Source organism: Melitaea cinxia, chromosome 17, assembly GCF_905220565.1.
Source record: "Melitaea cinxia chromosome 17, ilMelCinx1.1, whole genome shotgun sequence".
Taxonomy (NCBI): domain Eukaryota; kingdom Metazoa; phylum Arthropoda; class Insecta; order Lepidoptera; family Nymphalidae; genus Melitaea; species Melitaea cinxia.
In genome coordinates, this window is record NC_059410.1 from 3200160 (window position 1) to 3272248 (window position 72089).

A 72089-nucleotide genomic window follows, 5' to 3' on the forward strand; every position below is an offset into this window, starting at 1 on the left:
ACATTGCACCTATTTATTGAATAAAACAAATTTAATAATTTTACTCGTGCCGTTAAATCCGTATCTTCTGTTTAAATTAAAGTAAAGTTTAAAGAAAATAACATTGATTTATATCGGATTGTCGGATAATTATCCTACTATGACAATAACAACCATAACCTCACAACTTAACGTGATCTTCGAGGCGCGAAGAAAATGAAGGCGTGTCGTGGGGTAAAGCAAGCAAGACTTACAACCCATACTAAAAATAAATATTAATATGCGCACAAGCGGGAATGAGCCCTGCAAACTTATGGACTATTATTATGAGTGCCTAAACACGTATAACTGAAACAAACAAAAATAATGATTCACGTTAGATAAATGATTCTGGATTGCTCAATAACAGTCATTAGAACGCTTTTAGTGTTTAAGAATGTACTCGTATCCTCGACTTGTCGGGAATATCCGAAGTAAGTATATAATTAATCAAGTGAACAAACTTCGTAATACTATTGTTCTTATGCTGTAATACGCAATGTTGATTTGCAAAGAGTTATGGGTTTTTGTAAGTATTTTGTAATTCTTTTCATGTCTATTATGATGATATATGTATAAATGGAAAATTTATGATTTTATTTCGAGAACCTTGTTCTATATTTGTCAATAGTATAGTCTCCTCCCAAACGATAGTCTAAATGAGGGTATTTGCTTAGAGTGAAGAGTACGGATTGTAATACGATGTCGTAGTCAATCGGTCGGTCAATCAATGTGGTCGGATTTTTATTAATACGGCCAGATCCAGCCGGATCCCGAACGGATTCACGCGGACCGGATCACGCGCTACGTTTATAGTTTTAGAATATGATTGAAGACGGGACTCATTAAGACATTTTCATTATCATTCGGTAAAAAATTAATTTAGTTGTTTTACACCGCCTTTGCTAATTTACATGTTTGACTGTGGCATCTGATTGACTATTGGGCTGATAACTATACTTTTTAAATCCTACATATATTTCTAAAGTACCTAGACCCGATGAACTTCGTACCACCATTTTTTTTTCTTTTCGTAAAAGCACCATTTTTTATACAAACCATGTCTTGACTAAAACCAACAAAAATCTTATCATCATATGCATATCGGGTAGGTCTGAGAATGGGCCAACATCTATTTTTCATACCTCTAAGTTATGGGGGGGGGGGGGGATGTTAAGTGAGTTTATAACATATATAGCAAAACAAAGTTTGCGAGGTCAGCTAATAGGAGTGGATATATAATTCGATTTGGTGCAGTCATTCAGACATTATGAACGTACTTATATTTCAGCGCTTTACATACATACATATTTTTTTCTGAAATCCTACGAACATTACTAAAGTTCTGATTGCTAATAGTTTTCATGAGAATATGAGGCTACCAAACATCACATATAATATTTTCGCATCGCCAATCCATTGTTATTCATAGAACATTCACAGAATATTACCAACGACCAGTCTATTTATCAAATTGTCATCTGCTATTATTTTGTAACGAAATTGAGCAAAAGGTCTAACGGTCATGAGATGTGAATTAACATTAACACAGTTTATCTTTAATCTGTAGTACACGCCTTCGGTGACAAAAGGTAATAATAATTTAGTTTTGTAAATTTAGTCCAATGTTGCACCATCATTTTACATTAATGTGCTTTGTTATTGTGAAATTCAAAAAATACCATCAAATCAAAAATAACAACTGTTTCAATTTATTATCCAGGGCAAGATTCAAGGCAAGCGCAGTGTGGATCGTAGAAGAACTCCTTGGCTAAAAAATCTACGCCAATAGTTTGGGTAAAACACCCATTCGTTCTTTAGGGCCGTGATATCAAGAGTACAAGTTGCCAAAATGATCGCCAAACTTTGTGATAAGATGGCACTTTAACAAAAAGAAGATTGTGAAGTTACCATCTACTTCGGAATATTAATTCTTCTAAAAAATCGACAAGTAACTTAGCAGTAACTCTTTTGGAAGCTTTGATACATGTTTTTTTTGTTTTTTGGGGAAATAAGCAAATACCCTACTCAAAATCTGGCGCAGCGTGTATAGGGATGTAGTAACAGAAGATCTTCTAGCAGTATTGTGTTCCTTTGGTAAGTAGGGTGACCAGAGCGGATAGTGGTTAGGGGTAGGGTCAGCAATACACTAGCAATACTTCTAGTGTTGAAGGCGTCTATAAGCTACGGTAATCGCTTACCATCAGATGATCCGTAAGCTTCTTTGCCGACCTAGTTATATATAAAAAAAAAAAATACTTTCAAGTATATCCCTCTATTATTTTTATATTATTTTAGTACTTTTATCTTAGTTTTTGTGCTGCCGACATCATTTTGTCGTCATTTTATTAATATATTTCAAAATGTATAATAAAATTTTTACTTGGGTAGATATATATAGTTCTGACGCAGCAAAAGCTTTTTTATTTATATTTCTAAGTGCTCAATGAGCAAAAGTGAGCGTTAAAGCCAATTTGTTGTCTATACAAATATATATTTTTTTTATTATCATATCAAAAATTCGTTTCAGCGAGGATCGAACCTGCATCTACGACTCACCGGGTGCTTTAGCCAATTAAGCTATGGAACGATGTGGCGTGAAACGGATTTTTGATATGATAATTAAAAAAAAGTTTAGAATTCCGTAATGTGAGGGTAACACAAAAATAAGAAATATGAAACTATCGCAAAATGCAATTTAAAAAAATTCAAGTAACTTCACAAATGTATTCTATAAGATCTCTTTTTTAAAGCAACAATCACAGATCATGAAAACATTAAATATGTTTTATATTTATGTACATAGTAATTATTAGTTCGTCCGGCAACTTGGTACAGCTATACGTATAGTTACTATCATTTTTTTTATCTTTTATACAAATCTAGATCAGACAATACCAAATACTCAGATTAATAAACAAACCTTTTGTTTATTAATCTGAGACCAAACACTAAAAAATAGTTATCCAATCACGTACATAAATTTCGGCGATTCTTATCAATAGATTCTTTGAGTCTGCGAAAATCATTGAACTATTACTCAATGGCGAAAATACATTGTTGCATTAATGCATTAGTGTGATAAAAAATATTTTTGCTCTCTCGAAAATGAATTGAGTAACTTGAAAATTGCATTATTTTGCAACAGTTATAACTCGAGGAAGCGTTGAAATAATGATGTTATACAAAATACAGTTATATAAGCGGTCCATGTCTCCATTGTGTTGCTTCCGGACATTCATTAATTAAACGGTCAAATGTTTCGTTTTGAATTTTGTTGTTTTCACGATTGTTTAAATAACTTGATATAAAAATGTGTTTTTATTTCTATAAATTTGAGGGGTATTTTATATTTTCAATAAACAATATTTTATATCGTAATTAGTAATTGTTGCAATGTTTTATCTCTTATACTACAGTCCTCCAACAAATAATAGTTTAGGAGTGTGTATCTTTTTTATTATTTGATTTTAATGACTAGTTTAAGAAATCCCTAAGGTCATTAAGGGATTTCATTCACTATAAGCACCCCTTGCAAGAGATTTTCATTGTCTATGGGTTCATCTGTTTAATTCATTTTCAAAATGTTCCCACGCCTCTTTTTTTGGAAAAATTTTGACATCTAAGTCCACTAACTTCACACTTAAAACCTCTAACTCCAAAAAAAATTTTAAAATTCAAGGGTAATGATTATGTCAAGAAGCTTATATAAAACATATAAGTTTTTTTTTTATATCACTAGGTCGGCAAACAAGCGTACGGTTCACCTGATGGTAAGCGATTACCGTAGCTTATAGACGCCTGCAACACCAGAAGCATCGCAAGCACGTTGCCGACCCAATCCCCAATCCCCTCAGGAGCTCTGGTCACCTTACTCACCAACAGAAACAAAATACTGTTTGAAAACAGTGTTATTTAGCTGTGATCTAGCTTCTTGGATTATGTTAAATAGATTGAAGTATAAGTTTCAGAGGACATTAGATGTTTAGATGTATAGAGAAAATTAAAATATTGTTTATGGCTGTCTCAAGTTAAGCATGTTTTTATTTGTCTTTGTGTTTTTGAAGTAAAACTTCTTTACACACGCTTGAATTTGGGAGTGAACTGGTGAATGCGTGACGAGTGTTATGAAAGGTGTGATCGGGCGAGACGAACGGAAGTTGAGAGGGAGATGCGAGTCAAATGGAGCTAAAAAGTCTTACTTCAGTTGCGTGGTCGCAAGCACACTCGTTTTTTTATCTGATTTTTTCGTGGGCAGAAACCCAGTCTACCTAGAGTATTATTTCGTCCAAGTCCAAAGTTTTTTAATAAAACTCCCTAAGTGCAGTTAAAAATCCTCCAGTTAAAACTAAAAATTAAGTAAAATGGTTTAAATCCTAGATGAAACCCATTACTTTTTATTTTCTTCAATCAAAATTCATTAATGTATGCTGATACATTAACACATTGCTGATATATATTTTATTCGAAGATATCTCAAAAATTACTATCGTTTTTAGAATTAAATTTTTAATGACTGTTATTTAATATAGTAACCGCAATAATGGTCTTCGTGATTTTTTAAACTGGGTAGATTCGTTTTTTTTTTTCGATCATTTGACGTGTAGTTTAACACCGGTTATTGGTAAATGAATATAAAATTGTCGCACATAATTATGTTCATCACTTCATCATCACTTCAGCCTATCGCAGTCCACTGCTGGACATAGGCCTCCCCAAGTTCGCGCCACACATCCCGGTCTTCCGCAATCCTCATCCAGCCTACACCGGCAATCTTACGTAGATCGTCGGTCCAGCGGGCCGGAGGACGTCCCACACTGCGTTTGCCAAGACGCGGTCTCCACTCTAGGACCCGTCTACTCCAACGGCCATCGGTCCTGCGACACAAATGACCAGCCCACTGCCACTTCAACTTGCTAATTCTGTGGGCTATGTCGGTTACCTTCGTTCTCTCGCGGATAGTCTCATTTCTAATCCTGTCTTTGAGAGAGACCCCAAGCATAGCCCGTTCCATTGCACGTTGAGCGACTTTAAACTTGTGGACCAGTCCCTTGGTCAGTGTCCACGTCTCGGCTCCGTATGTTAACACAGGCAGGACGCATTGCTCGAAAACTTTTGTCTTCAAGCATTGCAGAATCTTCGAAGTGAAGACTCGACGGAGTCTGCCAAACGCCGCCCAGCCCAACCGAATCCTCCTATCGGCCTCCTTCTCGAAGTTGTTGCGGCCTAGTTGGATAGTATGGCCTAGGTAAATATAATCCTGAACAACTTCGAGAAGGGTACCATCGACCGATACCGGTATCGGTATGACTTGGTTGTTAAACATAACTTTCGTCTTATCCAAGTTCATACAGAGACCGACACGTCGGGAGGACTCGTTTAGGCCGGCCAGCATTTGGCCTAACTCATCCAGCGTCTCTGCAAAGATGACAATATCGTCGGCGAAACGAAGGTGAGAGATGAATTCACCGTTGACGTTGATGCCCCGTTCCCCCCAATCCAAGGTCTTAAAAACATCCTCTAGCGCAGTGGTAAACAGTTTCGGTGATATTACATCCCCCTGTCTTACCCCGCGCCGGAGGGAAATGGGTCTTGTTCTTTGGTCGTTGACATGAACGATCATCGTCGCCGCGTCGTACATAGATTTTAGTACCTCGATATATCGCCAGTCGATATGACATCTCTGCAGAGAGTCCAGGACAGCCCAGGTCTCGACGGAGTCGAAGGCTTTCTCGTAGTCCACAAATGCCATACACAGCGGTTGATTATATTCTTCCGTCTTTTGGATAATCTGCCGAACAGTATGGATGTGGTCCACGGTGCTGTAGCCATTTCGAAACCCAGTCTGCTCTGGTGGTTGGAATTCGTCGAGTCTTCTGGCGAGACGATTCGTAACAACCCTCGAAAACAGCTTATAGACGTGGCTCAGAAGTGAGATCGGTCTGTAATTCTTTAACAGAGACTTATCGCCTCTCTTAAAGAACAGCACCACCACACTCCTGGACCACGCCTCCGGCGTGGTACCTCGGTGGATGACGGCGTTAAATAGTCTTGCCAAGGCTTTCAGGACAGGTCGCCCTGCGGCTTTAAGGAGTTCAGTGGTAACTCCGTCATCCCCCGGGGCCCTCCCGTTTTTAAGCTGCCCGAGCGCTGCACCAATCTCATCCTCTTCGAAGTCCGGGATACACTCCGAATAATGGCGCAACAATGGTGCCCGTGGATCTTCGGTGTCCCAAGTCGCAGGCTTGCGTGCGCTCGACGAGTACAGCTGTCCATAAAAATTCTCAACCTCTTCTCGGACCTGAGGGCGAGAGCAGACGGTTCTGCCATCTGCTGTTTTAAGCTTCGCAAGAAGGCTTCTCCCCAATGGTCTTTGGAAAACTTTGGACCCCCTATTCTGCTCAATCAGAGTAGCAACCTCTCTCGTATTTGAGCAGCGGAGGTCTCGGCGAATAATTTTCCGTACCCTCTTGGAAAGAGCCCTCTGTTCTGGCGAAGCAGCCGGCAACTCGCGCCTCTGCCGCATCAGATCCAAGGCTTCGGGAGAAAGTTTGGACTGCTTCGTTGGCTTTGTTGGTGGAAAGTGCCTGCGACCCAGTGTACACACCGTCTTCACCACGTTGTCGGTTATCTCGTCCACGTCGCTAGTAGTTTCCAGCGAATCGAATCGGTTTTGGAGTTCCAACTGAAACTGCTCGGAGCCACATAGTATTTGGGGCAGCGTAGGTCGGAGAGTAGATTTCATCAAGCGGGTCCGCTCCTTTCGGAGACATATATTCAGAGTGCCCCGTACTAGCCGGTGGTCGCTGCCGGTGTTAAACCTGTTAACCACTGAGACATCTCTGAATATATGCCTTTTATCCGCTATGATGAAATCTATCTCGTTCCTCGTCACAGTATCGGGGCTTTGCCATGTCCACCTCCTTTGGGGCTTCTTCTCAAAAAATGAGTTCATCAAGAAGAGCCCCTCCGATTCGAGGAAGTTGACAAGCGTCTGCCCCCTGTGATTCCTGTGCCCCAATCCGTGTGGTCCGATGCTCGATCCGTCGCGGCCTTGTACTCCCACTTTAGCGTTGAAGTCTCCCATAACAACGCTGTAGAAGGTCGAAGTAGTGCCATGTATGGCCCTTGTAATATCTTCATACAAGGTTTCGACTTCATCGTCAGAGTGTGCCGAGGTCGGCGCATATACCTGTATCACTTTCAGGGAGTACCTGTCGGTGAGCTTAAGTACAAGGTACGCTACCCGGGTCGACACACTACTGACTTCCACAACGTTGTTAGTGAGAGTCTTGTGAACCAGAAAACCGACGCCACCTTGGGAAAGCCCATCACCTTCACGGAAGTAGAACAAGTGCCCGGAGTCCAGGATCATCGTGTCCTCTCCCTCTCTTCGGACTTCAGACAACCCCAGTATGCTCCACTTAATGTGACTAAGTTCTACCTCGAGTTCGGTGAGGTGATGGTCCAACCGTAGCGTGCGTCCATTATACGTAGCCAGGAATATTTTTCTATGGCAGCCTCCCGTACCCCGGTGATTCTTGGCACCCTCTACCCCACCGTTACCATGGCCGCTGCCGTAGCCGGGAATAGTGGGGCTGCCGGGAACTGAGGGCCTTATTTTTAAATTCGAACTCATGGGGGTTTTTGCCCATAGTCACCACGCTGGGCAGGCGGGTTGGTGACCGCAGGGCTGACTTTGTCGCACCGAAGACGCTGCTGCCCGTCCTCGGTCTGTGCATTTAAAAAGCCAGCAGTTGGATGGCTATCCCGCCATTGGTCGGCCTTTTAAGTTCCAAGGTGGTAGTGGAACTGTGCTATCCCTTAGTCGCCTCTTACGACACCCACGGGAAGAGATGGGGTGGCTAAATTCTTTAGTGCCGTAACCACACAGCACATAATTATGTTCGTTCTCTTAAAATTAGAACATTATCAACGTCTTAATCGAAGTCAATTAAAAACGCATTATTTATTACCTACGGATAGTTCAAAAACTATTCGTCAGATCACACGCGCAAATATAAAACAAAATCTTACTACTATTTTTTTATAAATGCGAAGATTTTGTTAAACAGACATTTGCGTTACTTAATCACGCGAGAATAGATGTGCTATCTCAATACAAAGATTTATTTTTTTCTTCAAAGAGCAATGAATCGGCATTTATTTTTATATAGTACCTATAGTATCTTAGAAAAGAATTATTTATCTTTACAATTCCAAGCGAACGATATTCCTATACTGCGAGAAACAAATAGTCAATCACAATTTTCAAGTTAAAAATACGTCAAAAAGAAATAGGTATGTAAATTAATATTTTGTTACATAATACATTACATACATTTCTAAAATTATTATTTATTAGAAACTGTAACCGCATACTTGGATAAACAACATGATATTAGGAAAGGATCAACATGGTGTTTCAAAAGACGCGGCAGTTATTTGAATATCCAGTCATGGTGATTTGAACTCGGGGTCAACAAAACTAGGTTGTGCCCAACAATAGAAACGTAAACTTAAAACTAATTGACGTGTGTGTTTGTTATTGTTTGTTTTTATTACAGCCTAGATGATTATTTAATAAAAAAAATATGGTTTTATTTAATAAAAAAAAAGTTCAATAAGCAGGCATATGAACGGAAAAATTGACTGACTAATAGGTACATTACACGAGGTGGACGATCTGGTCAGAGTCGCGGGAAGCTGCTGGATGCGTGGTGCGCAGAACCCATCGTCGGGGAAAGCTTTAGGGGAGGCTTATGCTCAGCAGTGGGCGTCCGTGAGCTGATGATCATGAATAGGTACATTAGTATGATTCATATTCAACGGTTCTTAGAGATATTTGATTCTTTTATCGGCGGTTTGGAAACTCATCATATAATCAGAAACTGTCAGACCACAAATATTCATAATGTGTTCAAATCCAACTCGCAACCGTCGGCGCAGTGATACCATACAGAAGGTTACAGCTAATTAATACTGTTTATAAGCATTCCCGTGTTCTTTTTGGTGAATAAGGTGACCAGAGCTCCTGGGGGAAACTGGGGATAGGGTCGGCCACGCGCTTGCGATTCTTCTGGTGTTGCAGACGTCAATAAGCTACGGTAATCGCTTACCATTATTGTCCCAATGCGTCTTTACCATAGTTCCTGATTTTGGGATGTTCAGCAAATTATTATATTTTTAGTAGATTTATATGTACATTAGTGTATGTCCGAATTTTCTTTAATGATGTAACGATAAGTTTCGGAAAACCAGTAGGTACTGAAATACCTAGGGTATACTAGTTTATAAGGTTAATGGATTGGGGAAATTAAATGACAAGTTTCGTATAAAAATATTAATATGTTTAATGCAGAGAGGAAAATTTAAAGGAATCTCTCATATCTAATGATAAAAAACACACTGGAAATGATGGAAAAGTACAAATTACAAAATATCAAATTTTGATTCTTATTAAAAGTATTATTATTAACTACACAATATCTTTATATATCAATCGTGCCATTTCATCGAATTATTTAAATAATGAGTGTATCTATAATTATTTAGGGAGACGGAATTCGACAAAACTTCAATCATCAATTTGAAAGTTTGGCTTTTTGGATTTCTAAGAAAAATACAGGAAAGTAGAAATATTTCAAGCATATAGGAAAGAATGTGCCTAGCTAATAAAATTTAAATTTGGCAAAAATTTGCCACATCCAAAGCGGTTTCGGTATAACTTTTAAGTTTCACCAAATTTAGAAAAGGAATTTCGACTCGTCATTCAGATAAAAATCGTGCCTTAAATTCTTTGGAAGTGACACAACTCTATTATTACACAAAATGTAATTCAATGAGATCTTAGTTGAACGCATCGACAAATTGGGACGGTCTACTTATTACATCATCACGATAAGAGAGTATATATATTATATACCTACCTAATATATTGCGACGATAATATGTAAGAGTGATTCGATAATACGTATACATCCGCCAACCCGCACTGGAGCAGCGTGGTGGATTAAGCTCTGATCCTTCTCCTACATGGGGAAAGAGGCCTATGCCCAGCAGTAAGATATTATAGGCTAAAACGTAGCGTACTGTTATATCCCGTTTTACAATGTAGTAAAAGCTTAGTAAGCGTTTATACAACACAACAACACGCCGTATTTTCCTTTTATTTAATCCTAGTCAGTAGTGTTGCCCAAATGCAAGAACAAGACGAGACTTAGCCAGTCTTGGTCTTGGTCTTGCGCCAATACACCTGGTCTTGGTCTTGGTCTTGGTCTTGCGCTCCCAGTCTTGGTCTTGGTCTTGGTCTTGCAGCAAGAGTCTTGCAAGTCTTGCAATTACCTATTAGTCTATTACTATTTATTAAAGTTTACTTTAAATCTTAGAAAAACGTATTAGAATTGGAACATTGTGAGCTTGAATTAACATAGCCATAGTAAAGATCAATACTTACGTAAGTTAATGGCGTTTTTGAAAGTATCGCATGAATAGCTACGCAGAGTTAAAATTCTTTTAACTGTTAAAAAAATATTCTTACCTGTCCACTTCTTCCAGCGGTTACTAAAAAGCTTGTGATATCTCCACTTAATTTTCGTTTAACAGGAAGAAATATTTCTGATTCCTTTTTGTGGAAAGATATTAGATGTTTCCTTAAGCCTGAAGTGTTTCTGTTTTTCATTTTTATTTCAATCTTTTTATGTTGGCACAATTTACAGAAGGCAGTTTGGGATGCATGAATTATTTCGAAAAACTCCTCAAATTTGCTTTTGGGTCTTTTAGATCTGTGACTCAAACTCTCGTTACTCGGACTAGAATAATTTGAATCTTCGTCACTCATATTAAATTGTACACGTGATACGTTTTTAGAAAACAACGAGAATTAGTAAAAACAATTATTAAGTTAGACTCGAAGCACAGCTCAATTGGAAATGACTGGAATTAAAATAATTCCTTTATTTATAGTACGTTTCCTTGCTTTCTACCGCGCCGCCTCGCCACGTGCCGGCTCTATGAAAAGGATGCCGCCGCAAATCAAACAATGCCGCGTGCGGCGTACAAACACACACTAAATATTACCTACTTGTACAGACGCGACGCGTGAATAAAATATATGTAAAGAATTAGTGCCAATCACTATTCTTTACATATAAGTGAATGTTTTGGCGTACATCTATACTAATATTATAAAGCTGAAGAGTTCGTTTGTATGTTTGATGACAGAAGTTTTAAAATAAATAAATAAGTCCTGAACGTCACTATACCTCCAAAGTTACTATTCCTCGTGGACAAAGTCGCGGGCACAGCTAGTAAATACTTACTCTCATCATCTCTCTCAGAGATATTCGGGCTGGTAAGTAATACAAAACTCTTATCGCAGGCTTTTTATTTTATTAGTAGGTAAGTACCTACGCTTTTTATATTATTTTATTAGTTTTGTAGAATTTTTTTACACGTTTCAAGTATATTTAAAAGTGGCTACAATATTTATTAAACGGGTGATATTTGAACACTTTTTGCTATTTTTTCTTGTAAAAACTTAAGAAATATAATGACTAAATGTACAATAATAGTACCTAAGTAATTAGTTTAAAACCATATAAGTAATCAATATTATAATATATACTTACTAGAATGAATTAATATGACATCTACTACCTATCCTTACCATTTTATCCTAATCATAATACTACTTGCGTGATCAGTATAATGTATTCATTTTCATTCTAAGCACTCTGAAACTTATTTATTCTTTGGAACACCTGTAGGTACTCTTAAAATTCGAAATTATTTTGCATGAGTATACCTACGCCCTATGGCGGCAATCAAATAGTGTCAAATGTTATGATTTCGGCGTGGCGGCAACGATTGTTTTAGATTTCAAAAGAAGCCGCTGGCGCGTGTATCATAACCATGTACTTCCGAAAAGCGGCAAATTTCTTTGAGAAGTAAGTACAAAACCTTTGATGCCGCATTATCAAAGTGCCGATGGTTAAAACATAACTATGCATGCACTCAGTTTGATTTTAATAGATATTTTTTTATTCGCTATGTTTATGGTATTAGTCGTAATGCGCATAGGTCCAGTTTTTCATATTCTTTGATACAGTTTTTTGCGTCTCATAGAATTCCTAAGCGTACCTACCTATACACCGAACTGTTACACCTAACTACTCAGTGAAATAGCGTTAAGTCCTAGCTGCAAGACGCAAGAGTCTTGCAGGCTATGTCTTGTTCTTGCTCAAGTCTTGCACGGTCAGTCTTGGTCTTGGTCTTGCTAAAAATACGCGGTCTCGTTCTTGGTCTTGGTCTTGCAAAAACGCAAGAACAAGACCAAGACTGCAAGACCAAGACTGAATTTGGGCAACACTACTAGTCAGCAATTGCATTGTTGTTGTTTTTAATTAATATTATTTCATTTAGAATAGTTAGACTCGATCCTTGAGATCAGATATCGACAAAAGTTCGGAAGTCAAAAATCCAACAGTGTATTTTTTTTTTAATAAAGTAGTGAGCGATTTAGAGTAGTTTTTTGTAAGACAAACAGAGTCGGCCTCATAACAGTATGTATACATTTTATAAAACCTTAAAATTGTTATCAAAACATCTTAATTTTGTTACTTCTATTACGGTTTTAATGAGTGCCACCTTTTACATAAATTAGGTAAGGTAGGTGTGGTTAATTTTCTTACTTTTTTTATTTAACAGGTTCGGCAAACAAGCTTACGGCACACCTGAGGTAAGCGATGACCGTAGCTTATGAGACGTCTGCAACACAAAAAGCATCGCAAGCGTTTTGCCGACCCTATCCACAATTCCTCCCAGGAGCTCTGGTCACCTTACTTACCAACAGCAGAACAACACTGCTTGAAAGTTGCTGTTGCTGCTGATTTAGCTGTGATCTTCTGTAAAGTTGAGGTACTACGCCCAGTCGGACTGCTCCATATTTTCAGCAGGAAATTTCCTGCTGTGCTGTTCTCAGTTTCATTTGTACAACTTGCCTTTCACGGTCAAGATAATTAATTATTTATAATCACCACAAACTAGGCAAGTCTATTGCAAATACTTTGGTAGTCTAAGGGTAAGTTTTTCTTTGATGTTAATTTGTAAGCATTATTTTAATACAATTTACTATGGCTGCCAGAATTTCGTGTATGACGCATACATTTGTATCTTAAGGAAATTTAGGTTTAGGCAACTTTGAGTGAATTCATGAGTGAAATGTGGAAAATAACGTTGCAGATATAAAACTCACTTCGAAATATAATCTTTAATAGTCATTTTTAGGGTAGTTTAAAATTATTTTTGCACTTTCCTAGTAATCGTTTCTATAAAGATAATTTTAATATTTTAAAGTTTACGTATTTAAAGTAGCACAACTAGTACAATTTTAAAGTAAGATAATTCAAAATAAATTGGATTTAAAAAATATTTAAATTGTAATATTGCTAAATAACACAATTCCATTCAAATAACGCTAAAATAAAATGAAAGGGAAGAAAAAAACGAAACATTATGACAATAAAAAATTTATTATCTATATAACAGAACATCGGACCATAACCGTTGAATGAAACGACAGTATATTACAAAATAAGTATATTATAGGATACATGGCGTTCGCACAGTGGTCTTTGCAAACAAGTTTTTCAAAATAGCAACACTGAATTATATACATAATCATGTAAAATTTCATTTTAATACTTGTATAATTATTTGTAAAGAAAATTTAGTATATGAAATTAAACAAGAAATAAGAATAAAGTAATAAATATGGTAAAATGTTATTTTATTAAGTCAATAAAAATAACATAAGTATGAACAATATCTTTTCTTATTTGGTACATAGGTACTATAAAATAATAAAACTTATACATCATTATATATATAAAACCTTTTACTTTAAATTTGCACAGACCACTCAAATACCTGGCTCCTGAATCCTAAATTATTTTTCTATATATATAAATATAATGAACTAGTTAATAAGCTGTCTCAAAAAACAACAATATGCATGTGATAAGATGTTATATATTAAATATATAAGACTGAGGTTGATAAATTGCACACTTAATAATACTTATAATGATTTAGTTGTACTCATAATAAACACAGCGACATTCCTTTGAAAATATGCTCATTTTAGTGTTTTCAAATTGCATGTTTTAGTGAATCTAGCTAAGCAGTTTATGTACTTCATCTGGCCTCATAATATGCCAAGTGATATTAAAAATAAACTTTTAATTATATTTACTGTTTAGTAATATAAGCCTGCACTGCAAAAATCAAAGTTTAACTTTGTTATGATACCAGATCACATTTTATGTAAAAAAGTATACATTGGAGACTTGTAAGTAAATTAAACGATAATCTTGGTCAGTTATAGACTCAACATAAAAAAGTTTATCTTTAATAATATGTTTTATATAAATAGACTAATTACTAGTTAGTCAATATTTCAGACTATTATTCATATTCAAATAAAAATCTAACCAAATAATGATATAAAAATTAAATTCATTCTATATTTGTGAATATATAGATACATAAATATAATTGACAATGTTTTTTTTTTGCAATTTTCCAAAAACTTGATATATTTTGAGTTATATTATTTATATATTAAGCGTGCAATATTTATCATCATTGGATAATTTCAAGGATTTAATGTATTACTGATGATGTATTGAAATTAATGTGTCAACTTAAAAATACAATGATGTAACTTGATTGCATGAACATAAAATGTGTTTTCATATAAAACTCATGAATGTACAAATTAGATTATTATGTATTAATAATATTAGACTATAATAAAGTATTAGTTAATATATTTTTCCTAAGTCGAGCATAAAAAAAAATCATACGAGTAATGTGGGTTTTGAGGGACAAGACGGGTAAGGGAAATAGTTCTTTTTTTTTTTTAAATTATATTATTGTTTATTTATAATCTATATTAGCAGTTAGGGTAAATATTTCCGGCCCTTCCATTTACACTGAGTAAATCATTCAAGCAACTTAAAAAATGAAAAACACCATTGTGATGGACATTTACAAGAATACATATTATGTATATACATATTACAACAAGAATTTTCAGGCTGACATGTATTTTCAAAACTTAAAAAACTAAAGGGAATTTTTATAAGTCATATTTAAAAGTTACGTATGATATCATACAGAAGGTGTTTCAGTCATGTTGTAGTTGTAGTTTGTAATAAAAAAATATATCATTTTCCATCATCAGGGGCCAGGTATTGTATGTCGGTGTCGGGTTTACATGAAATCGTCGTAGTCCGCATCGAAGTTACCGTAAGCGTCGTATTGGTTGAGATGGGCCTGGAACAGTAAAATTTATGTAACTCAATACATTGTAACGTTGTAACTACATAATCAATATCTTAATATATATAAATCTCGTGTCACAATGTTTGTCCGCGATGAACTCTTAAACTACTTAACCGATTTTAATCAAATTTGTACACCGTGTGCAGTTTGATCCAACTTGAAAGATAGGGTATATTTTGTTTTGATATATGTAATTATTATATTTAAGAAAAAAAATAAGGCGATACGAAGTTTGCCAGGTCAGCTAGTATACTTTAAATCCTACATTAAAATTAATAAAAAATAACCACTGGTCGCCAGCGGTTTCCAGTACGCGACTTTCGGGAACAGTATCTACACGGCGTGGCGCAGGAGAGTACCTTAACCGACTTGGTCGAGGAACTTGTGTAGATTAAGTGCTCAACCTCACCGGTTATACCGGTATATATAAGTGTTATTACCACCGGGTTGAATACATACATATTTCAAATAAATCGAGTTGTTTGCATGGAACCCTCTCTTCTTATTTTTTGCTTCCGGGAAAACAGTGACATTATAAAATAAAAATGCAATGGATCCCTGTCTGTACGTGGAAGATATACGAGAATAAATATTATTGAGACCTTTATCAACGCAAATAGCACTCAAAACAATGATTGTTAGAATTTTTATATGTATGTCTGAACATTTGTGTATGCTAGTTTCAGAAACGGCTTATCCAATTTAGATGTGGTTTTCACTAATATATTGTGGTAAGCTTCACTGAACAACTGTTTGTTACTGTTTGAACTGTTCGTTTCATGTCAATTGGTTCAAAAAATAAAAGTTATGCCAATTTAGCGAATCACGTTGAACATGTAAATATCCAAAACAAGGACAAAGTCGCAGGCACAGCAGCATATATTATATATATTGTAACAATATAGATCCATTTTAAGAGGGTTGTTACTATCGGACCTAGTGATTTTTACAGCTTTACAACTAAAGACACAAGTACTTTCTCAGAAAATGGTAAAACGGGTAAATATTTTTATAAGAAACTAGCTGACCCGGCAATCGTTGTCTTGCCGCTAAACGCTATTAAAAATAGGGGTTGATGGTAGACGGTTGAAAATTTAGGGTTGTATGTATTTTTTAATGTTGTATCATAAAAAAATAGAAATTAAAAATTTTGTCTAAAAAATAAAAAAAAAATTTAGGGGTGGACTACCCCTAACATTTAGGGGGATGAAAAATAGATGTTGGCCGATTCTCATAGATAAGCACAAAAAATTTCATCAAAATCGGTCAAGCCGTTTCGGAGTAGTATGGCAATGAAAACTGTGACACGAGAATTTTATATATTAGATGATCAGCGAACAAGCATACGGCCTGCCTGATAGTAAACTGCTACCATAGTTTATAGACACCTGTAACACCACAAGCATCACAAGAGTTTTGCCGACCCTACCCAGGAGCTTTGGTCACCTCATTCACCACAGGAACACAACCTTACTCAAAATCAGTATTATTTAACTGTGATCTTCTGTAAGGTCGAGGTTCTTCCCCAGTCGAGTGCTCCAGATTTTGAGCAGGGTATTTCCTACTGTGAGTTCCCTACCTCAAGGAAATACATGGATAAATATAGTAAATAACTCACATTATCGCCTTCCACTTTTAACTTAGCCTTGCCTTTGCCTTTGTTTGTCTTTTTAGACTTCTCATTCTTTTCTGCCTTTTGTTTCTCAATGTACAGATTATCAACCGTCATCTTTATCCTTTTTATGTCTGCCGATGGCACTGTAAAAAGAAAACATATTTTTACATAAGGAATTTTATCACAACATACTAAATTACTAGCTAACCTGGCGAACTTTGTACCGCCTTCTTAATTTTTTTCTTAAATATAATAATTAATATATCAAAATAAAATATAGCCTATCTTTCAAGTTGGATCGAACTGCACATGGTGTGCGAATTTTATTATAATCGGTTAAGTGGTTTAGGAGTCCATTGAGGACAAACATTGTGACACGAGATTTATATATATTAAGATGGATTGTGTCATACATGTGCATAATACATATATGCTAAACCAATTACATATTACATATATGTATATAAACAGCATAATCCAATCATATAACATTATACATTCACTATAAGTACTAATTAAACTATCAAAAGTATTGTTCTCCTACATGGAGAAAGAGGAAACGGCCCAGCATTGGGATGTTACAGGCTCAATTGTTCCCATTATTCCAGCATTTTAGGCATTGTTTGGTTGTTGATTTTCAATTAACCAATTTCAATTTTTTTATGTCTGTCATCTCTCAACTTTTTACGGGTTGAGTTGTGTTGTTCTATTTAAATTTAAGTAAATTTTAATATTGCATATTTGATTTGCTCATTTTATTACATGTCGATACAAATTGGAGTTGGTTTCATTTTCGTGTACCGTCGATCAAGAAAGTGGTGTACAGCCCTAAGGTTGAATGCCGCTTGCAAATTCATAGTTGAGAGATTAGTTTCGCTTGCAGATCGATCTGACAACTTCTATTGCCATCTTTATCTGGTTATTGATAACGATATTAATTATACCTAATAGAGTTTAAAATGTCATTTGTAATAATGACGTATGAATACTTATCAATTAGGTTTACGTCATTATTATACGTGTCTTTCAGTCAAATCTTTTAATAACGAACCTTGTTGTAATTTTCGATGACCAGGAAACTAAATCAAAACTGATACACCACTTTCTTGGCCGACCGTACATAATTATACGACAATACAAATATTTTATTACAAGTAAAGTATAACATTTTATGTCACACATACTTACTTTGTACTACAATATTTTTGACCAGTTCATCAACAAAAGCGGGGAATTCATCTTTAGCTTTGTAAAAATTAATTTTTTTACAAAGAAGGTCAGCAAATTCTGTGAATTCTTCCTTATTGGTCGGATGAAAATTATCAATTTTGCCGCCTTGACCTTCAGTTATACCTGAAACAAATACATTTTAAAAATTATTGCAATTAAACAAAAAAATGTTAATCAACAAAACTTATTGATTTGAATATTAAGGTCATAATCTCAAACACATTGAAAAATCTTCTTAATGCCTCCTCCATTCTGTCAAATTGGCAAAATCATTAGTGGAAAACAAACTAGTATTATTGAGTATTTTAGAACTATTGTTTAAAAATTAAATGTATCAAACATTGACTTTAAGTAGCCCATGCCTTTTGTTTAACCAACTTTAAAAAAGAAGGAGGTTACTCAATTCGAACATATATATATATATATATATATATATGTGTGTGTGTTCGGGGATAACTTTGTCATTTATAAACCAATTTTGATAATTCTTTTTATGTTGGAAAGGAGATATACTAGAGCTACCATGATAAGGAAACCTGGGGGTTTCCTTATCACGGTACCACACTTGGGATCAGATCCTTCTGATGATGGAATCCCAGAGAAATCGAAGGAAAAGCTCGAAAATCGTAGTGACGACTAGTGCGCTTCTTAATTTTTTTCGTCTACTTACGTTGTATTACTTGTCAATGTAATTGAAGTCGTTTTTTTTCATTTGTGTGCAAACACAATTATTAACATTATGTTTATCCTACAGGCGATTTTGACACTATTAAAAAGCCATTAAGTAATTCGACAAATTAATGTTCTTTTAGTACAATATTGTTTTAAAATTAAACTTAACAATTAATAGTCGTAATACATATATACTATTAGTACAAATTATGAAAGTTTATATTATATATTCGTATTGAATACATATTAAGAGAAAAAGGTTTAAGTCCCCAGAGTAATGGACATAATTATCATTAGGTAATGTTTAAAATAGTTATGTAATGGGTGCTATTTGTAATTAAAACTTGTGTGTATTTATGTTGATAATTTCTATTTAAACACTGGTTATTATTGTCTTCAATCATTCAAGGCCATTTCACTGTTTACTGATAAAATTTATCTTGCACTTAAATTAACAATATGCTGTCAGAGATTATGTGCAGAGGCATTTGAAAAACTATAATTTCTGGTTTGAACACGACCCTCCCCAGGAACTCTGGATAATAAATGAATTTGGATAGTACAACAGAATAATGTATTATAATTTTTTTTACCCTGTGGTATCGAGGCTAAGTTTAGGCATAATTGTGTTTGCAGACAAACGAAAAAAAAAACGACTTCAATTACATCGACAAGTAATACAACGTCGATCGACGAAAAAATAGTCAAGTAACTACGCGTTATCAAAGATTACTCAAAAAGTAGTTATCAGATCTCGATAAAATTTAAATGTGACCACATAATGAACATCAGCTTTTCATTAAATTAAAAATTATCAAAATCGAAACACCCAGTAAAAAGTTATTGAGGATTTTCGAGAGTTTCCCTCGATTTCTCTGGGATCCCATCATCAGATCCTGGTTTCCTTATCATGGTACTAAACTAGAGATATCCCCTTTCTAACAAAAAAAGAATTATCCAAATCAGTATATCCAGTAGAAAGTTATGCGGTATAATACAACGTAGGTCGACGAAAAAAGTGTCAAGTAAAAACGCATTATTAGATATAACTCGACAAGTAGTTGTTAGAACTCAAATAAAATTAAATAGGACCAATTGACACACACCACCTTTCAATTAAAAAAAAAAAGTTCTGATGTAACATACATAAAAAAAAATACAGTCAAATTGAGAACCTCCTCCTTTTTTGAAAGTCGGTTAAAAAGGTAGATTTATAACTGAAATTAAAATACTGCTTCAATTTGATTGGTTTTATGTAATTTAGAAACATTTAGTTTAACCCTTTTTCACCCAGACTTTGTCATAGCAATTGTGTCGCCAGCACCAGATAACTTTGTTTATAACTTCGAACAGTGTTGGTAAAACTGAACAATTGTTATAAATATTATATACTAGCTCTTGGCTATGAGATCATACGATCAAGTGCTTTACTTAATAAACTGTGATAAAATCCAAAAACATTGTTTCACCACAAAAAGTATAGGTTAGAATGAGATTGAGTACATTACACCGTATTTTATATTCACTTTACAGAAGTTAAACTTGTGTTGTGTGTGAATTGTTAGACACTCTTTTGTGGATTTAGAAACAGCCTTACCAAAAGTCTCCATTGCAAGCCTGAGGTCTGACTCTTCTTGTAACTTCTGCCGTCTTAACTTTTCTGCTAGTTTCTGTTCGGGAGTGAGTTCCTCTTCTTTTTCAGCGGCGAGACGCTCTGCTTTCTCACGTTCAAGCCTCTGTAATTTAATTATTTAATTGTTATTTCTCTATATATCAATATTGGTATAGATCTATAATAAAACTGTAACAGGTTTATGGTCTGTACATAGAAGATGCTTAAGGAAAATTGTGTTTGCTTTAAAAAAAAAAAACTACTAAATACATCAACAAGTAATATGGAGTAGGACCAGTAAAACAGTAAATTAAATATGCATTACTAGGGATTATCCAAAAAGCACCCAAAACAAATCTCAACAAATTTAAATAAGACCACATGTAAAGAAGCACCAGCTTTAGATTAAAATGAAAGATCATCAGAATTAACACAGTAAAGTTAGTCCACACAGTAAAGTTTGAGGTAATACATAAAAAACATTCAGTTGAAATGAGAACCGACTTTTTTTGAACTTCATTAAAAAAACATTGATACATCCATACATAAGAGACATGAGAATTATTTTTTATAAAGGGCTATAGGACCAGTATCACCTAAAAATATAACTTTTAAGAATTTGGCTATATGTTCATCCTAACTCTATTGAATGAAATTTGATAAAGTTTTCACAGCTGTATTGCTGGAGGTTTAACTTAAGAATATGTGCATATTTCATCTTAATAGGCCACTTAGAGCTTGATATATTTATAATATTAATTTCTTTTGTTGGACTGTCTTTTGGGTTAGCTAGAATATAGTATACTGGTAAAAATGAACATTAAGTTTTATAATCTGGATAGATTGATTAACATTTACGATTTTGAGTTTGCTGCCGTGAATGAATATGTTAATATTTTCCCGAATTAAGTATTTTAGAAGTTTTAACAAGTCCGTATATATTATAACAAATACTTCCTTAATTTATGTATTTTTGCATATTTCGAAACCAACAATTTATACTACGCCAACTCGAATTTTCGATAAGTTGGTTTTCGTAATGCAACTTGAATAAATGTGTTTTTTTTTTGTAATAATAAAAATTGTAAAATTGCAATGAATAAATTAACTATTAAAGATACCAAATTTCAAATAAGTTTCTTAACTAATATAAAAGGTATCACGTTTTTCCCTTTTATAAGCCTCTATTGTAAAGTTCTCTTTTATGAGTTAGCTTAGTATAAATTGCTGGTGTCGATTTGTACTTTTGCATGCTTATTTATTGTGTTTCTTCAAAAGTATAAAGCATAGCTTTTTAGTGATAAATCTTATCTTAGACATGTGGCCAATCTTTATTCTAGGCAAAATAAACTCTCTGAAACTAATATCTCTTATATCTATTAAAAGTCATCAAAATAAATCTTCAAAAGAGGATGCTTTCATTCAAAATTAATTAAAGAACTTTGATCTGTCACTTCTCACCCATTAATGTTTGAAAGGTTCAAAATGAAAATCTTTTCTGTAAAATAGGATGTATCCAATGTTTTCTTTTTACTCTATTTAGCATTCTATTTAGAAACCACCATAACACAACAATTTTGTTGTCCATCGTGTGCTTAGGTCCAAATTCAACTGAGGTGAGGATTTAGCGTAATGTGAATGCCTAGTTCCAGGAGCCGGTTTCCAGTAAATCCACCAGTTTGGCGTAGTGGAACGTAGTCTCGGATTTGTTTAACCAGTTATGCATAATGCTTTTTGACAGATGATGGTATCTAACAGATAAGTTTAATAACATAAGTTTATAAACATAAGTTTTATAAATATAATTCTTTTATACCCATCAGAAGGAAAAACATTATCCACAACCTTTGAGACTGGTCCATAGTACCATATGTTTAATTAAGATAATTTCCTTTCATATTCAATCCTCATATTATTGACACGACACATATCAGTCGAACTTTACATAATACTAATGTCATAATTGTTACACATACAGTAATTACGAAATGTTTACGAAAATAACGGGAGATTGTGACACTTGACAACCTACCTCTTTCTCAGCTATCTTGTCCAAGATTTTCTTTTTTGGTTTAGTTGGTGCTGGTACTACCTCCTTCTTTTCCTCGTCTTTCTTCTCTTCTTCTTCATCTTCCCAACTGTCCTGTAAAATGAGCTGACGTCAACACGTATGCAATGTTGAGGTTATGTACTACTAACAACGCAAGATATAATCAATGACTTTTCTAAACATATTTACACAAAGATACGCTAAGAATTTGGCAGCTGCACATGTTACCTTGACAATCTCTTCCTCGTCCTCGCCTTCCCATCTGTTGGACAACGTGGTCGGAAGTTTAGGCTCGAAATTATCCGCATCTATAAAACCACGTAATATCTTTATAACATCATAAAAATCAATAAAAAATCCAATTGCTTAAGTGTAAATACGTACCCCACGAGACATCCATGTTTGTTGCTTTTCGTTATTACACGTTAATTTTGCGAACTTTTCACGTGAAAGACAATCGGCCAAGTCGAGATACTTCTAGGTTTTTCAACACAAGATGTCTCCCGTATCGACAATTTCTTGAACAATAACAATTCTCAGTTGAATTTTGTCAAACGGAAGAGACTTTTCTGTATTGAACACGATCGAACTGAGACGAGATAAACAAATGACATAATTTCAATAAATTTCCAGCAGTACTACAATCAGTATTTATTACGCAAAAATATGACTCCATCGCAAGCGATAATTCCCGAATCACTAAAAATTTAAATATGGCTGACATGACATTTTAAAGTACTGCCATGTTAAATTTATGAAAGAAGAAGAAGAAGTCTTAAATATTATAAATGTATATAAAATTATTATTTGTTGCAAGAACTTCAAAGAGGAAATACATCTAGAGTTTTATATTAGTTATTGAAATCATTTTTTTTGGTTTTAAAAGCTACCTTTCATGGTAAATTCTATGCTAGTAACTACTAAACTAGTATGTAACATATTGAAATATTTTAATTATATTGTCTTTATTATTCGGTAAAGCATTTCGTTTTAAAATATATTTAAGTATTTAATAATAGTAAATCGACAATTATTAACATAACGCCATCTATGAATACTATTTGTAAGCTATTGACATAATAAATAATTTGGTGTTATGTATTGTGGACAGATGTCGTTATACTTAATTTAAATACCCAGGCAAGCTACTTAAACGGTTCTCTAGAAATATAATATCATATCATATCATATAATATATAAGATATATTATATCCATTTTGCACCATTTTTGGCGCGAACTTGTGGAGGCCTATGTACAGCAGTGGACTGCGGCTGAAGGCTGTATAATAATATAATGATATTTTTTTCATATAGGTACTTACTTCGTAACAACTTTTACACTTCCTTCCACACCCATAAAAAAAGCAAATTGTATACAAACTTACCTTTGTATACAACTTTAACTAAAAGCTAGAAATATGAAATTTGTTTAGCTATTCAAGATAACTTTTTGAAAGAATGTTTAGGGTTGTTAAAGTTTAAATAATTATTCAAATGACAGGCTAGCCCTTTCATTGAATAAAGTCATTCAAACATAAATAGGTGACAAAATCATTTTCTTATTACGTCGGTCTTGCAGATAAACCGGCTAAATATATTTGAGACGTTTATATTTGCATACCTAAACATTATTTTTATATAGGTACATACTGAAAGTATCAATTTTTATGATTCTTTTTATAAATCGTAAGCTAGTATTGAGCATGTTGTCCAACTTTTAAAGTTATTTTTTTGACTATCTACCTAAGTTAGGTATCTTACTTTCGATATAAATTGAAGTCAAGTAAGTAGTAAGTTTTTTTTCGTATGCGAGCTAAACATAATTTTTTTACCACGTCTCACGACCAACGCGATTCATAAATTGTTTATTGTATTTATACATACTAAAATGGCGAAAAAGAAAGTAGAATTATTCTTAAATATAAATAATGAAAAAGAGTTTGAATATATCCTTGCTCATATCACGGATAGACTTATTTGTAAGTAGTATTTCGTTTATGTTTTTACTTATTAGCATCTTATAAAGCTCATTACTTTTTTTATCTTGCCTAAGGTTAACCTTTCTTTCTGATGGTTTTAGCTCGATATTAGCAAAATTTAAATTTCAGATTGAATTAATTTATAAATTCAATTAATAACTGAATAGTGCCTATAATAATCAAAGTCGCATCCCGCTGTCTCTTCTTATGTACCTATGTTTAGATCTTTAAAATTACGCAACGGATTTTGATGCGGTTTGTTAAATAGATAGAGTGGTTTAAAAGAAAAGTTTATATCTATAATACATGTATAATGTGGTAGCGAAACTTTCTTTTGTTGGAGATAGTATTTAAGTATCAGCATTGTACCCGTGCGAAGCCAGGGCGCGTTGCTAGTTAGGTATTAATAATTTGTTGTATTGGTACTAACAATGTAAGCAACCCGGTAAAAAGTTATAAAAACTTACACAAATCTATCCTTAAAAAAAAAAAAAAACGAATGTTTGTCCTACAAAAAGTTTTGTTTTAATCGTTCAAATATATCAACAGGTAAATACTCCATCTTACAGGGGTCCGTTAAGAGCCGAGTGTTTGTTTTTGTTTATTTCCTTGTAGGTGCTGATTTATATTCTTCATTCGCTGGACCATGCACCGTATTGGATCATCTCTTCACACGAATCAAACTGGATTGGGGAGATGGAAAGATTGTTTTATTAAGAGTATATCTTACTATGTATAAATTATTAGCTTTTGTTCTATTTTCCCCCACTTAAGTAACTGATGACTATGCCATACAATTAATAGAATTTTTAAAATCGGAGTACTTAACGATTGCTATCAGATCCCCATGACAACAAAGTCATCAAACAGGACCGACAGCTTAATGAGCTCTCCAAGGCACGCTGGTGTGGCCTACAAGGACTGACACCCAGACAGAAACAACCATTTGTACAAATAGAAATACCCTTATCGAGTGGCTGCACACGCACACACACACAACTACACCAGAATGATTAAATGTTGTAATTGTGTTATTATTTTATAGGTTTGTGTGGATGACATTCAATCTCTAAAACGGTTTCGATATCAAAGCGAGCCCATGTTTATATTTGTTGTAGTAAGTATTTTATTAACCTACTAAATAGCTGTTATAAATGGTACAGGTTTCCTGTTTATCTGTTTTAAATACCTGTATTTTAAAAGATGACACAGGCTTAATATTTTATTCCGCGTATTAAAAGAAAAAAAAAATAAGATCACCTAAATATACGTTTATAAAAACGTAATGAAAAAACGCATTTTTATAGCTAAGGTACCAAAGAAGATTGTCTTTATCGTACGAGTATTAAGTTCTCAGTTATTTGCGAATTTTCTAGAAAAGATATTTGGCAGTATCTATGTCTCTATTTTGTTAGTATTTAAAAATTAAATTTGATTATGATATAATTATTGAGACTGGTAGGTTTAATTATATAATAATCTGGAATTTAATGCTAATTAGTAGGTATAGTTTATAAGAAAATAAATAGGTACTATTTAATTACAGAATCAAAAAATAACAAAAGTATTCCGCGGAGTAAATAACATTCTTTTTGGTGAAGTGGCAAAAAAAGAAATCGAATATTATAAAAGAGAACAAGAAGGTATATCAGTAGACAGAAAGGTGTATGACTTAGATGAAGCTTCGCCAGAGGAACGGGTGATTTATTAATTTTTTGCTTGTAATTTAAATTTACCAACTCCTTAAAATAATTTCCAGAAGTAGAAAATTTTTTTTTGTTAGACGTGCTTGTACTTTTTTTACCCACTTATAAAAAATGAGGAGATTCTCAATTCGAGTGTATATTTTATGTATTTTACCTCAGAACTTTTTACTTCGTAAACCGATTTCGATAATCCTTTTTTAAATCGAAAGTGGTTATCTTGTGGCCCTATTTTAATTTAATCAGGATCTGACATTTACCTTAAAGATTTATATCTAATCACACGTATTTATTTGACTATTTTTTCGTCGACCTACGTTGTATTATGTATCATAACTTTTTACTGAGTGTAACGATTTTGATGATTCTTAAAGCTAATGTTTGTTTTGTAGTCCCGTTTAAATTTGATCGTGATATGATGTCTACTTTTTGAGTAATCTTTAATAACGCATATTTACTTCGTCTACGTATATTATATTACTTGTCGATGTAATTGTAGTCGGGTTTTTTTCGTTTGCGAACAAACTCAACTATGTGTATTGAGTAACTTAAAATTGTTTTTTCGATATGTGGACGTATAAAAATTATGAACTCGTTCCCGTCTAGAAATTACTGGAGGATCGCACAGTGTATACATCTGGCCCTCATTGGGTAATAAGAGGGCTTTCATAAGTAAAAAATCCTACAAGAGCCCACTCAGACCCAAATTAGAAAACCCTTACATAAACGTAATAACTCTAAGTCAGTATATTCTACCTGGGCACTGAGTGGAACCGATGTGGGGAATCTCAATGTAATATATATATATATATATATATATATATATATATATATATATATATATATATATATATATATATATATATAACTACTATTTATCTAGTGGACCATGATTATGAGTTTAATCTAAGTGGAAAAAACTAATGTAAAAAACGATTGTAATCTTCCGATTGGCAGTACTTGATAGATTCTGATGGAAATATAAAATACTTGTTCTTGATATAAATCATGATTCAATATAATCGAATGAATATTAATGATGATGTGTTTCAGAAACTTGTCAACCCCGTGGTGATATGTGGTAAGGTTTTAGATTAAGCTCCTCCTTCATATACCCAAATACCACTTGTATTTCTATGGAAAGTAAATTAAATTAAAAAAATAATAATTAGAATTTATATTTAAATACAGATACGATCTGATTAAATTTTGGAAAATCAAGCGTCATGATACAAATTTCTAGGCAGGGATCAAGGCTGCTGGGTATTTGTTGGATGTTTTTTTTTTTGTTTAGAAAAAGCGCGTTCAATAAAAAATAAATACACTTGATATCTCAAATATCTTTGTGATATTTTGTGATGTATTTCTGAACTCCTGTACCCCTCACATGATAAATGTACAAGCCCATATTAATTAAATATAACCCCTAGACCAAAGACAACCCAGTTGATTTTACACTAAATTTCCCAATCAAAGCTAGATAGGCTGTTGTATGATTTTCCCAAATCGAGCCCAACATGGAAGCCAACGGAGAATCCTATTGTTCGCACATTCAAATATCTAGTCGTGATACGAGTATAAGCCACCATAATTTGTTTCGTAAACAAAAATAGATAAATTGATTTTTTTTTTAATTTATTTATCAAATAAACAATATTGTACATATTTAATATAAATAGCATTAAAAACCACGCATGTTTTACGCGGTTTATGACAATGCTATTTAGTAACCAATGAACTAAATATATATATAAAATAATTACATAATTATCCACCCTCCTATTAGAAGCAAGCTGGCAAACTCAAATAAAAAGATGCTCACCACTAAATATGTCAAGTCACAATAGTATCAAGAAAGTAATTTTTAAGTTTATTTTTTAAGTTATTGGCTAATACTTTCAATCAATTTTGATGGTAAGTCATTTATTAGTCTAGGCACTAAATAAGCGGTAGTTCGCTCACCATATGTGTCGTGTATGCGCCTAGTAGTCCATAATCGGTTTTTTGCGATAGCACGGGTGTAAGTAGGGTGTTTAATATGTTGCCAGAATTTTTGATTTGAATAATTTTCCTTTAACATTATATACTTAAATTGAATATTAACTGGTAAGATATTACAATGTTTAAAAAAATTTAGGTGATCATCACAGTGTTTATTTCTATCCTTAAAATTTAAAATAGCTTTAATTATTTTTAATTTAATATAAATAATGATAAAGCTTTATTGTTGTTAGTTCAATTACAGTTCAGTTTGTTTAGGTTGTCTTATTACTTCAATTACAGTTCAGTTTGAGTAGGAGGTCTTATTACTTCAATTACAGTTCAGTTTGTTTAGGTTGTCTTATTACTTCAATTACAGTTCAGTTTGAGTAGGAGGTCTTATTACTTCAATTACAGTTCAGTTTGTTTAGGTTGCCTTATTACTTCAATTACAGTTCAGTTTGAGTAGGAGGTCTTATAACTTCAATTACAGTTCAGTTTGTTTAGGTTGTCTTATTACTTCAATTACAGTTCAGTTGGAGTAGGTGGTCTTATTACTAGTACCAATCTTTACTGGTCAAATTTTTGTGAAAGAAATAAATAAACGCTTCACACTCAACGGCCCCCAGTAAGATTTTCTCCTGTGTCGGGGGTTCGGAAACACACACAGTACACAAGCACAACGCCCAGACCACGACAAACATCTATATGGCCGATACAAATGTCTGTCGTGAGCGGGTATCTAACCCGCGACTACCAGCGCAACAGCCAGTGCTATGACCTCTGCGTCAACGCGTCGTCAAATCTACTTAGACGGTATAAATTTAAAATATATAAATTGAGATATTTTTTTAGCATTAGTTAATATAGTTATAAATTTAAGGAATGGCAAGAAAAACGTGCATTAGAAAAACAAGAAGAGGAAATGGTAGCTAAGACTCTGAGGGACCAGCGTCAAGCAGCTCGGAAACGTCACAGAGCTGAGCTGATGGTCCCCCACTTGAAACATCTGAACTTTGTACTGTACTGGCCTCATGCGAAACACGCTCATCCCGAGTTATATGAGAGATGGGATATAAATAGTTGAGTTAAAATAAGATTATCTTTTAGAAAACAAGGTCAAGGGCGATTCAGGCAACTGTTGTTGTTTGTTTCTTTTCTTCCTGTCAAAAGTTGCTCGAGTCGCTGTTCTGACAATGACGTAAGTCCACAAACAGAAACAAAAAGTTTTCATATAAGATTCTGCAGTAGACTTAGCTCCGTTTCTATAAAACGTGGTGTTCTATATTTAAAAAAAAAAGTATATGAGTACAATTCACACATGGCAGAAGTGAAATTTCTGAAAGGTAGCCTACTGAGAGATTAGCACCGGGAATATAAAATATGGTGTAATGTATTTTGTCTTATTTTCTCCTGTACATTTATGTGTTTCTTTATCGTTCCTGCTTCAGCCTGTAATATCCCACTACTGGGCAAAGGCCTCTTTCCCCATGTAGGAGAAGGATCGGAGCTTAATCCACCACGCTGCTCCAATGCAGGTTGGCGGATATATTCCCTACTATGAGTAACGATCGCTATCAGATGTACATGATAACAACCGGGACCGATGTCTTAACGTACTCTCCGAGGCACGGTGAGAAGACCCACAAGGATGCATTTTCCTTTGATCGAGCTTAAAATCAAACGATTATAAAAAAGTTCAAAATCGTATCGTCGTCAACAGGCAACTGTCATCCACTACTGATACAGACCTACATCCTGAGTTTTCATCATTCCTGGTCCTGCTCCAAGAAAACGACTCCCGATCGACTCGCTTAAACGCGATATCAACGAGTAGCTTTAAAAGAACAATTATTTCTTACAGATATAATAATGATAGGTCGTGAAGAGATCCAGTTGTCTAAGGAAACCGCAGAAGATTTGCTTTATAATGGAGACGCTCCACTTAACGAGGCGTCTTTACATATGCTTCTTTCTGGACCCGCTCTTGCTATTTGTTTTAGATTACTAGATGAGGATAAGCATTTTGTGTGTTAGTAATTTAATGATACACATAAGATTTTTATTGTTGTTTGTTGTTTTTTTTTTTGAAATCTTTTGTTTCCCGCGTCGACCTGTGTCGATGTTTCACGTTCGCACTTATTGAATACGAGCTGTGCCCGTGACTTCGTTCGCGTATTACATCAGCTATCTGTCAGTGAAAGTCACGTCAAATTGGTCCAGCCGTTTCAGATATTAGCGGGAATAAACAGACAGACAGACAAAAATTGTAAAAAAAAAGAAAATTGGTATATGTATCGTGTATACATCCATATGTATTTAGTAAAAAGCAGTTATTTTAATATTACAAACAGACACTCTAATTTTATTTATTTGTATAGCTAGTACTAAGAATCGTACTAAACTTCGTTTCATAGAAGCACAACGCAGGCGCTCCAATCGTTACAATGTGATGTCATATGTACGCGTACCTACGTATAGGTAGTAAATTAGATTATTATAGGCATAACAGAAAATAATAACATTTTTTTTTTATTGAAAATTAAGCTAATATTTGTGTTCAAATACGCCATTAAATTCATATAAAAAAGGGATTTTAAATAATTACATTGTTATTCTATAGCCTTGGTACGTAAAATACTGTACGAGGAAAAAATGCCGTTAGACGAAACAAGACCGCTACAAGAGCAACTTCCTCCAAAGACTGCTTTTGATTTTTATAACACCTTCAGCCCTTCTAAAGAAGATGTTTTGCGTCAGCGTCGTGAAGAGAAATTAAGACTAAAAGTATGTCATAGATATGTTTGATGTTATATTATTTAGAAGTTTACGACTTACTTTACATTGTATATTACATATACTGTGTTTTCGAACTCATTCACCGGAGTAATTTTATTGTTTGTTGTTGTTGTTGTCTTATTAGTTATTAAAATGATGTGTCAGTTGCAGTTTAATCTAAATTTTAAATTGTCTGTAATTGATACTAAGCGAGTACTAACATAGACAATGTTTCTGTCTTTGTTTATCATTTTATTCCTTTCCGATTACCAGCGATTGTACAAAAGTAGCTTGATAAATAATCTAAGTTACGATCATCTTTTAAAATTAGACCAAAGAAGTAAAGAAATTAAGTAACAATATAACGTTTCTTGTTCCTTATACCTTTCACTATTTATTATTTATTATTATTTATTGCACACCAAAACTTCATGTTACATATTAAACTTATTTTAAGATAGCTATAGACTGTGAAGTAGGCGGACTTATGGCTATTTAGACATTTTATTCCGGACAATCCAACACAGACACTATTTCCTTTAGCTACTACGATATATTTTTTAACACAATGTATTTTAATATACCCACTCATTTCTAATTTTAATATAATAATAATAAGAGAAATTATAAAGTACTCTTTCCTAGGAAGAAGTGTTAGAAAAAAGAGCAAGGCGTTTATCAGAGATGCAACGTTTAGCGAGACAAGCTATTGAAGATGCAATACAAACGAAACGAGCTCAAAGAGAACAACGAAAGCTTGAACTACTTAAGGCTGGCGTATGTCGTTACGATCTTATATAAATAAATGCTGAGTAAAGTTTCAAATACAAAAAATCCTCATGGACGCACGTTATTTACTGGATTACTTCACGTTTGCTAACTTCTTCTTTGTTGATTAGGTAACCTGAGGGTGTCGGTTTTTATCGTGACGCTCTCATCATAAATATATTTTCTCATAATTTCTCACTAGCACGCCAAAAGAAATATAACTTTAAAAAAGATGTTGTTCATGTTTAATCTTTCAATGTAAGACGTTTTCCTTAATTTCAAAAAAGAGGACACTTTTTTTAATATTTTGGAATGAGTCATCTGTATGAAATGAACACGTTATCCATCAACTGATTTGCTAAAGATAATAATCTCATCTCACGACGTAATATTTCATGCCCACGTGTTTTTATATCACATTTTTATATGCAGGGTCTAACGCGACCAAAGTCTAGGGTGGCACATTGACTACCCCACACCTGCTTATTTTTGGGGCAACATTTCATCAGAGTTTCTTCAACCATAATCACTAGTTGAGTGGAGCGTTGGTAATTGTGGAGAATAGTTAACCTTGGTCTACCCAGCTATGCCTTGGACGTGTTATTATCATAAACATGTGATGACCATGATTATTCTTGGTATTGAAATTGTAAGCCAAACTGTAATGAATTAACGAGGAGATATTTGTTCAGCATTGGAACATTCAAGGTGTTTCTGTTCAGTTCAGTAAAAAAAAATACTATGGTAATGTCTAAAGAATAATTTATTGTGCTATGGAGTCTTAAGGTCGTAACATTTTAAATAGATTAAATTGTTATCTATTCCTGTTGATATTGTTATTTTAGCTTTTAAAATAAGCAATCAACAATGAAGATAATATTGGATTACTTTTTTTTTCCAAAAAAGGAGGATGATCTCAATTTGATTGACTTTTTTATGTATGTATGTAACCTCAGAACTTTTAACTGGGTGGACCGATGTCGATGATTTTTTGTTTTAATCGAATGGTGATGCGTTTTTTTATTTTTTGAGCAAAAAATTGTGTATAGCTTTTATGCCTAATTAATATTTTAATTTAATAGAATTTATCAGCTTTGGAAAAGCTTCGACAAGAGCCTGAAGACGATACCGTTGATATTGTTGTACCAGAGGTGAGTAACTATTTCAATCATCAAAAATATTATCATTTATGGTATTTGAGAAGATAATTATTAAAAAGGGTCGGTTGAAAGTTTTTAAAAATCCACCTACCACAACGTTTGAAATGTACCGTTACATTTAGTTATTTTGTAATAACTTGGTTCAACTTTACTTTCCACCTGTGTGATTCTGTTACATATCACTTGTCATATGTGTGTTTTAACTAAATAAAAAACTGTGAATTCAACAAAAAAAAAAAAAAAAAAAATCATAAACATTTTTGAATATCATATCAAAAATTGACCGCTCCAGCGGGATTCGAACCCGCGTCTCCGACTGACCGTGTCGGCGCTCTAGCCAATTAAGCTATGGAACGATGTACCCGCCAGAGCGAAATTTTTGATATGATGATTTTTATTTTCGGTTTAAGCGAACCGTGGCGCCGTCTATAGTGAGTTCTTTACAGAGACCCGTAACTATTCAAAGTTTCATATTACAATGAAAATCTTTGACAGGAGACGACACCATGCTATTATTAATACCTACGATTTTATTTTTGATATGATATTCAAAAATGTTTAGAATTCCTAATGTGGGGTAACACAAAAATAAAATCGTAGGTATTAAAAAAAATCATCATCATCATCATTATCAACACTTCAGCCTACCGTAGTCCACTGCTGGACATAGATTTTCCTAAGTTTGCGACAATCATCCCGGTTCTTCGCAATTCTCATGCAGCCACAACCGGCAATTTTACGTAGATCATCGGTCCAGGAGGCCGGAGAGCATCTCAAACTGCGTTCAAATTAATAAATAAAATAAATTTTAAACTTATAATTACAAATTTACATTATATTAGATACTGTATGAAATAAATTTGGATCCGATCCTCATGAGAAGTAGGTATCTGAAAATGTTTTTGCTTGTCGACGATGAGGTTGCGGGTTCGATCCCTGCACGTAGCACACATTTGTTTTGGCCATAGAGATGTTTGCCGTTATTTGGGTGTTTGTGCAGTCCTTATGGGTCTCCCGTGCCTCGGAGGCCTGTGCCCAGCAGTACAATATTACAGGCTTAAGAGTATTTTTTTTATATTAATTTTACGTTTTCACGAAAGATAATTAAATTTATAATTTTTGCAATTGTCAAAGGAGCTTTCGGATGAAGAAGAAGAAAGCAGTGAGGGGGAAAATGATTATGAATATTTCCCACCCGCCGGTCTCCTCATACCAGGATTTTATGCACCTCCGAATGACGTGGCTAAAACAAACGGCTTGGCTATATTATTTCCCACGGTAAATGGCACATTAACCATTGGCACAGTTTGTAGTGGCTCTGCTTTCTAGAGTCTAAGTGTAATATTTATATTTATTTGTTTATATTTCTGATTTCTAAGTACCAAAATTTATCAAAAATAATATGTAGCTATATCAATCGGCTGTTACTTACAACGTTACTTAAGTTGCTTACTGTAGGAACAGACGACCGTGTGTGTGTGTGTATGTGTGCGTGTGTGTGTTAAAAAAATGTGTTGAGAATCACCTACAGTAATGAGTTTAGCCAATTTGCTATTTATTTATAGATTGATTTGGGACAGATTCACCTATAAACACTTTAACCAAAAAAAGCTTAATTTATCAATAAACTAGCTGACTTAACTGAAAACCTGTATTTTGAACTGTCAAACGCGTAAAGTTGAAATAAAAGAGGAAATTTTTTGATTTTTTTATTTTTTTTTTAACTTTTCATTCTATAACGAAAAACCTTAAATAACATCTAAAAGTAATACGTATAATATAGGTTGCAAAAAAGTGTCAACTAAATACGCATTATTACGGAAATCTTGAAAACCTTTCGTCCAATCTCGATCAATATTAAATCATTTTGACAAACACCAGTTTCCTAATTTCTAATATAAAATAATCATAAAAATTGCTACACCTACTAAAAAGTAATGAGATAACATACACAAAGGCTTGGGCAACTCATAGCCTATGGATGTCGTGTAATATAACAAAGAAAAAAAAGCATAAAGAAAAAAAAAACAGTCGAATTGAGAGCCAACCTCGTCCTTTTTTGTAGTTGGTTCAAAAATCAGTAAGTGAAATTTACTGCCTTTTACCTAAGCACGGCGGCGGTGTAGTAACGGTATGACTTTATCAATCCTTACGCTATTCTAACATCTGGAGAACGTTTTAAAGGTACTACATATCCGTTTTGTTAAGGCAGTAATTGATAAAAACTTGGTGTAATAATTACAACTGGATAAACTAACACCCACACATGACAAATATTTGTATAGATCAAACAAATGTTTATCGTGGTCAAAGTATTTGTTTGTGTTGACTTTGTTTGTTTTGTCTCTGCTTCGGGATTCCTGAAACAAAATATCATCAAATATTCACTTATCTATGTGTTATAGTTTCAAAATACCATTTGAACATTAAACACAAGAGTACATATGCGCACGCGCGTGTGTTTTTTTTTCAGTTGATTTTTTTTTCAGTTGGTATTAGAGCATGTTACTCCGGAACCTGAATTTCTTCCACCTCACGTTGCAGTGATGATTGATATGACTAAGCGATACAAAGCTATAGAAGCTGTAACGTGCTATAAGAAGGATATAATACATGTAAGATTTTTGGTACTTGAGAAAAAAAAAACAATAAGATACCAAGCGAATATTAGTAGCGAGTTTTATATATATATATATATACTTTATTGCACTCAAAAAATACATGTAAAAACATTATGGATAGAATTTTATGGATAGAAGTATAATTTTATAAGGAAAATTGTGTTTTAAAATGATGCTGCTGATTTTAATAGCAAAAAAATCATTGCTTATACTAATGAATTATATTTGAATTTAATCAGTAAGCCATTTTATAAAACTAACTTCGTCCTTGAGGTTCTTATTGAGTACGTAATGAAGGTATTGTAAAACACGTATGTATTGATAGAAATTTTGTGAATGCATTGGGTATCCTTGAACTGAAGACCGCTCTGGTGTAGTCGCAAACGTTGTTTTGCCATATATGTTATTAACTTATAACTTAGGGGTATGAAAAATAGATGTTGGCCGATTCTCAGACCTACCCGATATGCCTACAAAATTTTATTAAAATCGGTCGAGCCGTTTCGAAGGAGTTCAATGTTTAACACCATGAGACGAGAATTTTATATATTAGATATCCTAACCCCCTGACTTATCCTAGGAGCTGTGGTAAACTTATTCACTACAAGAACACCACACTACTTGATTGCAGCATTATTGAGATGTGATAAGTTTGCAGGTACTTCCAAAGGGGGGTTGCTCTAAATTTTGAGACGAACATTTCTTGCTATGCCATTATGGTAGGGCCTAAAGCCGTTTGTTTTTTCTTATTTAATTCTAGATGGGAATTTTCAAAGGCACTAATCCTAACAATGCTACCCTTGTTGCACATAGCATCAAACAGTTTGAAAGGAGGAAAATATTTCATAATTTGTAAGTACACGTATGTAACAGTTTCCATACCTCCTTCTTTCATCTCTATTGTATCTTGACGCCATTTTAATTGTCGTAACGTGATGTATAATCGAATATTTTATGGTTTATACCTGAATAATATTGTTAATAGAATAATGGTAAATAAGTTACTGGCATTAAAAGGTTACTGGCATTAAATTAGTTTTTTTTAGTAAAATTATAAAAAAAAAATGTGTAAAAATGGGTTGTCTGGAAGAATTGGCTAATTAGCCATAAGTCCGCCCATTGTACTTCACTCTCTGTAACTATCTTTATGCTTTGTTTTGTAATATATTTGTGGTGTACAATAAAATATAAAATAAAAATAAATAAATAAAACTACAAGTATCGCAAGCGAGTTGCCGACCCTACCTCCAGGAACTCTGGTCACCTTACTCACCACAGGAATATAACACTGCTTAAAAGCAGTATTCATTTAGCTGTGATCTTCTCTAAGGTCGAGGTACTTCCCCAGTAGGGCTGCTCCAGATTTCGAGCAGGATATTTCCTGCTGCGAATACCTCAATTTTAGTATTTTTTTTAACGTCTTACCAATTAAAAATTATGAAACTTATGTAGAACAAGCTGCCCGGACAGACTTCGTTCTGTCAAAAGTTAATTGTAATTTTTTTTATTGAAAAAAAATATTAAAACCTTCCGTGGGCCTCGAAGATCATACGAAAAAAAAATACAGTCGAATTGAGAACCTCCTCCTTTTTTGGAAGTCGGTTAAAAAATAAATTAGCCGAAGTCGTCGAGCTATTCTCGAGTTATGCACTTAGGAACATTCATTTTTATTTACATAGATTAAATAGATATATGAAACATCTTCGCCTAACTTAGTATTATTATATTTAAAAATAAAAATGTCTTTGTAAACATTATATTTTATGATAATTTCACACAAAAGGTGGTTAACCTTAGGAATCATTTAGATTACCTCAAACGATTTAGCGTGGAAACAAATAATGTCCACAGCTATTTATAAACATAGTTTCAAATAAGTCTATGCTATCCTTTATACGTAGGTAATAAAAAATGTAATGTTTGTGTGTACTTATGTACGCACGTAAGAAGTTATACTTCATTGTCTAGCTAAGTTCAGGGTGTCGGTATTTTGTTACCGTGTGCGCGTGCATCGTAAAACCTTCATCATTTTGATCTAAAGCGCCAAAAGAAATATAACTTAAAAAAATTAAATTTAGAATCTATACTATGTCAAATATAGATTAAAGATTAAAGAGTTATTTATGGATTTGATTCAAAATTTCAAATAACGACACGCACATAATGATTTTATTCGTTTTAGGGAGGACTTAACAGTGGCTTTCATGGTGTCTATAAAATCCGATCTAGCGTTATTGGAGCTGACTCAGCTGAGTCCAGTACACGTCAGCCGGGACTCGGTAGCTGGTGAGGTTGAATGCGCAAAACTATTTCCTGTTGACTACGGCGATCATTGTAATGAGTTTGAAGATTTCTTTAAATAACTTATGTAAATTGTGGTTATATTACAAAGTATAACACTTTCGAGCCTAATTAAGACGTTTTAATGTTTTCAAAATATGTTTGTGTTAATTAAAGTTGTTAAAATAATTTTTTGTTCTTAAATTGTTCAATTTATATCGACGATGACTCAAAAACTTGTTATCAAATCGATGGCTCCTAAGTATACTGAGTCAACTCTACTTCTAATAACTTTACAGGAAGTCGATAAGAAGAGCGTAAGGTTAATATTTCAAATGTTAACACAATTAAGAAAAAATAAATAATCATTTTGAATTAAATATATTGATAGCTTTAAACTGTGTAAAATAAAATTCATATTATGTTATGAATTTATGAGATAGTGTTCTTCTTTTCGTTATTTATAGAGATATCCATTTTATTAACATAGGTAGATAGGAAATGAAATAAATGTTATTAATGTCTGAAAAAAATGAAATTATCGAAAATTGTTACTTGACTCAGTATACCTACTTAGGAGCCATCGAAATCTCGCTCAAATTTGTGATAACTCATGACAAAACCAGATTCAGATTAAAAAAAAAATCATTAAAATCGGTACACCCAGTAAAAAGCTGTAAGATAACTCATATAAAAAATACAGTCGAACCTCCTCCTTTTTTGAAGTCGGTTAAAAATGTACTTTATCAAATTAAATATCATTAACGGTACAAGTAAAGAGTTTTAAAATAACATACATAAAAAAAATCTCCTCCTTTTGAAGTCGGGTAAAAATTGTATTTGCTCGCAAACAAAAAATACCGATTTTAATTGCATCAATAAGTAAGTAATACAACGTAAGTTGACGAAAAACATCAAAAACGCACTAGTCGTCACGAAAATTTTCGAGGGTTACAATCGATTTCTCTGGGGTTCCATCATCAGATCCTGGTTTCCTTATTATGGTACCACACTTGGGATATCTCCTTTCCAACAAAACAAGAATTATCAAAATCGGTTCATAAACGACGAAGATTTAATTTACGATATGACGATTACAATTTAATTTAAAATAGGCTACATAGTAAAAAACCAGCTTTCGATTTAAAAAAAGAAACATCACTATTAGTACACCTAGTAAAAAGTTAAAAGGTCACTTAAAAAAAATACAGATGAATTGAGAACCTCCTTCTTTTTTAATTAAAATCGTTTAAAAAAAGGTAATTTTATTATAATAGGTGCCTATAATAATACGCTGAGTCAAAAAATTTAACACACATAAAAAAAAAACCGATTCGAGAGCCTCATCCATTTTTAAAGTCGTCTAAGCACAGTTGAATTGAGCGCCTCCTTTTTCTAAAAGTTGGTTAGCAAAAAAAATACAACTGTGTCATAAGCAATATGAACTTATATCGTCGCGTAGTGACCGTATTTATCATCAGCATTTTCAGTAGCTTCCCATTGGTCAGACGGGTGTCGGGTACTCCCCGTTTCTTTTAATGTTAGCAAAACGGATCTACTTTATCAGCATTTGTACTAAATTACACAATCGACTCTGTAAATAGCATTGTTTATATTATATACGATGCCGTTCTACATAATATTTTTACTATTTTTAACTGTTTATTTAATATTGATATTATTTTATTATTATTAATTAAGCTGACCCGATATAAAATATTAAATACTATATAATACGAGTTTCCTCTTCTTCTGTGTCCTAGAATCAGATAATACAGAAGTAAAAACGACAAGACAGCAATGGCCAATTTTAAATATTTGCCTTGAGCGAATGAACTTACGACCGTCAGCGCAACAGCCAGTGCAATGCGCAAACACGTCGGCATCCAAAATTTCTATAATGTCTTCTTTGGTAATTTTAGAAATATGTCAACGCTATCATAAATAAATATCTTTGACATTCACTCAAGGTCGTCTGCTCCTAAGTGAGACAAAATACTTGTATTTTAGGTAATAGCCGACTGCTGGTATCGTACATATTGTTTGATAAATACACATATAAATAACATACATATATACCCGGACTCGGGGCGGGAATGGAACCAACAACACCGGAGCAGAAATCATTGTAATAGCATACTTCGCTAATTTATAAACTAGCTGCCCGAACAGCCTTCGTTCTGTCAAAAGTTAATAGTAAATCTTTTTTAATTTTTTTTTGCAATTTTTTAAGTATCAAAACCTTCCGTAGGCTACAAGGGACAAACAAAAAATAAATTAGTCGAATTGATAAAGCCATTCTCGAGTTATGCGCTTAGGAACATTATTTTTTGTTTATATAGACTAGTTGCCCAGACACACTTCGTTTTGTCAAAAGTTTTAAGTAAAAATTAAATTTTTATTTTTAATTTTTTTTAGATTTAATACCTTTGGGCCTTAAGAAACATACAAAAAAACGAATTAGCCGATATGGACGAGCCATTCTCGAATTATGCGCTTAGCAATATTCATTTCGAAATCGCTATTTAGCGGTAAGATCGCCTTTGTACGTCTTGTATTGTATTTTTCTTTATATGTGTCTGTATTTGGGTAGAATAAATAAATAAATAAATAAGAGATTCAGTTTTTATTTGTATATCTATATAAATAAATAAAATTGGAGTGTCTGTTTGTAATATTAAAATAACCGCTTTTAACTAAATTTATATGTATGTATACACGCTACATATACCAAAATAACATTTTTTATAATTTTAGTCTGTGTGTCTGCCTGTCTGTTAGTTCCAGTTAATCTCTGAAACGGCTGCACCGATTTGACGGGACTTTCACTGGCAGATAGTTGATGTAATAAGGAGTAACTTAGGCTACTTTTATTTTAGATTTTTATATCTAATTGTATAACTCTGCGAGCTTAACCATAACTATATTGTTAAATTCTATGCCGACAAAGTCGAGGGCACAGCTAGTAATTAATAAACTCAAAAACTACATTTGTATTTTAGAAATTTCTTTTACTAGGACAATATAAAGTTATTACTAATTCCCGTTTTCAAAATCTACGGTTTTGCCCACTAGCGATAGATTTTTAACACAATTTGTGTGGAGCTTAGGTACGTCAAAACTCTATCTCTAGTAAGCAAATCCAGAAATAGACAGAATATTCAGAATGTACGCTAGACAATGTTGTTTGCGATGTTACAAACATAATTGATATCGAGCCTTGATAACACTTTTGTGTGGTCTAATAATAGTTTTATAATATTTATTTTATTTAGTTTTCGCTTAAAAGGTACATTAGTGATATAGCAGTGAAAATGCAAGTACATCCGTAGATACAAAGCTTAGAATACCAATATCCCTAAGATTATCTTACTTTATCAGCACAACATTCTTACAAGCTTACGTCAACATTCTGTTCCTAGTAAGCAAATCAAAGATAGATAAAGTGTTGAAAGTGGTCGTAAGTGTTTTAGCCTATATTGTGATGGGAGAAAATGGAATAGCCAAAATTGTGTAATCAACAGAGTTTACTAACACGAATAGCAAGCGTCAATTTGTGTTTTGATTTATAGTTTGTTTTAATTAATTATAATTTGATTCATTTAATACAAAACTTTCATTTTTAAATATTACGCTAATCGATCTTAAGGTGTACATTAATAATGATACAATATAAATATATGTATAAATATATATATATATATATATATATATATATATATATATATATATATATATATAATATCGAACAATTACTTCGTTGTTTCATTCGTTGATTTTTAATTACTATCTAATACTAATAATATATAGAATCTGAATCTCGAAAACGGCTCCAACGATTTTCATGAAATTTACAGGGGATTTGGGGGGAGATAAATAAATCTAGCTAGGATTCATTTGTATAAAATTTCGTTTTATCCCTGTTTTTAGGCCATGAAAAAATGGCTACAATATCGTTAGAATATGAAGGTAAATTTCTCACTTGTTAATAAAGTTGTAATAGCTGAAGTGGGAAAGCGGCCGGTCGCGAGCGACCGATAGGATCACGGTCCGAATCCTCAGATTTCCAGATTGATTATTTTTTCTTTTTTTTTCTAATTGCACTCGTTATTTTTTATTTAAATAGCCAGTTCTTATTTTTTATTATTGTCGGTAAAATCAAAAAATATTATTCATATTTTATCAGAATTATTTTTTATTTTTATATTTACTTATATTTTTTATTATTGTCGGTAAAAAAAAAATACTATTCATATTTTATAAATGTATGTATTGTGTATGTAATGTATTTGTATAAATATGTAATACGCATTATTAAAGAGTACCTGGGGGACCGAGCCTAGGTACTCTTTAATAATGCGTATTTAATTGGCTATTTTTTCGTCGTCCTCCGTTGTATTATAAATCATAACTTTTTACTGGGCGTACCGACTTTGATAATTCTTTTTCTTAACGAAAGTTGGTTCTTCTTATGAGATCTAATTTTAATTTAATCAAGATAGGTACCCCCCACACCAGTTTTGGATATCCTCCTCTCCTCTTGAACTCACAACACTTAAGAGCAGTAGTTTTCAGTTCTAATCTTCTATAAGGTTGTTTGCCAGTGGGCGTGTTCAGGACTTTGAGAAAGATATTTTTTGCTGTGCCCTACCTCACAAGAGATTACATCAAGGTTTTAAAAATATTCTTTCTAATTATTAATATAATTTAGCTGAATACTACATAATATCGTTTTTTATGCTTACGCGAATTTCACTCATTATAATGAAACAACTTTTTAGGATTTTTTAGTCCTCCCGTGACCGTGGTTGCTGTAAAGTATCCGAAACGTCGGGCATGTAAAAGATCTAATAAACCGCAATAAAATCCGATAAAGTTGTTACATTATACCTTACTACACAATATCATTCTGTATGTGGGCACTTAAACTAAAATCAAAATGTGCGTTAAAACTTTGTCTCGAAATTATATATCACTTAATAGGACTATGGCACATCTAAAATTTACTAAGATTATGTTATATCTCTAGTGGGTTGTAATATATTACTGAAAACTGTTACAAGTCTTTATCAATCTTACGATCTGAGTTGTGATATGAAATCTAAAAAATGATGAACTTTCATATAAGGAAAAGGAAACAAATTAAAACTAATTAATCTTAATAAAATACTGTATTAAATTACAATAAACATATAAAGTAAGATATTTGGCTATAACAATTATATGCAAATTTTAAATAATAATAGTTTACATTGAGAGAATTCAAAGATTATACATTAGAAGTATCCATAGCGTCAGATATTGGGTTAATGCTAATCGATCTCCTACGAGGAATATAAAATTTGGACTTATATAATTTATATAAAACATTACAAACCAAAATTAAAAGAATAAAAGCAATGCATGTTTCTACAAATACAGATGATTTTGGGTCGTTATTCAATGTAAATTTTTCGTTTTTATGCATTGACAGAGAAGATGTCATAGTGGGAACAGTTTCTATGTGTTTACTTATACCCGATGCAATTTTACTTTCTACTTCTGCAAGTATTTTTTCTCTGTTTAAAACCATAGCATTGTCCATATCCTGCCTGATTTGATTTAAATAACTCATAATGTTATCGGATGTTAAGTTATCTTTACTCGGTATAGTTATTGATTTATTTATTAAATTCGTCGCTACAATTACTTTTAAAATTCTTTCTAATAATTTATTCGTAGTTTTCTGTTCTTCACTTAGACCTAAGGTTTCATTGTTCAACTGAGACCAATTATCTGTATAATCCATATGTAAACGTTGTAGGATTTCTGTAAAATTATGTAAATTTTCATTATGAATAAATCTTTCTTCATTTTGAATCTTTCCAGAGTTTAACTTAAGAAGAATATCCCTTATTTGTATCAATGTATTTTCGTTATAATCTTTGCTTTTCTGTTTCTCATTTATTTTTGTGTTGAAAAAAAACTCATCGTGGTGATAATTACAAGTTATACCGTCAATGTTTTCTTCTTTTTCTTCAATGTGTCTTAAAGCAGTAATAATAAATGACGGATCACTTGCCATCTTTAATTTCGTAACTACTTCACATGATAATGGGTTGTCACCAATACTTAATTTCTTTATATTCGTTCCGAGAAAATCTTCTATCGATACATCTGTAATTCTGTTATGATCAGCAATGAGTTCTTCTAAAGCTGGTACTCTATAAAATCGCTCAGTTTCTAAGCTGTCTATATAATTAAATGATATATCAAGGACTTTTAAATGAACTAAACCGTTAAGTACACCATAATTGATTGCCAATAAAGCATTGTGCGAAACGTTAAGCTTATCTAGCATATGGTTATCCTTAAACACACCGGGTTGTATACTATCAATTTTATTATAACTGACGTCTATTTCTACGATTTCATCCATATCTGAAAACTCTCCAACAACTAACTGTTTCACATTATTTTTGCTCAAACACAAGGATTGTATCTTTTTTAACTTACTCAAATGTAACTTACCTATGTTTTGAATGTTAGAATTTGAAATTTCTAACTTACTTAAGGGAAGTTCATCAAAGTCTTCAAAAGTTATATTTGAAATGGAATTTGATAATAGCAGTGTTTCTAATAATTTCATTTCGTTGATGACAGAAAAATTTAATTTAATATTTGTATTATTAGATAAATCTAAATAATGCAAGTTTGCTTGATTTTTGAATGTATCGATATCGGCTGATGTAATGAGATTATTTGATAAAATTATTTGATTTAAAGCTGACATACCTTTAAATGTATTGCTGTACAAAACTGTCAGGCGGTTATTGTTTAGTAATAATTTTTTCAGACTTTTTAAGTCCGTAACATTAACGCTAAAATATTTAATCATATTATAAGACAAATCAAGCACATCAATTTTTCCAGTGTTTGAAAACGTATTGTATTGTAATTCACACACCTTACTGTGGGATATATTTAGATCATTCAAATTTATCATATCATAAAAAGAAGCATTCGCTATGACATTTAACAATGTATATGATAATTCCAATTTAGGAACCTCAGACAACCCTTCAAAAGTATTTGATTGTAAATTTCCCATTAAAGGATTTTTATCTATTAATAAACTATTAAGATATGCTAATGTTTTGAAAGATTGACTTTCAATGTTTGATATATTATTTTGTGATAAATCTAAAAACTGTAAAAGCTGTAGTTGCTCGAAATTATCTTTTTTAATTTGCGTAATGTGATTGTTATGGAATATAAGTGATCGAAGACTAAGCAAATTTTCTTTATCAAAATCAATTTGAGTTATTACGTTAGAAGATAAATCTAAATGCACTAATTTTTGGAGTGTTTTGAAACATTTGTTTGACAGCGTATGTATTTTATTATTATTTAATAGTAATTCAATCAAATTATCAAGACCGTAAAATGCATAATCTTCTATTGTAGAAATACTTTGATAACTCATATCCAACTTAGTGTTTAACTGCAAACCATCAAAAGTACCTCTTTTTAATGACCCTTGTAAATTATTTTTTTCTATAGAAAAAAATGAAATATTTTTTGCTTGGAATAAGCGAATTGGGATTTCGGTTAATTTATTATTTGATAAATTTATGCTTTGTAGATTAAAGGTAGTAGAAAACGTAGCTTTGTCGATCGCTGTTAATAGATTGTCACTTAAGTCGATTTCTTTTACAAGGGTTAAGTTATTGAATAGATTTTTATCCAAACCTTGAATTAAATTTTTTCGTAAATCTAATATTTTGAGGTTACTTAATCTTTCAAAGTCATGAACTAATATACTTACAATTTTATTGTCATCGAGATAAAGTTCTCTCAAAGAATTTAAGCAAAATAATGAATAATTTAACTCATAAATTTTGTTGTGTGACAGTTTCAAAACTTTTAATTCTTTTAAACCTACAAATGCCGTTAATGTTAGAGTATTAATGAAATTATAAGACAAATCCAAAAATTCTAGATCTGATAAATTATTGAATATCGCGTCTGGTAGATCGATCAGTTGGTTATGTGACAGCCATAATTTCTTTAACTTCCTATATACAAACTCATCGTGAGTAATATTAATTGTATCAATTTTATTAAAAGAAAAATCAATTTCTATTAGTGATTCTAAGTTGTAGACATTTGAAAGTTTCGCAGTGTTGATATTATTGTGTGATACGTTTAATGATTCTAGAGCTTTCATTTCAGTTAAAGTTGGTAAATTTGTGTAATTATTAAATGTTAGATCTAAATATATTACCATATATGTAACATAGCTGAAATCGTGTATCCTCGGTATGCCTTCATCACTGTGCGAACTTCTGTAATGTAAAAGGACGGGCACGAAATACCCTCCTCTCTCCTCATTGTAATAAACTCCACGTTCACAGGTATCGTGTTCATGAGATCCAATGTAGTCAATATCAGTGACGTACGATACACAATATAAGTCTATAAAGCATTCTTCCTCGTTAAATTCTTTTTCACATCCGTCGTTATTCCCATATTTTAAGCCACTATGTCTGGATGTAAAACATTGAGAAATATTAAATAAAACGCATAGTGTTATCAATATATCTGAAAGAAAAAAAATGTATATTAATTTACAGCATGTGTTAAAAACACAATAATTTTGATTTTAATTTTGTGTTTAACAATATTGAAATTACAACCAAAACAAACATTTTAGGTGAATCTTAAAGTTATTGTGTCAGATTTTATTTTTTATTTTTAAAGAATATGTTTGATATGTTACTTACACGTTAACTTTCCCATGGTTATTTATATTAATCTGAAAATTTTAAACAATTATTAAAATTATTTTTCATTATTGTTGAGCTAAAATTATTTATTTAATTGGTACAAAAAATTAAATTTTGTATTTTGTAATGTATTGTTTAATAAAAGTTTTTTAAAATATATTATGGTATTATTTAATGAAATTTATAAAAGTGCAAATAAGAACACGTATAACGTGTAAAGCAAATAATAAAAAATAAGTAAAAATATTCAAGAATAACTTAAAATGCTATTGTAAAATGATTGCTGCCGACTCCTAATATTAGGTAAGTATATGTACATAAATGAAGATTATATACTCGTAGAGATATTAGAATCGTTTGATTTCTGATTTTCGTACGTTTTGAAAAATTAAATTTATTATAATTAATCGAAAGCTACCGATTTATTAAATTAATCAAAACACCTTTTTTTATAACTAGGTCGGCAAAAAAGCGTACGGCTCACCTGACGATAAGCGATTACCGTTGCGTCTGCAACACCAGAAGCATCACAAGCGCGTTGCTGACCCTATCCACAATGACCCTCAGGAGCTCAATCATTACAGCCTATACAGTCCACTGCTGGACATAGGCCTCCACAAGTTTACGCCAAAAATAACGTGAACTCATGTGTTTTGCCCATAGTCACCACGCTGGGCAGGCGGGTTGGTAACCGCAGTATTGGCTTTGTCGCACCGAAGACGCTGCTGCCCGTCTTTGGCCTGTGTATTTCAAAGCCGGCAGTTGGATGGTTATCCCGCCATCGGTCGGCTTCTTAAGTTCCAAGATGGTTGTGGAACCTTGTTATCCCTTAGTCGCCTCTTACAACACCCACGGGAAGAGAGGGGGTGGCTAAATTCTTTAGTGCCGTAGCCACACAGCACGCTGCAGGAGCTCATGTTATATATAATTTTTATCTATAGTAATATATATATAAGCAACCAATGTCTTGATTGTTTTTAATTGACTATTTAAAAATAACTGGACCGTATTTAAAAACTCCTATAACATGAGACTGCTATTATATTTTCACATATGCGACATGGGTTATATTTGATAGGAGAAGACGGAACAGCCAAAACCGTGTAATAAATACGCAGCAGATTTGCGAGCGGAAAGTTAAATATGTAAATATGCAAATAAATAAAAGCACTTACCGTATATTTTATAATATTTTTTTAATAATTGTGTCACACATTTAGTTAAATTTAGTTATTATTAAAGTGCCCATTAATTTTTTTAAATATTACTTTGTCACAGATATGTTCGTTAGAGCGGTGCAATAGTAAATGGCGTTTAGATGGAATTCGCTAAATAAATTATTGTTTGAAGAGTAATGGCTACACTAGTTTGAGCACATAGTTCTTACTTACTTTCAGTTAAAAAAATTGACATACTTTCAACATATTTAAATTTCTTAATAAATTCGCAAATAATTGACTGAACTGAGGTAGGGTACAGCAAGAATTTCCTGCTCAAAATATAGAGCAGCCCGACTCGGGTAGTACCTCGACCTTACAGAAGATCACAGCTAAATAATACTGTTTTCAAGCAGTTTTGTGTTCCTGTTTGGTGAGTAAGGTGACCAGAGCTCCTGGGGGGGAGATTGGGTGGGCAACGCGCTTGCGATGCTTCTGGTGTTGCAGGCGTCTATAAGCTACGGTAATCTCTTACCATCATGTGAGCCGTACACTTGTTTGCTGACCTAGTGATATAAAAAAATAATAATAATAATTGTACAGTTAAATTAATCATTAACTGAGTAAAAAATAAAGTAATGTGGGAATATATTTTATACAAATGCAGCAAAAATGTTCAACGTACAGACAAATCAATCGTAACATTTATACGTCGATAGTAGATAATAATATTTTTATTGTTTAGCGGTTCATGTAGGGTTCCTTAGTAATGTAGAAAAAACGAAAATTAAAAAAGCTAATATTCTAATATTTTTTAATTTACTATCAAAATATCTATTTGCTTAACTGGTTATTTATTTAACTTCAAAATTTTAGTATAACATTAAAGTTCTGTTTATTATTTTATTCTTAAACATTCTAATAAACATATATTTATTTATAATATATGTGTGTATGCATTGTACTGAACTACGTTCTGCTTATATAAAATTTAAATATATACAAGATATACGGAATCAACATTGATTTCTCAAAAAATAAAAAATAAATTAGGTATCGTAACAAATACGTGACAGGACGCACCATAATATTTTGTATCTCATCCTTCAATTGATAACTAAATATATTCGTTACTGCTAATATTATAACTATTTAAATGTGTAGCAAGTGCTAATTTCGAATCAACAAATTTTACCCAAACACCTTTCGCATTCTGTACACGTTATCGCCGCTATGACAAAGAGTACTTTTGTCCAGACAAAGCCCAAGTGTCCCATCTATCTATGTACCTATTGCATATACTTATATTGCTGATAAACGGACCTCTTCTGTAGTGATCTCTAAGATAATATCTAAGGTATTGTAAATTTATATAAATAAGAATGTATCGTGCAATAAGTTGCTAAGCGAAAGACTCGAGAACCTCTAGACCAAATTTTCTAATCCTTTGTAGACATTTTTTACGAAATGAAAAATTAAGTAAACTGGTTCAAAAATCAGTAAATTTCAGAAAACCTGACTATTATTTAATCTTCAAACGTTCGACAGTAGAGACAGGACAACGTCCGTCGAGTCCGATAGTTCTAATAAATAAGACCCGAAGATAACAAAAGTAACAAATTATATATTGTTAATGTTATTTATATTTAGTACTACTAACTAGTTACGCGACAGAAGACGCGACATAATCCGTAACGACGAAATTCGTAGACGAACGAAGGTCACTGACATAATTCTCAAAATCTGCAAGCTAAAGTGGCAATGGGCAGGCCATATTGTTAGAAGAACCGACAACAGACGGGGAAGAAAGGTTCTCGAATGGCGACCACGTCTTTGCAAAAAGACGCACAGGCCGCCCTCCAACCAGGTGGACTGACTACCTAAGGAAAACAGCGGGAAGCTGGATTCAGAGAGCACAGGACCGAATGGAGTGGCGAGCATTAAGGGAGGCCTACGTCCAGCAGTGGACTTGCAAGGGCTGATGGATGGATGGAACTAGTATAGTATGGCAATGCGATTCGATGTGGCGACATCTATCGCGCGAAATACGAACGACTACGAACAACGTAATTAGAGAAAAACTGACGTATGCTACATCGCGCTATCAGAGTTTCCAAAGTAATTAAGTATATATACAAGAACCCGACAACAACTGTAGCCCGCCAGACACAATACCCGTCTGGTCGGAGGATCCTCCCTTTTCAGTGGTGGATGAGGAACTTAACACCCCGTCCATCACGCCTACCAAATAGTTATTATATTATATCTTTAAGTGTAAATAGAGTAGATATATGTATATATCTACTAGAGTAAATATTTATGACTTGAAATTTGGAGAAGTAGTAAAACAACTCTAATAAATACCAAAGATTAATAATTGATTTGGTCAATATATACATTAAAAATGTACGATAAACTTCTTAAAATAAAGGAAGAGAATATTAAAATTGAAAAAAATGTATAAAAAATTAGGAGTTGCAAGGAAAATGCAATTATTTTTTTTCGTTTTTATACGTATAGGTCGGCAAACAAGCGTACAGCATACCTGATGGTAAGACCAAACCATTTAGACTGACTGATTCCAACCGTCCGCTGAAGCTCTGTCTACTTTACTCACCTTAGAAACATAACATTATTTGAGAGCAGTATTATTTAGCTGTGACCATATATAATTTTGAAGTACTTCCTCAGATGTATTACGGCAGATTTTTATACAAAAATGAGACAAATAGGTATAAAAAACTGCTTCAGTCTGTAATATCCCACTGCTGGGCATAGGCCTCTTTCACCATGGAGGAGAAGGATCAGAGCTTAATCCACCACGCTGCTCCAATGAGGGTTGGTGGATATATTCCCTACTATGAGTAACGATCGCTATCAGGTTTACATGATAACAACCGGAACCGACGGCTTAACGTGCTCTCCGAGGCACGGTGGGGAGACCCACAAGGAATGCACAAACACCCAGACCATGGCAAACACTTGTATGGCCTATAAAAATGTTTGTCATGTGCATGGGGATCAAACCCGCAACCGCCAGCGCAACAGGCACAATCCATGGCCGTGACCGTTGCGCCAACGACGCAATAGGTATATATTATTAAAAATTCCATTTCCATTCCATTCCAATTCATATTTATCAATTTGAGTCTTTGATATTTTGGCACCAATCATAGTCATAGAAACAGCCCCAGAAACACCGATTTGAAAGCTATTTAAGCAGCATAAGCGTATTCGTGTAATGTGTATTCTAAATTTGATTTATTTTTTATTGTGAACTGTCTATAATATACAAATGTTGTGTATGATATTATTAATAATAATAATAATATTCTTTATTGAACACCATTAAACAAAGTAGTACAATTAGAGAAAGATGTACAAAGGCAGTCTTATCGCAAAAAGAGCGATTTCTCCCAGACAACCTTTGGGTATATTTGGAAATATTGCTACATAAATAGCACTACTGCTAATTATATATTGCAAGTAGTTCTAAAAAAGTTTATGGTAACGTCATATACATTACTCGCTCGTACAGCTTTCAAATTGTTTCTGCTAAGTAATCGTATAATAACTATTTTTTTAGTGGATTTTATCCACTATTAAATAGTAGTATAAAACCTTTAATATTTTATTAATGATAGGAGCCTCTGTTTTATTTTTCTATGACAAAATACCTACGCTCCTATTTCTTAGATTCAGCAAATTTTGCAAGCGTCTAATTTAATAATTCTCGCTACAGTGGACTTTGGAGTTTGACATAGAAGACATTGTACTTACGAAAGCATTGCCAGAAATACTGTAATACTAAGGTGAGTCTAGTTAAATTATATTTTATTTCTATTTTTAAATATGTTCTGAAGTTAAATTTCGTCAGATTTTGACAAATCGTGTTATGTACATGTTAAAATAATAAATTTTACAAACTTTTCAAAATGGCGAACTTGAAATTATTAAGCATTGCGTAGAAATATATAGATAAGAAATGTGTAGGTACTATAGTGTTTTATTCGATTATTGTTTTATAAGTTGTAATTTATAAGTAGCAATCGGTATTATTAGCAAAGAAAATAAAATTTCACAACATTTGCTAATATTAGCTGACTACGGTGAAAATGACCTCACTAAGATTAGTCTAGGATATATTATTAATTAGCCGACTCCAAACAGGAGGTTTTTAATTTGATTATATTTTTTGTGTAACCGCATAATTTTTTATTAGGTGTAGTTATTTTGATGATTCTTGTAGGAAATCGAAATCTGGCGCTTATTGTTTGAATATCATATTTTATCAATATCTCATAAGTACCTACTTTTGATTTATCCCTAAAAATGGGTATTTGATTATTTTTTGACTACCTACGTTGTATTACTTGTCTGTGTAAACTGAAGTCGTTTTTTTTTTCGTTTGTGAGTTGATAAAAGTATTTATCCTACCTCTATCATTTGTATATACCTACAGTCCTTAATGCTATATATGCTAAAGTTAAAGGAAATAAATGGACAGATGGAGTTAGTTAGTCTCAAATTCAAGCCCGTATTATCAGGCTGGAAAATAATAAGCATATACAAGCATATTATTAATCAGTTTACAGTAGGCTTTTACCGATATATTTAAGTATCAATTTCAAGTCACGCAAGTTTTCTAACGGCTTTTTAAACGAATAGGGTATTAAATAAGCGTACGATTCGCCTGGCAGTAAAAGGTTACCGTAGGCTATCTAAACGCCAGATGGCATCGTATTGCGGTAGCTATCTTCGCTGTCAACGAAGCGTATTCCTAGGAGTTCTGGCTTGCTTTGAATACCTAAAATATGCAATCGCTTCGTTGAGCCTGTCCCGATATCAACTTATTATAGCCTATCAGCCTTGGGTACCTTACCTCACCATTGTTATGCGAACCTACTGGAGAATAGTCACATAAAGATGTCAGAAACACAACACTAATTGAGAACAATATTATTTAGGTCACCAACTCGCCTGCCTAGCGTGGTGACTATGGGCAAAACACATGAGTTCACGCCATTTTTGGCGTGAGCCTGTGGAGGCCTAAGTCCAGTAGTGGACTGCAACAGGCTGAAATGATGATGATGATTATTATTATTATTTCGATGGGAACATCCGTAAGGTTAAGATACTTCCACAGTAGGTATACCCCAAAAATTTTCCAAGATAGTTGTAATATTTTTCTACCTCTATAAATGAAACGGCTAACTAAAACTATATGTATTTTATTTATTTAAACGATATATTATATACGAGTACAGTAAAATAGGTAAAATTGGTAAGCAAGGGTTAAACTGTTTTTGAATTATAACAAAATTGCAAAAGATTTACCAATTCGCGTTTGTAATCCTTTTTTAACCGACTTCCAAAAAAGGAGGAGGTTCTCAATTCGACTGTATTTTTTTTTTTTTTTTATGTATGTTACATCAGAACTTTTGACTGGGTGGACCGATTTCGACAATTTTTTTTTAATCGAAAGGTGGTATGTGCCAATTGGTCCCATTTAAATTTATTTGAGATCTAACAACTACTTTTCGAGTTATATCTAATAATGCGTTTTTACTTGACGCTTTTTTCGTCGACCTACGTTGTATTATACCGCATAACTTTCTATTGGATGTACCGATTTTGATAATTCTTTTTTTGTTGGAAAGGCGATATCTTTAGTTTGGTACCATGATAAGGAAACCAGGATCTGATGATGGGATCCCAGAGAAATCGAGGGAAACTCTCGAAAATCTGCAATAACTTTTTACTGGGTGTACCGATTTTGATAATTTTTAATTTAATCGAAAGCTGATGTTTATCATGTGGTCACATATAAATTTTATCGAGATCTGATAACTACTTTTTGAGTAATCTTTGATAACGCGTAGTTACTTGACTATTTTTTCGTCGATCTACGTTGTATTACTTGTTGATGTAATTGAAGTCGGTTTTTTTTCGTTTGCGAGCAAACACAATTATTTAAGTAATTAATAGTTTTATTTTGTGATATGCAAGCTGAAAAAAAATTGAATGTTATGCATGCTAGTTATTGATATATGTATTATGGACCTTACTGTTTACCTCATGTGTTTATAACAATATAAAAAATATGTATATTGTTAGTATACTTAAATAAATAAATAAAATGCCGCTTTACGCAAGGGATACTTTCTGGACAAAATAGCGTTAAGGGAAATTTACTTATATCGATGTTAAAAACTTAATACAAAAAAAAAATCGAACTATTTGAATAAATGATCTAATTCTAAGAACACTTTCACCTTCTCTGTGAATTTCCTTCACCTTCTTTTGTCTTTAACATCTCATACAAAGATTTTACATTTGTGAATATATGTAATACCTTGAGCTATTTATTTATTTAAATATTCGATTCAGACTGACAGTAGTTTTGTTGCACTTATAGGTGTTCAATTTTTGCTCGAAGTTTTAATTTTTTTCCGATTTTTAAAAATCGATTCTGAGAATCCAAAATCTCTACCAATAATAATTGCTTGCCTCCATTTTCCATTTTTTTTTTCTATACCAATTCATTTTCAATTACAAAGTTACGAGTTTACGCTCTTTTTTCTTAATAGGTGGCATTTTTAGCGTAGCGTAAATTATGTACCTATTTATCTCCAAAAACATTAAAAAAAACTACCAGCCGGGATAAAAATATAGAACAAACGACTCAAACGAGGTAACTCCCATAAAACAAATATTCACTTCTTCCATCAGAATATTCAGATAAAGCGGGGATAACTCGCGATAAGAAAGCGGGGTATTCCTTAAAATAATTAATTTTCATACTTTATTGTTTATGTTATAAATATTTTCCCTCTTGATATGGGTTGTTAGTAAGATGTCACTATTAGCGATAAGACCGACTTTGCACATTTTTCATTTAGAATGATTATATATAAATAAATGTTAAGTATTTCTTAATCTATTAAATTTCGTATCTCATTTCAGTTTCACCACAATCGCAGCCTAACGGCAGTCAGCATCATGATGAAAGGTATATAATTATGTTATATTTACTAACGATAAATAATAATTTAGTAGGTATATCAATTATTATTTTGGTTACTCTGCCATCTTATAAGCCTATGAGAGTGACAGCAGAATATCAAACATTTTTACTTGAAGGTTCTGACAGACGAATTCTTACTGAATATCTCTCATAAAATATCTCACAAACTGACGCAGCTGACGTAGATTTTAAGTAGACAAATCATGAGATATTGTATACTATACCGGTGTATGAAAGTGCTATAACGTTACGTTATACAATTTTGAACAAACAAGTAAATGAATAAGTTTTATTTGCCCTTGCTTGCTATTTGTTTCATTTTTTTTTTGTGTTAAAAATACTTACGTTTGGTTAAAAATTCTTATGAAATAAATGCAATAAATTTGTAATTACCATTTTTATTACTAGGTATATATTACTTTATTAAATTTATGAATTAAAGTTTTTTTGATTATTACAATTAAATCTGTCAATGCATATTATGTTACAATAGCAATTGAAATAAAACAATAAAACCAGCCTTTGATTTTTTTTCCAGTTATAATCACACTATTGACTGTCATCGCCTCAAGATCTGTTTCCTGTTCTTGTCGTATAGACCAGGTTCCTGAAACTGGAACTTGTTTGTATCAAATCCAATGTACTGAAACTATAAAAGGAATTCAACTCGGCAATGAGTGCCAAGGATCACCTAATCTTAATGTCGAGATAGATGTCAATCTTCGAAATGCCGCCGATACTTTTCATCTTAACGTTGATACCGATTTTCTTTCTAAGATCACAAAACTTACAGTTTTAAGTAACTGGCCTAACACTGACCTACCGTTTCTGGATAGTATGCCTAGTCTCAGACATGTGTACCTCAGTTACAGCCAGATGAAAAAGATTAACAACAGTCCATTCCGTAACCTTATTAACTTGGAAACCATTGACTTGTCTCACAACAGTATTTCTAAAATTGATGAGCTCTTTCAATTCGAAATACGTCCGTCCAAAATGCGAAAATTATCACTAGCGTTTAATTTTATAATTAACGTACCCGGCGATACGTTTGAACAGCTCGTGAGCCTTCAAGAACTAGATCTTTCTCATAATTTTATCGAGGAGTTAAGTGAGGAGCCATTTTTAAATTTAACCAATTTAGTAACTCTCCGACTGAATCACAACAAAATATTCGACCTTAACGGCGCTATAAACAATTTGATAAACTTGCATCATTTATATTTAAGTCACAATCAAATCGATAATATCGATATGGAATCTTTAAAAACAATAATGCACTTGCAAACTTTCGATATTTCACAAAATAAAATGGAAAAATTAAATTCTATCATATTTTCCAGACATTGGGATCATTTTAGCAATCGATCAATTTGTAGAATTATTCTTTCAGAAAATTATATTCACGTTCTACATAACGCTTCTGATTTTTTTGATAGACTGAGAAGGAATTCTTCTAAAAATAAAGTTCAACTGTCAACTGAACTAGATTTATCGAAGAACGAAATAAGCCACATCGAATACAATGCCTTCTATGCTATTGTTAAGCTTGAATCACTAGATTTATCAAATAACAAATTAACAAGTTTCGATGTCAATTCTGAACACCTTGTTTACGTCAAATATTTAAATTTAAGTTGTAATTACTTACAAAGTCTGTATTACGAAAGCTTTTTGCTAATGAATAATTTGCAAAACTTGGATTTGTCGCACAATTATATGGACTATTTCCCTGACAAAACACTTTCGAATAGTTACAAATTGAAATTCATAAATGTAACTTACAACGAAATTACTAAAATCAACAATCTGAGAATAACATTTCATCCAGAAGGTGGAGTCTTAGACCTCTCCAATAATGGACTGTCAGCTTTGAATATTCCGGTCAACGAAGCATGGGGATTGAGAGAACTTATACTTAATTCTAATAATATAACTAATGCAAATTTAATAAGACTAACGGACCAACGGGATCTAGTAAGACTAGACATGAGTAAAAATCACATTCAAGAAATAAACGAAACAACGTTACAGTTACCTGACAAATTGGGATCTCTAGACTTAAGTTTCAATGAAATTCAAGTAATTAGACCATCTGCTTTTTATCGTGTAAGTCATTTACAAACATTGAGATTATCTCACAACAGAATACAAACCATTGGTTATGGCGTTTTCCGTGGATTAACGGAATTACTAAACTTAGATCTTTCCTATAATCAGATCGGTATTTTAGATTCCAAAGTGTTTATGGATTTAAAATTACTGACATTTTTGTCTTTGAAATACAATGGATTAATTGTCTTCGACCGTGAGAGCTGGCTGACTCATAAGCACGATTTGAAAGTGTATTTGGATGGAAATAATCTATCGTGCGATTGGGTTGCTAAGGCATTAAGTGATTTTTACAATGGATATTCAAAGATGTATCCGACGGTTATAGAGACAGAATTTTCGGGAAGCTCGATAGACGGGGTGCCGTGCATGCAAGATGATCAAAAGATATATAAGCCTCAATCAAACTATGTGATGGATGATAGGCTGTTATTAACTAGCCAGAAGATCCTTGAAGCAGTGAAAGAACAAACTTCGTTTTTGAAGAAGTACATTTGGCGTTCTGTTCTTCAAGATTCCGAAATGCAAACGTCTACGATACATATTGTAAAGTAATACTTTTAATGTAACAATAATAAGTAATTTTTTAAAACTAAGTGATTTAATTAACATTTGAGTAATTAATTTTCATTATATGTTTTTGTCTGTAGCACCATTAGTATGTAAAGCTTTATTATTCTATAATTAAATTCAAATTATTAAATATTATTTCTATATAATACTTACTGTACGAATCGTATTTTATTTGAAATAAAAGTATGAAATATTACATAACTAAAATTGTATTTTTATTTTTGAAACTAAGATTAACTCTCTGTCTTTTTTAATTAATTTACTTTATTAATATTAAAAAAAATTAAACGTTCGTAGCTACGAAGGTCTTAAATTATCTTATTTTAGTATTAAAATTTAATTAATTAACTTAGTCTAACCGATACACGATTTTGACTGTTCCGTTTTTATAAAATGTAGCCTACATATATAACTTTTCATTTGTATAAGAAGGTTTTTGAGTTTCTTCATTGCAAGCAAGCAAAATATCACATATTTTACACTTAGTAAGTATAGGTAATAGATTAAAAGCAGCTTTAGTTTTGCCTAGTTTGGCCAAAGTTTACCCTTTCATCACTTCAGCCTAATACAGTCTACGGCTGGACATAGGCCTCCACAAGCTCGCGCCAAAAATGGATTCAACTCATGTGTTTTGCCCATAGTCACCATGCTGAGCAGGCGGCTTGTTGACCGACCGACTGAAAACATAATTGGAAAGATGTAAGAGAAATGAACATAAAATAAACACAATAGAATGCAAATAAAAATTTTGTTCCTTAAAAATACTTAAAAAATAATTTATTATGAAAGTGTGTTGAAAACGTAATGTATTATGGAGCGTGGTGGAGTAAGCTTCAATCCTTCTTCGAGATGGAGTTAAAGGCCTCTGCCCAGCAGTTGGATGCTAGGGATGTTACAGGCTGAATCGTGATCGTGATCGTGATATTTGGAGCGAACTTTGGGAAGTCTGTGTCCAGCAGTAAGCTGTGATATGCTGAAAGTGGAGTCTATCTAACATCGACATTATTATATGAATTATCAAAACTAGTGCGCTCTATGAGACGGATATCCTACGATATGCAACAAAGTAGTCATTTATCTAACAATTTATTTTTTCTTTTTTTTTCATAACAGTGTTAGTAATAAATGTTACGACACAGTTAATTTTTTTTTAATGATAATAAAAGCGTAATAGGTCTATACCTGTAGCAGTCTCAAGAGAAACCAAGAGAAAGATGAACAGTTAAGAATTTTTGAAAAATAACGTACTGTAAGATTGGAATCAATCTGCAGCTAACCTTTCTGAAACTTAGGTTTCGGTAATATCATACGTATTTGGAAATCTTATCGTGCTTATCTCTCAGTAGTAAGTATTTTAACAAAAGAAAACGAAAAATCAACATCGTATAATTCATTAGAAGAAAACTAGTTTATAGATGGAGCTTTAATTTTTTAAAATAACAATAACATTATTTTGAATAATTTTGCAAGACATTTTCATATAACTTTATTCATAAGAGCCGCACTCTCTGTTAAAAATTAAATAAAACACCTTGTGTTTTCACTTATCCAAGGCGTTGTTTAGAAGCACTTTCTTTGCCCTTCCTTTAGAAGTAATGAGTTGTGGTCTAAGTTCAAGCGGTTACTTTAACAAAAATGTCTTCGTGCAGGCAAAATAATTATTTTTATTCTTGGGAAATTTATATAGTTATTATATCTTTGATAATTTTTAATATTAAATTAAAAAGTTAATTTCATATCATCATCCACTGTGTTACAATTTAAGTTAAGGCAAGATTACGAAAATTATTTTTATTGGTTAGCTATCTGATCGTACGTCCCAGGGATTCTTATACCGATTTTTAAAACTTTCATTCTTCTTTACAGTTTTCATACTTAAAGATTTTTATCGCAACTTAACCTATTTCTTCATTTAATTTACGACTCACGATATAGCCTGTATTATCCCACAGCTGGTCATTGGTCTCTTTCTTCATGTAGGAGAAGGATTGGAGCTTAATCAATCACGCTGCTCCACTGCAGGTTGTTGTTTTGGTAAATAAAAATATACAAATAATGTGTAAGTGACATTGAAGTGTAATGGTATCGTCGTATCATATGCATGTATTAATATATACTGTATATATATTTCTGTAAAAATATGCTTAATATGACCGCTGTATACAACGCTCCACCTTTACGACTAATGGTTTCTTGTTCCTCTATCAGTCACGCTCCATTCGCTCCTTAATTTAATTAAAAAAATATAAATAGCAATAAACGCACTCTATATTTATTAACGATAAAAAGTTTTTCTGCTACGTGATGGTGTATAGGTTGTCAATTAATTATAGTTATTTTTTAAATATAAAAACATTAGTTGTGCGTATTAAAAATTAAAAACAAGACTTGTTTGTTTAGATAAAATTGGCTTCAGCCTGTAATATCCTACTGCTGGGCATATGCCACTTTTCCCGATGTAGGAGAAGGATCAGAGCTTAGTCCACCATGCTGCTGCACTGCGAGTTGGTGGATAAAATTACCATTAATATGTAATGGTAAATATTCTGAATAATTCTTCGATATAATGCCATCGTCACGTTTCTATCATCGCACCTTTCGCTGAAGGACTAAGTTTCATGAGACGTCACTCGAATTCTTGTTTTGCATCTTATGTGCGAGTTTCACGCGTATTCTTTCCGTACACATGCAAACTGTGGAATGGCCTGCCTCCTAAGGTTTTCGCTGAGCGCTATAATTTAGGAGTTTTTAAACGTTGAGTATACACACATCTTTTCCCTAAAGCAACGCTTCCCCGCAACCCGTAATCCGCAAATCCTTTTATGTTTCAGATGTCTGTGTGTGACGGTGGCCATTTAACATTAGGTGGCTTTATCCGCATCAATTTTATTCCACTGATATTATTTTTATTATAACATTTTTCTGGGGGCACGGTAGTGCCCCCGCCAAGACGAGCCAAAAAAAAAAAACGAAAAGCACTACCTATCTTTTCTCGAAGCGCTTCGTCGTTTTTTTGAACCCTCATAACTTGGGTTTGGATTATACCAGATAAACAAAATTCTCGGGATATGATACCAAGTAGTAGTAGTAGACTTATTAAACATATAAAGTTTCAATTGCATAGCTCTTATACTTTAGATTTTATTGATATCTAAAAAACCCCGATTTCGTCACTCACTGATGATCATCAAAATTCTTAGAATACTTCCTGAAGTCGCAGAAAGCTGAAATTTTGTATGTAAGCTAGTATTAGTACACAAATAACAAAAAAATTCTAAAACTTGGAACTTTTACCTCCCGACCCCTTAAACTAGAGGATGGAAGTTTGTATGAGACTTCCGCAATTTTGATGCTAGTGGTCTGAAAATTGATATAGGGACTCCTTGTTACTCCTTGTTATAAATAATAACAATAAAATACATAAAAAATAAAAATCGGTTATTAGTTTATGTCGAAAATTTATATTTTGTAACTTTGGTATTTAAGTTTTGGCGGAGGTCACCGTTTGCATATCAGTTCAACATAAAATCAAAAACAGCGTGCTTAAACCGAATATGGTGAAGATTGGATGATATTTATGGTATAAAATGTGTCGGAGGTAAAATGCAGCTATAATATTGTCATAAGTAACTTACAAAAAGAAGTGAAATCCCACCAAAAACATTTTCATGTAAAATGTGGCCAAGACGAGATCATATGGCTCGCACTGTCAAAAAGTTATCAGATCTCATGTAGAGCCAAGCTTTTAACTCTACACGCCCTAACTTTATAAGCCCTAACTTCACAAACCCTACACCTTAGTCAAAATATGTGGCTTGGCCGTTTCGTTATTACCGGCTGCCGATGTTGTGGATGACGACTTTCCTGTCTCATTTATATACATATATATTCTTTTTTTATTATATTTATATATATATATTCTCTTTTTATTTTTATTTGTATTATATGTATATCAATTATTCTTCTTCTTTTTATTTTTTCTTTAATAGAACTATTGTATAACAGAAAAGTAATAAACAGTGAATAAATTTTTCACCTCCACCAACTAACAACCAACACACACCACCTCACCTGCCCAGCGTGGTGACTATGGGCAAAACATATGAGTTCATGTTATTTTTGGCGTAAAGTTGTGGAGGCCTATGTCCAGCAGTGGACTGTATAGGCTGTAATGATTGATGATTGATTGATGGTAGATACGCCTTAAAACCAAGCAAATTTACACGAGTCAATGAGATTAGAGAGAGAGTGAAATTATTTAATTTACAGATTACATTAAAAATATAATAAATAAAACAATTGTATCGATCAATTAGAATGTTACCTAAAATTTAATAGGCGAATCAACATGAAGTCATGAAGTCATACTCTAAAATAGACCTAACAAACGCATTATATAATAATATAAGCGTAGACGAACGTTTAAATTCTTTAGAAATCCTCAGCACAAAATCAAGCATTCGGTAAGCCTTATCAGATATATTATCAATGTAATATTCAAAAAGCAGCTTAGAATCGACGTAGACACCAAGATCCTTGACAATGTTAACTCTCGAAATGACCCCCCCACACAATTTATACCCAAAATCAATAACTTATCTTTTCCTAGTAAACGTTATTACGTTACATTATTTCAAATTTAGAAATAAGGAATTATTTAATTTTAATTTTATAGGAGCTGAAAGAGTCAAGATCTTCCTGGAAGCACAAGCAGTCCTCAGGGTTTTTGATTTTTTTATATATTGTATTGTTATCAGAATACAGTAAAACTTTGAGTATTTGAAAACTGAATTGATATCATTGATGTAAATATTAAAAAGCAATGGGTCCAAGTGTGATCCTTGTGAAACTCCAGATGGCATGGGAATGAAAGGGAAAGAAAGTTTAAAAAATGTTTGTTGGCTATGTGATTTTAATATATTGCTACCAATAAAAAGAAGAATTCTCGATCACTTCTTTGGGTTATTTTGATTTACCGATAATATTTTTTTTATCATAAAAAATGATATGATCTTATTTTACCTTTTCAATATAAAATATATAATAAAAATGTATTTTACTCTTTACTAGAGCTTCTTGAAATCCCGTAGGGAGTTGGATTCTGAGCTAAGTGAGAAAGATCGCTCTACACAATAGCTGTGCATCGTTTAGTTTGATCTAGTAAGTGGATCTCGCAAGTTGCATGAATGAAGTTAATAATAATATTAGGAATAAAAATTATTGAATATTGTGATTCAATTTAAAATGGATTTTCAGTCATAAGTAAGTGTAAATATAGTATTCTTTGACGGTTCGCAGGAAAGTGGAAATAAGGTGCCAATCAAACCACTAATTGCAAATTCATGCGACGTTTCGATCCTTTATTGGACCATCATCAGGCATCTTTACATGTAGCAGTCAATAGACATCTCCTTATTAAAGTTCTTTCACTATGTAAGATTCTAAATCCAAATACATTATATATTATTTTTAAGTTATGTTTTAAGCTGTATTATATGAATTTTGAAAATTTGTACTAAAACATTTAAATTTGATAGGTAACAATATGCACAATTTTAAGTTATTAAGTTTTTTGGTTTGTACAATTTCAAGGCATCAAATTCTCCGAACTTGACTATTGAACTGCATCTTTACATATATTTTTTTGATTTATAATTTCTTTCTTCCTATTTTAATTTTTTTTTTCTTTTTTCAAATACATGTGGGTTGAAAAAAAAAGAAAAAAAAATCAGCTTTACGTGCTTTCCAAGGCACGGTGGGAAGAGCTACAAGAATAAGTACACCCATACTAGAAACAAATTACTGTACAATAATCAATATTAACTCTGATAGGGAATCGAATCCGCAAACGCTAATGTCATGCAGAGCCGTTGCCATATGTTTATTAATTTCGACAATTAATACTAAAAAGTAATCAAAATGAGTGAAAAATAATTGTGTTTGCTCGCAAACGAAATAAAACCATTACATCGGCAAGTGATACAACGACCTAAGTAGACAAAAAAGTCAAGGAAAATGTGCTATCAAAGATTACTAAAAAAGTAGTCATCAAATCTCGATTAAATTTAAATGTGACCACATGATAAACATCAGCTTTCGATTAAATTAAAAGTCACAACCAGTAAAAAGTTATGCGGCTTTTCGAGGGATTCAGGGGACATCAGATCCTGGTTTCCTTATCGTGGTACCACATTTAGGATATCTTTTTTCCAACAAAAAAAGAATTATCAAAATCGGTTCATAAGCGACGAAGCTATCTCCGATCATACAATTTTTTGAGGTTGGTTATAAAAAAAAACAATCGAAAATTCGCGTAAACATTAGAAAACAAAAGCAATCGAATTGAGAACTCCTCCTTTTTTTAGAAGTGGATTAAAGAAACGAATAACAAATATATTTTATTGCAGATACGCGCACAAAGACTTAATACTAGCAAAATATAGCTAGTACAGCAGGGCTGCCAGGTGCACAAAAAGTGTGATCGTACGTCAACTACAAAAAAAATCGTATGCCAAGGAAAATTTGAAATAAAAAGATCGTACAGCGCTTTAAGACTAAGTACTAATTTTTTATTATAAATTATCAAAATTCGTTTAGTTTTAGAAAATAAATGTAATAAAACTATTTGTTACACTCATACAAAATTTTCTGTGGTCATATTTTTTAATAAAAGAATTTGTTGGGTTAAACTTCGTAAAATTTTCGTTTCTTCTTAATTGATTGCTTAGCTAATAATTTGCACTTACGTGTCTCATTGGATAAAAAGTTTCTAAGTTTTATTTTGATTAAATAAACTTCGCTGAATGCTCGTTCAAAATCTGCACAGTAATTAGGAAAACATAACAAATTTGAAGCAAATTGAGCCAGTGTTTTATAATTTTCAAATTGTTTTTTATTTCAAGTCGCAATTAATACCGAAAGAGAAAATATCTTTATTATATATATATTAGTTTTGTTAGAAAGCAAACAAATACAGCTCTTATATGACTATTTAAAGAGACTTCATTCAAGTAAAAGATCTAGGCACGCGTTAGGTAGTTGGGGTAGTTCTCCTAAATTCATGCTTGCCGGTGGATGACGTTTTTTTAATTATGAAATGCTTCCAGGTAATAGAAATATAAAAATCGTACGTTTTGTGTACGATCTTGGTCTAGCGATCGTACATGAGTTAAAATGCAAAAAAATCGTATGAGTACGATTTAAATCGTACATTTGGCAGCCCTGTAGTACAGGTAAACGAGTTACTCGCTCAAGTTTGAGAGCTCGTGCAAATGAGGCACATCAATGTAAAAGGTTTCCGTGATACAATATTAATCTCTCAGGACGGAGCTATTACATGAGAAATTAATTTATATTCCACACGTTATCTCGCTGCTTCATTAGTAGAGTTGACTCGTATAATTTTAAAATATCCTCCTTGTGTTGCTTTTTAAAGCTTTTCATAAGATTCCACTTTAATAATTTGTCGCATTTTATCGTGGCTCTGGTTTGTATTATGCCTTTTCTTTTGCATTGTTTTATGTATGATAAAAAAAGTAATTATTTTATTTGCTGAAGAAAAATGTATAGGACTTGATATAGTTATATATTATATGTAGTATATTTATTTTATTCTTAATACATTAAGTTCTTGGTAAAATATATATGTGAAGTAATAAATGCTACACATTTCAACATAACTTAGTTCGTATTAAGAGTTTTGAAAACATAAAAAAGGATCTGCTTAAACATTTTATTTGTGCTAGAAAACCTATGAATTTATCCCATTTTAGGCCTTAAAATGTAACACCACACAAGTACAATTAAAATACGAAAAAATAAAATAAAGATATTGTAATAGAAAAATACCGTCAACGTCGGACCACGACCTAGCTTTACTAGGCAGTCACAGGACTGTCGATCTGTAGTAGTCTTAATATAAATCGCCTGTGAGATAAACATAATTATAATTCATGATGTTTAATAAAGGCGTGGGCATTTTAGAGCCTGTGGATGTTATTTTATATTAAAAAAATATATGAAAAAGCAATGAAACCGGGAGTTATATCTAGTTCAGGTATAATATTCTATGATTGTAGTAATAAAGCGTTCTTAAATACTACAATACATTTAATTATTATTCTTAACCTCCCCTTTTGTGTCTCTTCAACATATTTATTTTTATTTATACTCACGAAAGCACTAATGCCTAATTTTGAGCATACAAACAACGACCTCTTACCCTTCTATATAAAATCGTCCCTTAGTTGTCAACTATTTAGAGAGATAATGAAAATGGTTACGACATACTATCTTCAGTTTATAATTAAATAGTTTATTTTAATTTACAATGATCAAAACACAGATGAGTTTTTAACTACTTCCAAGCTAAAGTAGCAATGTATGTTCGACAATGTGAATGATACGTTGCCCGTTAGTTGTTGTGGTAGTGTTACGTTTTCAAATAGCAAACGAGTATAGTCTAGGTATTTTAATCGTTGTAATGGTTAGTAAGGGTTAACTAACCCGAGTGTGAATTAGATAAGAAAATTGCAGATCATATAAAAGTTTTAAAAGGTTACTGTTTCATAGACTTTGGTAACTTTATATTATTATACGAAATGCGATGAATTCGTGACCAATATTACTCTAATACATTATCTTTTGTCGAATAATATTCTTATTATAAGCTATTCTAATTGGATTTTTATTCAAACGTTCTTAAGGCTAATATCACGAAAAATATTGTTCAGACGATTTGTCTTCGTCTTCAAAACGATGCTCGAATTTCAACCTTATTTCTTATTCAGCGGTTAGTTAACACCTTATTCTTTAAAAAGCCGAAAATCTGTAGCAGATAAGGGCTATTTTTCGTTGGCTCGTGATTTTTTTTAGCGGGCCGTAGTTCGCTCGACGATTTTTTCGCTTTTAAATAATGATGTAAAGTTATGAATTTATGCCGGTCCCTAGGCGTCGTAGCAATTTTCCTGTTCAAGTGTTTGCGCCAAAAAGGCTTTCAGACATTAGGGTTTCTCGTTGCTGGACTGAAATCGTTTCAGTTTTTTTATTGTTATTTTGTGAAAATAATAACAAAGTATATTTGTATCATTTTCCCTAGATTACACACTATTCGACTTATCGTAATATCTGAACATTTTCCGGGTCTGAAAACACTCAACACAGTCGAAACGCCCATGTGATATCTATGACAACATTCGTTACGAGTGGAAACTGCGACACTGTGTAACCGTCTTCCTAATTTTTAATGCAAATAATATACATTTTAATATACCTTATCTTTATTTTTTATATTATTGTACTGAACCAAATATAATATAGAATATTCAGTCCTGATACAATGTCACGCTTTCTGCTTTATGTTGGATTTGAAAATATCGTATAACGTAGGCATGTTTTCCCACCTTTCATGAGTGTTTATTTTACATATTATGGGACTTATTTAGTTAGAATTACTTTTAATGTGAATTTATCAAGGTATTTTGTGTTCCATAAAAAAGTCGGTTAATTTTAATTATATAACAAAAAAGGAAGTTCTCACTTAAGTTTTTTGAGACAGAAGTCTAATTAATTCTTTTACAACAAAAATAACAAATGTATAACTGTACTTGTTATTCTTTCGTCATATTTATAATTAGTAATAAATAGCTTAAGAATAATTAATAATTGTATTTTACTATTAAATACATTATGTCCTTAGTACCTAACATATACTTTCGACACAGCGTTGGCGCAGCGGTAATTGCATTGGCTGTTGCACTGGCGGTCGCGGGTTCGATGAGCGGAAGCTCACGACAGACATTTGTATCGACTATATAGATATGTACGATTTTATTTTTGTGCTACCCACACATTAGGAATTCTAAACATTTTTGAATATCATATCAAAAATTGACCGCTCCAGCGGAATTCGAACCCGCGTCTCCGACTGACCGTGTCGGCGCTCTAGCCAATTAAGCTATGAAACGATGTACCCGCTAGAGCGAGAGACCATATAGATGTTAGTCGTGGTCTGGGCGTTGCGTTTGTGTACTGTGTGTGTTTCCAGACCCCCCAACACAGGATAAAATCCTACTGGGGGATCCGTAAGAGTGTGAAGCGTTTATAAATGCTTATAATTCTTACAGTAGTGGTAATAATATTGGTAGCAGTTAAGTGTGAGGTGCTTATTTATTTTTAAAAGTACTTCAGAAGCCTACTTCATTAAACACTTTTTTGATTTTATTCGAAGCAGTTCAGAAATAGTGTGGTGATATTGACAAAAGTCCACGAATTCTATGTCCACTCAACGCTAGTGTACTGTTGTAACAAGTCAATATTAAACATTTTTGAATATCATATCAAAAATTGACCGCTCCAGCGTGATTCGAACCCGCGTCTCCGACTTGCCGTGTTGGCGCTCTAGCCAATTAAGCTATGGAACGATGTATCCGCTAGAGCGAAATTTTTGATATGTTGATTTTTTACTTTCGGTTTAAGCGAACCGTGGCGCCGTCTATAGTGAGTTCTTTACAGAGACCCGTAACTATTCAAAGTTTCATATTACAATGAAAATCTTTGACAGGAGACGACACCATGCTATTTTTAATATGTACGATTTTATTTTTGTGTTACCCACACATTAGGAATTCTAAACATTTTTGAATATCACATCGAAAATTGACCGCTCCAGCGTGATTCGAACCCGCGTCTCCGACTTACCGTGTCGGCGCTCTAGCCAATTAAGCTATGGAACGATGTACCCGCTAGAGCGAAATTTTTGATATGATAATTTTTTACTTTCGTTTTAAGCGAACCGTGTCGGCGCTCTAGCCTCTAGGATTTTAAATTTAAGAATAAGCGTTAATTTATTTAAATGATGACGGAAGAAAAGCACAAACCGCATTGAATAGAATATTCCTCGTTAGTGTTAGGTGCGAAAGAAACGCGAAACATACGCAATGATAGGGTAAAAGTTGATGTAATAAAAGCATTTAATTCAATAAAGGCGTAATTCCAAAATGTTTTAAATATTGTGAAAACAGTTCACCCAAAGCCAAACCATTCATATTAAATTTCAATTACAATTCGTAATTTTATCGTACACTAGCAACCTGCCCCAGCTTCGCACGGGTGAAATGTTGATACTAAATAGGTATACTACAGAATCCTACTAATATTAGGTATAAACGTAAAAGTTTGTATGTGTGGATGTATAGATGTATGGATGTATGGATGTTTGTTTCTCTTTCACGCAAAAACTACCGAATAGATTTTAATGAAAGTTTACAAAAATATAGCTTATACATTAGAATAACACATAGGCTATAATTTTTAAAGATAGTGTGTGAATTGTCTAAAATATAACGATAATTGTCAAGTAAGTCGGAAAAAAATCTACCACCTGCGAGCTATTCTGGCGTGAACTGCAAAAATGTAGAGTTTACACGTATATAATGTATAAGAGAAATGTTTATCTTAATTAGTCCTAAAAGAGTCTGCGACAGCATATATCTATCTTTTATGAGTAAGCCATTATCGCAAAAATAGTGAACCATAAATACAATGAAAGTTGATAATATATTTCTAATGCACATTTGGTAGTAACAATGTTTTTTTATGTCACACAACCAATTTTGATAAATTTTGGTGTAAAGATAAATATTGAGAAGATAATAAGCAACTCGAAGTACTTACTAATCCTGTGCAGACGAAACCGCGGGTACCAGCTTGTGTCTTTATACACAAAGTTCACAGCTTTTTTGTCATTAGACAATACAAACATGTTTTCTTTAGAGTTTACTCTTGAATTGCTAAATTATGGTCTTAGTCTAATCCTATCAAACCTAATGTACTTAATATAAATGGGGTTTAAAAATTAATCTTAATACCGACTAAAGTGCGAACATACAATTTCGAATAAATTGTCGCGCCGGCCGCACGGCCCTCCGGCCGGTACCACCGCAACCGTTATATCCTTGTATTTTAAATCTGTAATATCTTCGATAACATTCATTTCAATTACATGCTTTAAAAAGCCATATTAATTTATACTAAATGCACAATGTATTTATGGTACTTAAATGGATAAGGATTAATGCTGTATTGTTTAAAATCGCTTCGTAAATAAGCAATTATTTCTCGTAAAAAGTAAAGGATAAAAAATGGTTTATGTGGGTTATCTCTAAGAGATAGACATATACCATCGCGGACTTTTTCGTAGACCTTTTTAAGGCGTACAATACTGTATTACATTATTTTTCGATCTATTTCGTAGGGTTCAGCCAGCGTTTGCAATACAAGCGCAAAAAAAATTGTTTATTTTCGACTTCACATTAGAAACCTCTAAAATTATCAGTGTTTCTTTACTATATTATGCATGTATTATACATATAAACCTTCTTTTTAAATCACTCCATCTATTAAAAACGGCATCAAAATCCGTTTCGTAGTTTTAAAGATCTAATCACACATAGGTAAAGACAGACACAGCGGGAAGCGACTTTGTTTTATAATATGTTGTGTTTTGATTCGACCGGTCGTAGAACTTATATATATGGTTGCTAGGTAACCATATACATTAACGTTTATGCACTAAAGCATCATCTTGTAAATGTTTCTTATTACATCGTGCGATGGCGAGTGCCTTGATGACGTCATGCCCGTTACACTTGTTGTCCTCAAATATCGACGACGCTATAATAAATATAATATAATATATATACATGTAATATATATACACAATCCCTTGAACAAAAGGTGGACTTAAACCTATAAAACATACCATTCAGTCAACCTTAAGACGCAAAGGAGATAATGTAAATGTAGATGTACAAAATATAAAAGAAACGTCTTATTTACAAAGTTATATAATTCGATAAAAACATCCTAATATACACTTCAATTATTTTAACAAATGCATACTCTTTAATTTAAACTTCAAAATAACAAGGAATAAATTTGTAGCTCCGAAATACATTCCTCCGTAAATGTCTAACATTAATCAAAATTACTTCTCGTGACGTGTTATTTCTATGTCTGTAACAAAGCGTTTGTCGCATTACACCCCTATTACTCCATTAATACGAGTTGTCATAATTGACATAAGAGTTTGTTGAGCAATGTATTTCCGTAATTATTTAGTGGTATCTGTGAAACGAAATTGTTTTTTTTTGTTTGTGTGATTCGCTCAAAATAAAAAAATATATATTTTGTATTTGTTTTAATAAATTAATTATGTATCAAAGCTTCGAGCTTTCGGTACGGAACCACTATTCGGAATGTAGATTTTGAACAACCGGCACGAAACTCCACAGTTACTCTTTTTTACTCTGAATGGAATAGATATTTGTATTTACAAATATTTCTTTCCAGTTTAGATGTCTGTCCCTGTGAGCCGTCACCGTGCCTCGGAGAGCATGTTAAGCTATCGGTCCCGGTTGTTTCCATAAATACCCGATAGTGATCGTTACTCATAGCAGGGAATATATCCGCCAACCCGCAATGGAGCAGCGTGGTGAATTAAGCTTCAATCCTTCTCTCATATGAAGAAAGAAGCCTATACCCAGTAGTGGGATATTACAGGCTGAATCGTATAAACTCCTGTGACACTAGAAGCATCGCAAGCGTGTTGCCGACCCCACCCGACCGATTCCAGGAGCTGTGACCACCTCACTCACCACAACAAGAAAGCACTATTTGAAAGCAATGTTATTTAATTGTTATCATTTGTTGCTTTTATGCACGCTTTACTTCATAGTCCTACAGTTACCAATATACTGAAGATTTTATTTGCTCTAAGCGATCTTATTTTTTAATTAATTAGTCCTGTTGTTCAATGAACAAGTTTAATCATTGTATATATTAGCTATGAATACCTAAGCCGACTGTTTACTGCTCGTAATTAGCTATGACATTATTTATGTATGTGTTACACAGTGTATAGATAGTGGAGTGGTTTACTCGACTAATACAACTGTATTTACTGACGCAAATCGAAAATTGAGTTTCAGAATCAGCCTTTCAAAATACCCGTGAAATAGACGATAGTACAAAACGCTGTATTTCAAAATATTTACGTGCAAGATTTACAATGCTATTGTTCTATTGTATCATATTTTTGTGATAATTTTGACTTGAATTAAAATTTTTAGTGTAATGATTTTCTGATGCGTAATTTTTTGGGTCCTTCATTTAGTCATAGTGTAAATATGGAAAATGTTTTAAAACTGTTAATTTTTAAAGATTATAGCGAAAGATCGGGCGACCAATATATACGAAGCCTTTTCAAATACTCTTAGTATCTAAATTCAATACCATTATTATCAAGAATCACGTTTTCATTATAAGACTGTCGTATGGCACGCTTCATAATTTGGAATATAAGGTTAACCTTCTTGAATACAAAGTTCAGAAAATTCTACATACATTAAGACGAAAATATCGTCATAATGTAGAATTTCTGATTTCATTTATTCCTTTTTTGTAATTTTTTTCAGCGTTATCTTCTTGCTCCTAAGATACATCACTTTAGCCTATGCCAGTCAACTGCTGGACATAGGCCTCCCCAAGTTCGCGCCAGACATCCCGGTTTTCCGCAATCCTCATCCAGCCTACACCGGCAATCTTATTAGATTCCTAAGATACTTAATATGTAATATAT

The 72089-nt window shown here is 32.7% G+C and overlaps 4 protein-coding genes across 4 annotated transcripts; 2 read left to right on the plus strand and 2 right to left on the minus strand.

Annotated features, from left to right (window-relative positions):
• Positions 1–14931: 14931 nt before the first annotated feature.
• Positions 14932–23279, minus strand: LOC123661322 (eukaryotic translation initiation factor 3 subunit J). Its single transcript, XM_045596285.1, has 7 exons — positions 22930–23279; positions 22774–22853; positions 22528–22638; positions 20481–20619; positions 18170–18334; positions 16985–17124; positions 14932–15357 (listed from the first exon to the last, which is right to left on the minus strand). Exons 1-7 carry the CDS (start codon positions 22943–22945, stop codon positions 15295–15297), a joined length of 714 nt encoding a protein of 237 aa, XP_045452241.1. The 5' UTR covers positions 22946–23279; the 3' UTR covers positions 14932–15294.
• A 1154-nt stretch (positions 23280–24433) lies between these two features.
• On the plus strand, positions 24434–38003 carry LOC123661931. The gene is made up of 13 exons (XM_045596863.1): positions 24434–24524; positions 25140–25243; positions 25570–25641; positions 26071–26223; positions 29091–29289; positions 30072–30239; positions 30831–30994; positions 31631–31762; positions 32836–32904; positions 34048–34191; positions 35403–35528; positions 36295–36386; positions 37717–38003. Exons 1-13 carry the CDS (start codon positions 24434–24436, stop codon positions 37895–37897), a joined length of 1695 nt encoding a protein of 564 aa, XP_045452819.1. The 3' UTR covers positions 37898–38003.
• Positions 38004–43126: 5123 nt separating this feature from the next.
• Positions 43127–46612, minus strand: LOC123661802 (chaoptin-like). Its single transcript, XM_045596742.1, has 4 exons — positions 46580–46612; positions 43504–46397; positions 43192–43401; positions 43127–43138 (listed from the first exon to the last, which is right to left on the minus strand). Exons 1-4 carry the CDS (start codon positions 46593–46595, stop codon positions 43127–43129), a joined length of 3132 nt encoding a protein of 1043 aa, XP_045452698.1. The 5' UTR covers positions 46596–46612.
• An 8129-nt stretch (positions 46613–54741) lies between these two features.
• Positions 54742–57626, plus strand: LOC123661803 (toll-like receptor 6). Its single transcript, XM_045596743.1, has 2 exons — positions 54742–54751; positions 55305–57626. The coding sequence occupies exons 1-2, from the start codon at positions 54742–54744 to the stop codon at positions 57431–57433; spliced, it is 2139 nt and encodes a 712-aa protein (XP_045452699.1). The 3' UTR covers positions 57434–57626.
• Positions 57627–72089: the final 14463 nt, after the last annotated feature.

What these genes read in the sequence shown, in the direction of transcription:
- LOC123661931 (XM_045596863.1), top strand. Translation starts at nt 24,434, where the DNA reads ATGGCGAAAAAGAAAGTAGAATTATTCTTAAATATAAATAATGAAAAA. An exon ending in GAAAGATTGTTTTATTAAGA is followed by an intron (nt 25,244 to 25,569) that starts GTATATCTTACT and finishes ATTATTTTATAG; the next exon opens with GTTTGTGTGGATGACATTCA. An exon ending in AGGAAAATATTTCATAATTT is followed by an intron (nt 36,387 to 37,716) that starts GTAAGTACACGT and finishes TATTCGTTTTAG; the next exon opens with GGAGGACTTAACAGTGGCTT.
- LOC123661802 (XM_045596742.1), bottom strand. An exon ending in TATTAGAAAGAATTTTAAAA is followed by an intron (nt 43,402 to 43,503) that starts GTAATTGTAGCG and finishes CAAATCAGGCAG; the next exon opens with GATATGGACAATGCTATGGT.
- LOC123661322 (XM_045596285.1), bottom strand. An exon ending in ACGAGGAAGAGATTGTCAAG is followed by an intron (nt 22,639 to 22,773) that starts GTAACATGTGCA and finishes CTCATTTTACAG; the next exon opens with GACAGTTGGGAAGATGAAGA. An exon ending in ACAAGATAGCTGAGAAAGAG is followed by an intron (nt 20,620 to 22,527) that starts GTAGGTTGTCAA and finishes ATTAAATTACAG; the next exon opens with AGGCTTGAACGTGAGAAAGC.